General features: G+C 43.3%; 2 protein-coding genes across 3 annotated transcripts in view; one reads left to right on the top strand and one right to left on the bottom strand.

Annotated features, from left to right (window-relative positions):
- The window catches only part of Colca2 (colorectal cancer associated 2), a 9,244-nt gene extending 9,111 nt beyond the window's left edge, over window positions 1–133 (top strand). Inside the window, exon 5 of the mRNA XM_032911173.1 lies at window positions 1–133. This exon is cut by the window's left edge and continues 520 nt beyond it. The gene's annotated coding sequence lies outside the window, so the exon portion shown is untranslated.
- Window positions 134–33,636: 33,503 nt separating this feature from the next.
- Pou2af1 (POU class 2 homeobox associating factor 1) lies at window positions 33,637–60,552 on the bottom strand. Of its 2 annotated transcripts, none has more exons than XM_032910284.1 (5): window positions 60,447–60,552; window positions 41,580–41,710; window positions 41,013–41,055; window positions 40,660–40,925; window positions 33,637–35,647 (listed from the first exon to the last, which is right to left on the bottom strand). In XM_032910284.1, exons 1-5 carry the CDS (start codon window positions 60,460–60,462, stop codon window positions 35,333–35,335), a joined length of 771 nt encoding a protein of 256 aa, XP_032766175.1. In that variant the 5' UTR covers window positions 60,463–60,552; the 3' UTR covers window positions 33,637–35,332. The 2 variants fall into 2 exon arrangements, with proteins under 2 accessions (XP_032766175.1, XP_032766176.1); XM_032910285.1 differs by lacking the exon at window positions 60,447–60,552 and adding an exon at window positions 48,927–48,954 and having other exon boundaries at window positions 35,333–35,647; window positions 41,580–41,698.
- Between the last annotated feature and the right edge of the window lie 11,537 nt (window positions 60,553–72,089).

Here is a 72,089-nt window from a genome sequence, read left to right as displayed (position 1 = left end):
CCTGGTCTCGTGACAGTCTTATTTTATACACTCACTGTTAAATTTTTTTGTATGGATTGTTTTTTCCCAGTGCCTTCCTTCTTAGTATAAAGAACAAACTCTTTTGTAAACGAATAAATAACTTTGTATAATACAGGTTGTTTTTTTTCAATTTCCAATGGTAGTATTGTTTGATTTCAATATTATCAACTAACCAGGAAATAACTAACTCTACTTGAATAGCTTCATCGTAACTCATTTGTGCATTTAAAATCATTCTAATGTAATGAAGCGTTCTGGATGCCACAGAATAGAGAGGTGGGCATTGCTGAAATGCGGAGAAAGGAAATGTCTGCTTTGGTTAACCAAGGATGCACATTTTGGAGCAGCGTCAGACAAAAATGCAATGACTCACTTACCCCACGTATCCAGCCTCAGTCAATGGAGTGTTGATGTGACCAAAGGCACACACTTTACCTACAGCAGTGTCAACCTTGAGACAACGCTTTTGCATTTCCAAAGTACTGTTCTATAACTTTCTCTGCAAATATCGAACTTTGTTCCCTTGACGTCTGTCATAGACTAGACCCAGTGTTGAGTTTAGATTCGTGCTTATCTTCTCTTCCTGGCCTCCTGCCTTAGATCCTTAAATATGTCTTACACATGCTTACACAGAGGTATTTATAGGACTGTCTGAGTGGTTTACAACTGACTTTCAGAGTCTGAGTCCTCCAATCAATCTAGTGGGGAGCCCAGATGTCTTTCAAAGTCGAGAGAAGTAACCTCTGTGGAGTCAAACTGCACCAGTTAAACTAGATCAGTTCATCCTGTTTGCTCAGGGCGTCTGGAGTTCATAGAAGTGAAATCTGGGGTGCATTTCCCAGGCCCCATCTTTCAATATATAGTGTAATATTTGACTCTACAGCTACAGTTCTCTGAGCCCTTCCTGTGTGGTATACCGTATGCAGATTTCTCAGGCACTGTCCCACTGACTCTTTGTAACAGCATTGAGCATACATGACCAGTCTAGGGCTCAGAAAACTTAATTCAGTGGCCCGGGTTCTCCGAGACAGTAAGCACCCAAAGCTGAGTCTAAAGGAACACCAATCCACTCCTCACTCTCAGGTGGCAGGAAGTTTGAGCCACTTTTTGTGAAATACCGTTCAGTAGACTACGGAGTCATTTAACTCCACACAAAGGTCAGTTGACAGCTGTATCAGGCCTCCCTAGAAGGATCAAACTGTCCAAAAGAAACCACCATGTGAAGCATAAAAACTGCTACTGCCCCGGGGTAGCATGAGGGCTGACTCACTGGTGGCCTTCTCCTTATGAGAAGACAGGGGTGCTTTCAGAATGACACCATCTCTCCTGTCCCTGAGGACTTCACTAAGGCTTGGGCAAACAGGACAAGTTCTAGCCTGCCTCAAAGAATAGCTGTGCCATGGAAATGGAACAATTGCTGCCTTTCTGAGGTGCCAATAAAAGTAGACTTTTAATGGCTTGAAATTAAATTGATGCTGGCCTGAAGTCAACAAATACCTATCTATTCATGCGGTCCGAAGCCACTCATACTCTCCACGGCATATGGCTTCAGCAGCTGTCCTCAAGAGAGAGCAGAGGAGCAAACATTGTCCAGTGATTGGTGCTAATATATCCTTGCCCTAGATTCCATTCCTCCTCCTGTTCCTGCTTCTCCTCTTGCCCCCTCCTCTCCTTCCTCCATGTCCATTTTCCTTTTCTTTCTCCACCATTCTGGTATGAATCAATTTCCTTCCAGTATTTACAAAGGATTTTTCTGACTCCCTTATTTTCTTGATCTTCTCCCCTGCCCCCAATCTCTGAGAGAGGCGAGTGTGTGTGTGTGTGTGTGTGTGTGTGTGTGTGTGTGTGTGTGTGTGTGTGTGTGTAGGCTATGCACAGATATCGACAGACAGACATTCACTTTGTTCTAAAATACTATTTAAGAATTTTTAGACTTGAAGCCAGACCAGTAGGTCAAGTACCATATTACTAAGTGGATGGCCTCTGCCCACACATTTGCCATAGCTCACAGGGAAGCCCTGGAATGCTGCATTGCCCACAGCACAGGACAGCCTAGACCAGTGGTTCTCAACCCGTGGGCCACAACCCCTTTTAGGAGTCAAAGACCAGATATCCTCTATATCAGGTATTTATATTACAATTCATCAAAGTAGAAAAAAATACTGTTATGAAGTAGCAGTGGAATAATTCTATGGTTGGGGATCACCAACACACGAGGAACAGCATTAGGGAGGTTGAGAACCACTGGCAGAGTCTGTCATCAGCTCGTGCCTGGATACAGGACAACATGCCTATGCCTCAGTGTGAGAAAGCGTGACAGGGTGAGTGTGGGTTGTGACAGGTGTCTGCATATCCTGCAAGCGTATATATTTATCCCAGCCCTTTGTCTACACTGCATAGTCAAGGTAGACCTTTCATAGCCCTTTGTCTACACTGCATAGTCAATGGCCAGCCTTTTACTGGAAGGCCCATTAACACAATGCTAATCACTTACTCTGTCTTCTTCCTGTGAACCTGTGCTTCCCAGATCATCCCATCAATCTGCACACAGCCACGCGAGCGTCAGATTCCTATTGTCTCACTTCTATAACTGATGAAACTGGAGTTAAGGACATGAAAATTTTGTCCCATGTCACAATACTTCTCGTAAGAGTTCTTAGACACAGGATACCTGAGGATATGGTCCAAACTCCCAAAGCTTCTTCAGTGCACACTTCACACCTAGAAAAACAATCTTAGAATTTCACCTTAAAGGGCACAGCCGTATCTTAGTTGACTCCTCATACAGTACAGATGTAGGACTGTGAAAGGCCGCCTGGTTCCTGGTTGAGCTAAGGCTAGAAACCCTGGTGACCCTGAAAGGATGGTAAGTTTTCAATTGATTCCTGGGCACCAGGCCCCTGTCACTAGTCACAGCCCTCCATTGATTTGTGGCCATCAGTCACATAAGGACAACGCCCAAGCCCCTCCACAGGTAAAGGACATGATCTGTGGCTCAAGACAGATATCCGTACTAATGCAGTACCTAAAGGCCTGGAGAGCTTAGCAAATAAGTTTTCCTTCCCAGACACTTCTCCCTGCAAAAGGCATTTAATCTCAGGCCCACCCTGAGAAGTCGGGTATACTTTTACACATCCACTTTCTGCCATGACAATAAATGTCTTGGAACTATGAACTGCCTCTTTCTGTGAGGATTCGGCATGGGAAGCAATGGAAAAGGCTTTTGCCTATAGAGCCGCTGTCTAATCTCCCTTAGAAGGCCTCTCTGCACTCCCAGCAAACACCAAGCCAAGATCCAGCCCCCATTCGCCCCCACCTGCCACCTCCCCCCACCCCATCCCTACCTCTCCCCTGCCTCCCCCTACCCCGAACTAGATCCAGCCCTTGGGCTCTGTTCTCAGCTCTTCCAAAGCATCCAGGGGTGCCTGGGTGTCCAAGAACAGGAGAATCAGATGGCCCTGGCCTCATTAAAGGCCCAGGACCCCCAAACCATCTCCCGCTGTGTCCAGCACCTCAAACTGCGCTTCCCCACCCCTGGAGCAGTGAACCGAGGCTTCTCTACAGTCTGACCCCCGCCCCAGGACATAGTCACTTCCCCTTCCCACATCCTGCCCACCTGCCAGGCTGTGCCCTATGGCCGAGTGGACACAGGACCCCATAACCCTACACACAGACATTTAATAAAATTATAGTTAGAAATTTAAATGAATGAATAAATCAGTTATTCTAGAACTATCTGTGAATATGCCAATAAGAGCCAAGTGCTAAGTACGTGCTAAGGGGAGGATTAAAGAGACTTGGCTTTTAAAATCGAGGTCTGTGAGAAGTTCAGTTTGGATGGGTACCCACTTACTTTCAAGTCCTCTGGAAACTAAAATTATGGGTCAACTCTTAAGCCCAAAAAAGGTAAGATGAAAGAGAGTAGAAGGAGTAAATGTTTGTAAACTCTTACCTCACACAGAGACCTAGAGCACAGACATCTCGGTAGCTAGTCTAAGCTGCAGGGGAACGCGTGAGAGCCTTCTGTAGATAGACAAGGACAACTGAATGGTGGAAAGGAGCTGCCTATTGATACGGGCATTTTTATAACTAACGTGTTAATCTAAAAAGATTAATGTTTAAAACTCATTAGGTTACGGCCAAAACCAATAACATTGTGAATAACCAAAATCAAAATAAACACCGTCTCATCGTCATTGCTAAATTCTTGAACCTACACAATTAACCCCTCACAGGACACACTGGTAACTTTGCTCTGGAAAGTGACCCCATCCTGCCACCCCTTCTCTTGACTTGCTTGTGAACAGAACTTGATCAGTGAAGTATCTTAAAGCCTTGGAGATAGAGTTAATGTGGCCAGAGAACACCATTTAGAACCCACATGGTTTAACGGCGTAATATTAACCTCTGTACTTCCACAGGACTTTGGCAATGTGTAGGGACTAAAAATATGAACAATTTTGAATACAGTTTTGCATAAAAATGAAGCATCAGACTCATTGCAAACACAAATCTGTGCTTCGTAGGCCAGACAGCAAAGTTTGTCTTGCTCGATATAGACAAAAAACATTCTTCAGGGCCTTGAGAAATATGGAGATATACATAGTCTCTCTCTCTCTCTCTCTCTCTCTCTCTCTCTCTCTCTCTCTCTCTCTCTCTCTCTCTCTGTGTGTGTGTGTGTGTGTGTGTGTGTGTGTGTGTGTGTGTGTGTGTGTGTGTTCCAGCAACTATCACCAGATAATTAATGGGGGAAGGAGACACCTATCTGCCCCCTAACCTGTAGATTAGGCATGGAGTCACACATACATCACCCCAGGGCTTTTCTACTGAAATCACCCCTCCCTCCCTTGTGTGTGTTTGCCTGAGGAGTACTTTGTGAAGAGTTTTGCTAGAGTTATCAGAGTTCTAGCATTGCCCTATGAGGAGAAATCTGAATCCTGGGGAGGGGTTAATTTGAGAGCAAGCAGTATCACCTCCCCAATGAATTCCAGTAAGGAATTTGGCTGTGACTTTACAAAGAATCAGTTCTGTTAAGGACTCACCAGAAGGCAGGGACCTCTGTGGGGAACTAAGGTCTTCTTTAAGGAGGCTCCCGGTGAGAGATATAATTCAAGCGAATTTTCCTTTTGGATCATAAACCCAGGCCTGTATTGGTACATTATGTGTTTAAACTTTTCCTCTCTGGAATCTTATTGGAGTTAAAAATGGTTAATTCTGGTTTTTCTTTTCTTTTCCCCAGTAAGATATTGCTTTTGGATAAAGAAAAAATAAAGTTAGTACTAGAGAACAGAGTGCTCTCCCACTCACTCTCAATAGAAACTCATGTGGAGTCAGTAACTGATTTCGGAGACTCGTGGAAGAGGGTTCACAGAAAGGAACCATGGCCAGTGAGAGGTGGCAAAGGTTAAAGTCATGGTCAAGAACGTCAGTTAAGAAGCAAAAGCTCTAAGCCTGCATGGAGCAGGAAGGTGGTCACCATGCAAGAGGCTGGAGCTTGTGTCACTCAGGGTTTTCGTGGAAAACAAGTAAATAAATAAACTCAAAACTATCCTCCCCTTGTATATTAGACAGGGACGTTCAAGAAGGGCTTTGATCAATTCGATTGATGATATATTTAGGACTAGGAAGGGACTTGGAGATCATCTTCTTCAGTGGACCCCAACTACTGAAGTACATCGTGATGATCTGAGATTTCAAAAACATTAACACCTAAGCTGAGTGTGACCGTGTGCCCTTGTAATCCCAAGCTGAGGAGGTTTGGGGCTTGTTGGCCGGCCAGCCCAGCCAGCTTGGTGAGTGAGGAATAACATCAAAATTGTCTTCTCACACACACACACACACACACACACACACACACACACACACAAACACGAGAGAGAGAGAGAGAGAGAGAGAGAGAGAGAGAGAGAGAGAGATCAGAACCCCAATAATGTATTGTCAGCTGTGGAGTAGGATCCTGTGATGACTAGGAATGCTGGTTAAGTCCTTGTTTTAGACTTATGAAGTTTTAAAAGCCTTGTGTACCCATGCCCAACGTCCTAAGGTGGCAACTGTTATCTCATGTAACCCTAAGGCAAGAGCAAACTCAGGAGGCTGCCATTGGTCCTGTGCTGTGTAGTGGACCACAGACACTGTCCCACCCTCACCAGCTTTTATGTGCAAGCAGAATTGCTATTTTTTATTCGTTCCCAATTCGAATCCTAATTTTTAAATTAGATTATAAAGTAACAGATTGTCACATATCCTCTTTGGTAATGGCGCCTCTGATTTCTCCTTTTCAGGTCCCTGTCCCACTTTCCCAGCTGCACACTTTAGCCTCCAGGACCACACACACACACACACACACACACACACACACACACACACACACACACACACAAACACACACACACAAACACTTTGTTCTATTGTCTTACCCAGTCCTACTCATATGAACCTCTTTCTGGCTTTCCAGGCGTTCACTGTATTTAGTCCCACCTGGATCTAACCGACATTTAACAGATACTTAGGAACTACACATCAGAGAAGGCACTTTATTTGTCCTTCTGAGCCTGAATTACCTCATTTACATTATTTTCTGGCTCTAATTACTTTCCTGAAGTTTTCATTTTTCTTCATGGCTGAATAAGATGCCGTTGTTTTTTTACTTCTTTTTTTAAGCTATCTGAAGATTTTAATTCACCAGGCAGAGAACTTGGAGTTCAGTCAAGCCTAGCCTCATTTGCGTCAAAAGGCAGAATGACTTATCCCAAGAGGGGGACCACTCTTCACTAGTGAAGATGACCACCTGTGTTGCTGTATGTGAACTCATCTACTCCTTTGTGCGTTATAGGTCAATAAAAAACGGGTTCCCTGGTATGAAGTGTGCCCAAGGAGTATGTGCCCCCTTTAAGTCATCCTTGGGAGCAAACACATTTTTAACAGTCATTTCAACCTCATTTTTTGCTTTTCTTTACTGGGGGTCCAACAGTATATCGTACATCTCGGGCTGACTTCAGTCTCTCTTTGTTGCCAAAGACGATTTTGACCCTCTCGCTCTCTTGCCGCCATCTCCCAGGTGCTGGGAGTATAGCTGTGACAGGTGAACCCAGAGCTCTGTGCACCCAGGGCAGTCACTGTGTCACTGAGCTGTATCCCCACCTTTCTGACGACAGACTTACAGTCATGAAACATGTGGGCCTTATCAAAAAGTAAGCCCAGTTTCCAGTTATTGTTATCAAAGAGTGTTGGCTTGGAGAGGTTGGGGGGTCTGGAATGCTGTAGACATTCTTCCGCTTGCTCTATATTCCAAAGAGACCTCTAGAGACTGGGAACACAGTGAGTCTTGTCAGTGTGACCTCCTAACCTGCTTTCCCAAGAACACCCCTTCTGTTCCCACTTATAGCAAGTGAGAGGGCTCACTCACTCTGTGGCACGGGGGACCTTCGCTGTCAGCACTCTCCTGCACCGAGTAAGCCACAGGAGTTTCTCCCTTCACTGTTAGCTGCCTGCTCCTCACACCCTGAGTCAGCACCTGGGATATAGTCTGAGGAAAGGCAGGATGGCTCCCTCCCAAACCTGTCTTGGTCTATCCTTTTGCATACCAGCCTTCAACTGAAATCAAAAACTGCAGGCAGGACATTTCTCTGAACTGCACTGAAGTCTGGAACTTGGGGGGGAGCTGCAATGGATCTGTGGGAGTGCAGAGAAGGGGTTCCCTCTGGAAATGGCTGTGGCAGATTGGAACTCTGAGCTCCCAGCTCCATTAGTTTCCCATTCTGCCCTCTGAACCTGCTTTTGATTCACAGGCCAGCTTCCAATGTCAGTGTGAGGAACCAGACTCCCAGGAGCACGTTGTCCCTTGTGTCACTGAGTTTACTAGGCAGAACTAGGCACAGACAGATAGAATCTCGAGACGGCTCCTTTAAACTTCTTTCTGGAAAGTTCTAAGCATTCATTGGCGGCCAAGCTCAAAGGCTAACGTGTTCTTTCTGTTCCTGCATCCATAAGAAGGCAAACAGAAGACCCAAGGCTTCCTTGGATTTGGATGCTATTCTCCAAACCTTCATTTCCCCTCCAGATGGAACAACACGGGAGGACCACCATCTTGCTTGATGGGCAGCCATTTTTTGCTACCCCCAGGGTCTTGGCTGAGGAACAGAAGCTCAATGATTAACTGGAGGAAGCCATGTGTGGAAGACTACGTGAGCCTGGTAAAGTAGCAGCCAATGAATGCCTGCATTACAGCATCTGCCACCACCACCACTGAAGACCATGGAGGATTCATTTCTGTCCTTCTCAGTCCAAGAAAAAGAGAGCGGGGGCTTCACCTTCCCAAAAGTTAGCTCCACTTCCACATAAAGCAATAGAGTCCAGACCTAGACTCCTAGTGCCAGGTCAACTTGAGTTTGACTCTGACCACTTACTTTGTGACACTGGGCAAGTGCCCTAACACTTCTGGGACATAATTTAGAAACCAAAAAAGCACACAGACCAATAAAATAGAAGCTCAACATTTAGAATATGGGTTTCACCCTGGGAATACCTATGTAATTCTTGGTGGGAGAGGTGTTTTGGTTTGGTTTGGTTGGTTGCATAGTTGGTTGTTGCATTGATCATGAGGAGAGCACATGTGGTATCATTCCAGAAATTCAAACTCCTTCCCACATCCCAGAACATCCAAAATTTCCCCAAATTCTCCAAGATATCAAGACACAAAACTTCCTTTGGTTGGAAGGATGAGAGTATTGTCAATGGCATGAAGTCTAAGAAAAGTCTTCATTACTTTTGCCATTTACCTCTGCTGATGTGCCCTCCCACCACCCCGTCCCCCACCACATCTGTTTAGTCAGAACCTGTTAGGCTACAACCAGCCTCCATTTCATCTGCTCCCTATATCCATCTGTGCTGGTTAGTTTTTTTGTTTGTTTGTTTGTTTGTTTGTTTTTTGTTTTTTTGTTTTTTGTTGTTGGGGTTTTTTTGTTTGTTTGTTTGTTTTTTTATCGACCTGACACAAGCTCTGGTCATTTGAGAAGAGGAGACTTCAACTGAGAAAATGCCTTCATCAGATAGGTAAGTGATGGCTATGGGAGGGCCCATTACACTGCCATTCCTGAGCAGGTGGTCCTGGGTTGTATAAGAAAGCAAAACAAGCAAGGCATGAGCAGCAAGCTAGGGAGAAGTGTCCCTCTGTAGTCTCTGCTTCAGTTCCTGCCTCCAAGTTCCTGCCTTGCTTTTCTGCCCTGACACAATAGACTGCAGTCACAAAGTGAAGTAAGCTCTTTCCTCCCCAAGTCCCTTTATCACAGCCGCAGAAAGCTGACTAGAACACAATCAATAGGACACAATCCCATTTCCAGATGAGAAACCAGAGTCAGAGAAAATCAAAGGCCCAAGTCAATAAGTTTGCATGATCACAACGCCAACATCAACCGGTAGAACTCTGTAGTCTAGCCTTTCCTCCCCTAAGAAAGGTTGTTTTTCCAGAATGGAATGCACCTGTGGCAGTAATACAAACAACCGGCCCATTCTTTATCCTGCTCAGGACTGCAGCAGAATAAGGATCCTTCGGGCTGACCAGCAAATGCTGAAGTGGAAATTTCTGTAGTAAATGCTGTGTACATACAAAGAGCCCAAGAAATCTGGTAGGATATTCTCATGGTCTCTGTAAGGGACCTGTAGAGTCCTAATTCAAATGGAGCCTTTGGGGTGTGCGTGTGTGTGTGTGTGTGTGTGTGTGTGTGTGTGTGTGTGTGTGTGTGTGCATGTGTGTATGTGCATGTGTGTATGTGCATGTGTGTATGTGTGTGTGTGGTGTATATAGTCTGTGTGTATAAGTGTGCATATATGTGTCGGGTTTGTGGTATGTATGTATATGTGGGGTGTGTGTGTGTGAGAGACAGACAGACAGACAGACAGACAGTACAACTTCAGGTGCCATTCCTCAGGTTTTGTCCTCCTTTGTGCTTATTTGATTGTTTTAAGACAAGGTCTTTCATTAGCCTGGAACTTGATAAATATTCTAAGCTGGTAAACCATGGTAATCCACCTGTCTCTGACTCATTATTGAGATCACAAGTGCACTCTACATGCCTAGTTTTTGTTGTTGTTGGTTTGTTTGTTTGTGTGTTTGTTTTTAACATGGGTTCTGAGGATTGAACTCAGGTCCTTGTGCTAACAAAGCAAATCTTTGGCAAATGAGTCCTCTCCCCGACCCCTGAACTATCACCCTGAAAATCCCAAAAAGAAATTGAAGGGTGGAAATTTCCAGAAAGGGCTTGAAGTTTCCAGGCTGCTCTATATCCAAAGGGCATTTATTGTGTTGCTACCACATACAAACATCCGTGCTGGCTTCTCTATAGGCGGAAAGGTGGTCAGGACTCATTTCATCTTCCTTAAAGAAAGGGCTTGTGCTCATATCCCTGGGTGAAATTCTTTCTACCAAATCAGAAAGGATATATAAAAACTGAAATATGGAAAAATTAGAACATAGGCTATCAAGCGTAAGTATTTGATAAGAAGTCATTATCTTGCTTTCCTCTCCAGTGTGCAAACAGATATCTACATATTTTGTTGCGATGTGGCCCAGCCCTTATCTTGTGGAGTAATTTGGAAAGTTGCTAAGCATTGGCTTGAAATCAGGCGGTGTTCCACAGGTGCAGTACTTAAGTGTGCCCAAGGATTTGTTTTCAGAGGAACTTTACTGTTCAAAAGAATGGACTTTTTTCCCCCTTGTCATGTCAACCTTGAAGAATTTATTTAATGTCTATACCACTCTCTCCTTTGTGAGAGATGAGGATAAAGAATAGTATTTACCTCCTGGATTTGCTGTGAACATTAAATAAGACAAAAAAAAACCATTTGTGGGAGTTGGTGATTGTCTTCAATCATGTCATACATGGATAATTTGTTTTAAAATGACAAGTTGCACTCCTGTAGAGAAGTATTTAACTGTGAATGAATTCTCTCTCCCTTTAGTTATTTCTTCTTTGAAAAAATAAACCCCAAATGTGTAGGCTCCATCTTCAGACACGGAGTCCTCTCATATGTCCGTGTGCTCAGGGCTCCACTGGGGATCTTGCTCAGGTACAGATTCTAACTTAGTAGACCTGGATCCCACAAGCTCCTGATTGGTTCTGATGCTGTTTCTTAGCAAACCTGTTCATTCATGTGGCGACAGCAACTCACGTTGTAGTCACAGCGCCCAGAAGAAAATGATATGCTTTTGTAGGTCTAACCTAATCTAACACAGCCCTGATGCAAAAAGTGAAGCAAACATTGTTTTTCTTCTTTGAATTCACTTGGAGGCAGATTGCCTCCATCCTGTCTCTGATTCCTGAAGGCGTTCTAAAACTTCAGAACTACAGTTTTCTTTTGGAGGTAGAAAAAAAAAATTAAGGGACAAAATCCAAAAATACACAAGTTATCCCCAGGTCTGAATCCCCTGAAGATATATGCTTGAGCAAATTAGCGTTTCCGAAGCCTCAGTTTGCTTGTATGTAACTGAGCATCAAGATGATACTTCTTTGCCCTCTACAAACTCCAGAGAATGGTCATTAGGCTCTCAGCCCTGTACCTGATGTGAAGCCACACAGCAAAAGCAAAGCTATACAACCTTAAGGTTTCAATTAGAAGTTTCCATGGAGATGGTTTTTCTACTCTCTTACAACTCTACATTAGGACCATAATATATAGTTATAAAAAAAATCAAGATTTTAGCCTTGGGGTCTCAATGACACTGTTAGAGAATTAACACCTAATTAATTACTTAATCGTTGCCTGTTTTGTTGCTTGGTTTTGCTTTATTTTATTTGCTTTGTGACAAGGTCCTACTATGAAGCCCAGGCTAGCCTGAACCTCCTGATTCTTCTTGTTTTCACATCCTGGTCCCAGGGTTGCAGGAAAGTGCCCATGTCAATGGCCTGTTGCTCTTCAGATGGGCTCAGTCAGCAGCTCAGGGCCCCACGATGAGTTTAGTTTTTCCAGCTACTACAGATTTTTGTTGTCACTGAAGGGATAAAGAACTACTGAGAAGGGGAAACCTGAGATTTGTCTACTTGGGTCCCCAAACCACTTCTTCCTGCTAAGAAAAAAAAACCTGTGCAGCCAAAACAAGCAGCCGTGGTTGATGTCACGGGCCTGAGGACAGAAACCAGCTGTCCCCAAGACACAAGGCAGTCGTCATCTCCCTGAACTGCCCAAGCAACAGCCAGCTCAGAGCAGATCTCAGGGTGGCTCCTGGGCAGGGGAGTGAGCTTGCCTCATCTTTTCAGTAGTGTCCAGGAAGGTCAACAAGTGTTTCTGAAAAGTCACCACAGCCGTCAGGCTGATGTGTGCTCAGACACATTCAGGAGGCTCAAAGCACTGTTAAGGACACAAGAGTGTTATGGGTAAGAACCCTAATCCATAGATAAAAAGAAAACGGAAGCATTGGAGCATGAGAAAGAGAAAAATCGGGAAGCCATGGGGTAAGGATCATGAATACATCAATGAAAATAACTAAAAAGGGAAAACCCAAGACAATGACCATGAATGCATCCCCACTACCCAGGAAAAATAAAAGGACTCTCCAGAGAAACCTGATGGGCATTGGCAGTGTCTGTGGAAATGGCAGAGTTGGGTATGCTGTAGCTTAACTATCTCTTCCAACATCTAGTTGTTGCCAATGCGACATAAAAATGGTAAGGCCTGTAAGAGGCGAGGAGGCCATGGAGTGATGGGATTGGGTTCTCTGAAAATGGCCTTGGAAGAATTCCTTCTGCTTGTCCTTCTGTTCTCTGCCATGTCCAGGGATTTGGGGTCACAGAGTCACCTTGGGACACAGCAGCCTACCACTGCAAGCCCCTACAAGGGGACTGAAGTGAGGAAGGCATCAGAAAATTCTTCTACCTGAATTTGAGGCCCCACCCTCCAAAGCTGCCACTCAAAGCATCCCTAGGCCTAAGCCACACATCCATCTCTTGTCTCTTTCAAGTTCTGAGCTGAGCAAGGTCCAACGGGTATCTCAACTTCACAAGCAATGGGATGGGAAGGGTCTGCTCTTCCTGGCCTAGTGCACATAACTATGGAGTCCCTAGCTCTCCTTTTTCTTCCTCCTTGGGACTAATGGCAGGCAGTATCCATCTGTTCTTGCTACTAAAGACAAGACCAAGTGAAGAAACGCTGCTGTAGCTATGTACAGCAAAATGGATAGTAGTTCTGTCCTCTGTGAAATTCCCTCTCATATTCCAATGGAAAATAGTTCCTGTTTGATCCACAGTTCTGCCACCTCTCAGTGATCACCCAGATTTCAGCATCTCAGAAAACAGCCCCAATTAACCAATACTTCCCGCTACACCCCCAACTCTGAGTTATGACTAGAGATGGGCTACAAAACTGGTGGCCAGTCAGCCATGATTTAAGAATAAAATGAATCCGATGTGGAAATTATTGAAATTAGAGCTTTATGCTTCTCTAGTGACTCCCAATAGAGTCAAACCCTCCCCTCCTAAAAGGTCTCCATGGAAACACAAGGCAGTCCATCTTAAAGCTTTTCGGACAATTGCTGCCTAGAGAATTTTTACATCTTAAAATAGCCTATCTGCCCAATCTGGTCCTTGGCAATCAGCCAGCAGTGCCTCATGTAATCAGCCAACTTTTCATAAAATGAGAAGTTTGGACCTGAGATTGTTCTCAGAGATACACTATGCAAATATCCAGCTGGGCATCAGCGGAGCCCACAAATTTAAGTTGTGTAAAACAGTCACTGGTGACCCAGAAGAAAAGTTCAGCGACTCAAGCTAGATACCTGGTCCAAGCATCTTCCAAAGGCCCCCAGTGGGACCTGGCTTGATCCTGAGAAGACACTTCACTCTTAGCATCAGATGAGTGGTCTCGAGCAAGTTACTCTGTAATGTAGACAACATCAGCAACTTCTTAAGGATACCACAAATGCCCAGAGAAAGGGAAGATAAGGAGACTCAGTGCTTCTGGCCTAGAAGACTAGTCTCCTGGAGCTGTTAACCGAGAAAGAAAACATGAAGGAACTCAGCTCTCCTCATATAGGAAGCATGAAGAGCGAAGTTCATATAGACCACAAGCTACTGTGGTTGACAGCTATAATTTGGTCATTCTATGAGCCCCCGAACACAATATGTGAGAAACATGCCCATGACTACCCCCATGAGACATGGTTTCCTGAGACATGGTTCCCAAGCAGGTAAGTGATAGATCTGAATCAAACCCTTCCCCTAACAAGGCCGTACCTCCTAAATTGCCAGCAGGAACCAGTGTCCACATACTTGAGTATATATATATATGTCTCCTAGGGTTTTGTACATGCTAAACAATCCCCCTTCCACTGAGTCACAACCCCTAGCTTTCAAAAGCATATAAGGATTTTTATCAAGTTTGTGTCAATATAGCTCAGGCTTTTTCTAACAGTTAATAATTGATATGAAACAAGTTGTTTTTCTCTTAACCATTTTCATTTTACAATAAGAAAAACAGCAACCTAAAGAAGTAAGTTGACCTGACCAAACTGATGGGCTTAAGCAATGTCAGGGTAGGATTCAAACCCAATTATTTTTCTACAAAACTACTTAGCCTAGGACGCCCTCGGTCCTCAGTAGCACATCATCGCACCAACCCACTTGGAAGCAGGCAAGCCTTTCAAACGTGAAATTTGCAGGGTAGGCAGCAATGCAAATGCTCATCTTCCCTGACAGGGTAGTCCAGGTGGCCACTTAGCTGTGGAATGTGCCCAGCCTGATAAGAAGGGAAATTCCTGGTACCCTGATGACTACCGTGTTGAACATTTCTTTAAGTGTTTCTTGGCCATTAGAGTTTCCTCTGTTGAGAATTCTCTGTTTACCTCTGCACCTTAGTTTTAAATTGGGTTATTTGGTTTCTTGGTGCTGAAATACAAATCAAATAAACTCTGAGGTTCCACCTTACGCCCATCAGAATGACTAAGATAAAACACTCCAGCGACTGCTGGTGAGGATATGGAGCAAGAGGAAGGCTCCTCCATTGCTGGTGGGAGTGCAAATGTCTAAAACCACTTTGGAAATCAATTTGGTGTTTTATCAGAAAATTGGTTCTACCTCAATAAACACTTCTACCTCAAGACTTAGCTATACCAATCTTGGGCATATACTCCAAAAAAACGTTCCATGATACCACAAGGTCACTTGCTCAACTATATTCATAGCAGCTTTATTTGTAATAGCCAGAAACTGGAAAATTAAAAAAAAAAGATGTCCCTCAACTAAAGAGTGGATAAAGAAAATGTGGTTTGTTTACACAATGGAATACTACTCAGCTATTAAAAACAAAGACATTATTAAATTTGCAGGCAAATGGATGGAACTAGAAAATATCATTCTGAGTGAGGTAACCCAAACCCAAAAGAATATGTACTCACTTATAAGTAGATATTAGCTGTAAAGTACAAGATACCCATGCTATATAATTCATAAATCCAAAGAGGCAAAGTTAACAAGAAGGGCCAAGGGAGGATCTTGAGTCATCTGAGGTGGATTAAGGGAGGAACCTGAGTAATAAAAGGGACTTCGGGAGGGGAATGGGAAAGAGGATCAGGTGTAGGGGGAGCTGGGAGAAAGGGCAGGAGAGTTAATGAAACTCAGAGGGTGGTGCATGTGTGGAGGGGGGAGGGGCATCTCTAGGATTTGCCAGAGAGCTGGAATGGAGGAGGCTCCAGTGAGTCTATGAGGGTGATTGTAACTGAGACTCCTACAAGTGGGGTATATGGAGCCTGAAGTGGTCACCTCCTGTACCCAGGCAGGACTCAAAATAGAGGGATAAGGACACCAATCCACCCACAAAACCTTTGACCCAAAATTTCTCCTGCCTACAAGAAGTTCAGGGACAAAGATAGATCAGAGACTGAAGGAACGCCCAACCGATGATTGGCCCAACTTGATACTTATCCCATGGGTAAGAACCAATCCTTGACACTATTAATCATACTCTGTTATGCTGCAGACAGGAATCTAGCATAACTGTCCTTTGAGACACTCCCACCTAGCAGTTGACTGAACAGATGCAGAAACTCACTGACAAAATGGGAGCTCAGGGTGTTTTATGGAACAGTTGGGGTAAGGATTGAAGGACCCAGAGGGGATAGGTACTCTACAGGAAGACCAACAGGGTCACTAGCCTGAACCCTTGAGTGCTCCCAGAGACTGAACCACCAACCAAAGAGCATACATAGACTAGACATAGAGTCCCCACCAGCAACACACACACACACACACACACACACACACACACACACACACACACACACACACACACACACACACACACAGCAGTTTGGTCTTCATGCAGTTTCCCCAACAACTGGACCAGGGACTGTCCCTAATTCTGTTGCCTGCCTGTGGATCCTGCCCCTAACTGGGCTGCCTTGTCTTGTCTCAGTGAGAGAAGGTGTGCCTAACCTTGCAGTGATCTAATGTGCCAGGGTGGGTTGGTATAGCAGGGAGAGCTCCCCCTTCTCAGAGAACAGGGGAAAGGAGGATGGGAGAGGAACTGCATGAGGGAGGGACTGGGAAGAAACAGAGGCTGCAATCAGGATATAAAGTGAATTAATAAATTAGTTAATGGAAAAAAGGAAATAGCAGACTCAGAAGCATATCCCTGTTTCCTCTCAAAACCCATCCTTCTTTCAGGGTCAGCTCAGTCCTGCCCTCAATGGTAGAATTTCCAATGCAAACCCTAGCCATCTCTATCTGTGTGACCTTGAATGATTTGCTTCAAGTTTCTGGGCCTTGGCGCCCTTCTCTGAATAAAATGAAAACAAAATTGTCCACCTCCCAGGGATGTGAAGAATCAAGGATCCCATCTTAGACAAACAGAAAGTATTTTTTCTTCCCAGAGTTTCAATTTTTCTGATTACCTGCCTCATCTGGGTAATTTCTCAGTTTGGTTCTATTTAAACTATCACTTTCCAATCAAAGGTAGTTCTCTCTACTTCTAGAATCCCTCAGAGCTAAGAACCATGGTTGGGCTTTCTCTTTGCTCCATATAACTTCCCCCCTCCACAGACAGAGCATGTGGACTCTAATGGGACCCCCTCTGTCACTGGTGGGTCGGAACTCCCCAATGTAGTAGCAATACTGTTCAACATTCTGCAGTAGAGTCTTAAACGGTAGTGTGCTTCTTCATTGTGTCCTACACCCTGCCAAAACTGAACAGATTCTGCTTATGTTCACTCTGCAGGGAACTGAGTCTCATGTAGTTAAATAAAGTGATCAAAGGTACAGCATATGAGGGAAGAAACCGGGCTCCGAATCTACATCTGTCCAACTCTGAAACTTGCTTTTAAAAGTTCAATATCTTCACGCCAGTTACATGGTCAGGGTCCATTCCCCTGGCAGAACAGAGTGTCCCTCCAAACAGAAGGAAGATAAATAGACAAGGAAACACCAAAATATGCCCCGGGGAGCCAGGGCTGGGGCTGTCTTCCTCTATTGCCTACCCAACTCCCCTCAGAGCCACAGCCCTAGTCCATTCCAAATAGACACACACAGGAACTGGTGTGAGATTCAAAAACAAAACAAACAAAAGTTTCTTATTAAGATTTTCCTCCTTGAATACTTCCTTATTCAACAGCCAACAATGACCACCAGATGCAAAAGGCTCCATTTCTATAGGAAAAAAAAATAATAACCTTGATTTTTGAGCTCTTAGTTGTAAGGGAACAAGAAAGCATTCACTTTAGAGTATTAATTCCACCTGTCTGTTACACCTCAAATTAAAACCATTTGCATATTTGCTAAAGGTTTTTTTTTTTTAATTCTGAGATTCACCTATTATAACTTGAAAGCCAAAAAGGAAGAAAAAAATAACATGGAAGCCAGTCCAGACTCGTTCCTGGGAGATGCAGCTGAAATGTACAGGACTCCACCTCTGTGATTGTGGGTGCTTTCCCTGCAGCCTGTGCCTGTGACCTGGTTCTTGGCTCAGGCTGATTTCTTCTGCCCAGGATGCTGGAAAGAAGCCTAACTTGGCTCTGTCAGTGCTGCTAAACCCTGGCCCCAAGCTCAGGACTGGCTGTTGGCTGGCTGCTCTGTCTCCTTCTTAAAGCTTGTAGATTCCAAGAAATCTTGGGAGAAGGTGGTCTCAGGACCTGTGTCACATGCAAGAAGTGAATTGTGGAGCAGATAGCAGGAGCACCTCTGTAGTTCAGATGCCTCTGGCTGAGCTAGGCAGCAGCTCAGATTCCACTATGGCCACCTCCAGGACAGGAAGCTCGCTCACCTCTACTGAGAGACCTTGATTTCCTCCAAACACGGGGTAACAATCCCTTAAGTGTTATGGGTTTTTAAAACCAGTTTGGAGAAGCAGTTGACAGTGTCTACTGAAATTTCTTTATTTGCGTGCTTTATCGCAGCAATCCCACTTCCCTTCAAAAAGTGTTCATCAAAAATACACAAGGAGCTCTGTCCAAGGATCTGCATCATGATCATGGATGACAACATAAATATTCACCAGAAACAGGGAACCAGAATGCATTCATGGTGTGAAATGTGGGGCTATGGTATAAAGCCTTGAAAGAAACTGCCTAGAGGCATGAGAAGAGGGTCAGGATGGATTGTGCTGGGAAAATAATGTCAAAATAGCATCCATATGTGTGATTCCATGGATCACAGAACAGCAGGAAAGGCTAGTGTTTTCTTCACATAGGTATGTGTGTGTTAAAGTGGAGGGGGAGAAATTTGATAAGGGCCAAGGATCTCAGTTACTCACAGGATGGGGAAAAGCAATAGGAAGTAGGATTGTTCCTCAGGGTCATTGCAGCCTTTTCTGAATACCATCTTTGAAAAAGAATAGTGTATTTATGCATTCCTTTTGTGATTGTAGTGACTATAACATAAAGTGATTGGGGATGGAGAGATATCACTGGTTAAGAGCACTGGCTGCTTTCCCAGAGGACATTGGGCTCACAGCTGTCTGTCACTTCAGTCCCAGGGGACCTGAAACCCTTTTTCTGGTTTCCATGGGCACTGCATGTGTGTGGTTCACAGTCATACATGCAGACAAAAGACTCAAGACATAAAAATAATAAATGATTAAAGTTTAGTTTAATTCTTTCCACCTGAGAAATGGTAGCACACCGTAACCAAGGAAGCAGTGAAGACTCAGGTCCCTCTTGGTTTTCATCCCAACTTGATCACCAAACGACTTATGACCTTATGATTGTTCTAGGGCTTGTGCACATCTCTTGACCTTCACCCATCAAATTAAGTTACTCAAATAACAACCCTGAAAATATGAAATAATGGATAAAGCCCTAAACCCTTTGCTCCTATCATATAGGTCAATAATTATTGGCATTACTGGTTCCTTAAGTGTGCTTTGAGATCCAGCATGCTGTTGGGGAGGGTGGAGTCACATCACAGCTCCGAGAGTTCTAACAGAGGTATAATGAGAGGTTATACCCATACCACTAAAGACAAATAATGCACAATGTGTACACACATACAAACACACACACACACACACACACACACACACACTCACACTCACTCACATACCCATGCTCACACACTCATACCATGAGAGAAGATATGGACAATCAGAGAATGTTTGCCAGGAAATCTGGGTAGGAAACAAGACTATACACTCAGATGATGAGATCAGAGGACACATGGGTCAAGAAGCCAGGTTTTACTGCAGACTATCTTTTTCTGCCCTAGTTTGGCAGCATGCAGGAATCCTCTTAGCTCTGAAATCAGGAGATCTACTCCCATGGAGAGCAGATCCCTAGGAAGATTATTTGGAGGGATACAGGGGCAAATTTCTGTGAGGCCTTCACTTGGTTGGCTCTGAGCCCCAGCTGGGTGTAGTACGTAGACTGAGCAATGGGAACAATAAGAAGGGTCAGGAAGGTCAAGTTGGAAAGTAAGGCCTAAACTTTCCAGCCATGGTCCCTCTTATCCAAACACAGTTACAGATTTCTAACATGCACTTAAAGTCACGGGGACCTGGAATACTGTATTTCATCTGAATCCCCATAGCTGACTATGAGAAAACAGATGCGTAATCTTGCCTTAAAGCTCATGCCAGGGACTTTCCTTGGCTCCCAACAAGAGCCTACAAACTCAAGTCCTAAGTGAGGTTTTGATTACTGAATCCTGTGTATCCTGATTAAATATTGACAATAGCTCTCTAGGCATCATCTAGAGTCAAAAATAGCTACAAGAGTAAAATTTATCCCCAAATCCCAACCATAGATGCTGTCACAGGCAAGCTTAGCAAATACTGCTCTGAAACCTATAAGATCTAAATCCATTCTCCTCAACAAAATTAGCTTTATGAAATTTTAGATGCCCAACCAAGTCTCCTTCAAGCATTTAAGGTATATGGGGGAATGATAATGTCATCTGTGGAACCTAATTCATTAAGTCTTACCAGCAGGTTAACTTGTAGGTTAGGGAGAGGGCTTGGGAAGGCTCCTTGGTGTCTGAATCCTCCAACAATTACTTGCCTTCTGGACCCGAGGTCAGGGAGCTTACACAAGTGCAAGGACAACCAAGAGTCCCAGACCTCAAGGTAAGAATCAGGATGAAGTGACTTTTCAACACCCAAGAGGAGCATGCCTTTCAGTGTCTTCTGTGTCACCGTGGACTCCAGCCTTCTCATGTCTTTGTCCAGGAAACACAGTAGGTCCTTCATCAAGATTCCAGTCTTCATTTCCACCAAAGAAACAAGTTTGAAATGTTATCTTCTCCCTAAAGATGAGGAGGGGATGGCTACTGTCCTAGGTAACCGGAGAGGGTATTGGGGGTAAAAAGATTAAATGGGAGACAGGGGGGCGGAAGAGACAAAGGAGTCTGGGTTAACCAAAATGAAGGGTGTGCAAAAAGTCATATGGAAATCTACCGTCTTATAACACAGTTAAAGTATATAAGAGAGATATTGAAGTGGCATAGTCTGCATGGCTAACTGCTACCCTTAGAAGTAATGGATCCCTAAACAAAACTCCCAGTGCCAGGTATGCCAGATATGGGATGCCTTCTGTAGGAATTGTGGTCAGGAAGTTTCCTCAAACAATACATTCTAATCAGTCTTCCTCATTACACGCTCAAACAACAGAATATGACCCTATGGTGGAAGACATCACACAACTCTGAGAAAATAATTTGGAACTGACATGTAGACTTTTACCCAATTCTTTAAAGTGCTTCAAGGTGCTATGCAGGTTTCCAGGGCTGGGAGGATCAATGGTAAGCCTTAGCTAGCTGTGAACCTTGTGAACTATGATACCAATGGGATAGGCAAGATATGTCCACCTGAGCAACCCTTGTACAGCTGTTATGGGAACAACCAAATGCTCTCTATTTGGACTAAGAACTGTTCCACAGGACAGAATCTATGCCTGCACTGTAAACGAGTTAATAATTCATGTCTGGACAGGTCAAAAGCCCAACATGGAACTTCTTACCGCTGTTTAGCTAAACTGAAAAGAATTGAATTGTCGTCTTAATATCTTCTACCCATAAACAAACGCTACTCTCAGCCTTAATTAGAGAAGTCTATTTGCAGTGAATATAGAGACTCATAGTTGTCTAAGATGCCAAGGTAAGTGACAAATGAGGGTCCAGCCCTAAACAAGGCATTTCTACTACACCCTCTGAGGCTCGGGGAACATTGCAGAGAAGAGGAGGAGAAGAATTAAAGGCTGGAAGACAAGGAGAAGGGCCGAGACGTGTCATCCTCTGGGCACAACACAGCCATTGCAATCAGAATGGCCACAGTTACTGGGACTGGGCCTGCAGAAGACTTCCTATTGATAATCAGTCATGGATCAGGGAAAGGATTGTAGGGACCCACAATTTACTGATGAAATGTTGATTGAGGATTCTGTGAGAGGATCCTCCAACAAGACCACATCTCCTAATAGTGCCACTCCCAGGACCTATAGGTGCCATTTTCATTCAAACCATCACAATTGATAAATTATCATGTACTAATTAAGTTCACTGAGAAGCTGGATTTGGAAGTGAGGTTGGTTCCTTCCCCATTTCAGGCCCAAGTATGCTTGTCTCACAATGCTCTCTAAGGAACCTTGTCTTGGGATGGGTCGCCTACTGCTAACTCTGATAGGGAACAGAATAACAAATTATCACAAAAGTAAGACACTGTATCCTTGAGAACAGCTAGAAGGTAAACCACTTCCAACAGAGGTGTGATGGTTTGTATATGATCAGCTCATAGAGTGTCACTTTTAGAAGGTGTGGCTAGGTTGGAGTAGGTGTGTCACTATATGTGTGGGCTTTAAGACCCTCACCCTAGCTGCCTAGAAGTGAGTATTAGGCTAGCAGCCTTTAGATGAAGATGTAGAACTCTCTCAGCTCCTTCTATACCATGCCTGCCTGGATGCTGCAATGTTCCAGCCTTCATGATACTGGACTGAACCTCTGAACCTGTAAGTCAGCCCCAAATAAATGTTGTCCTTATAAGACTTGCCATGGCCATGGTGTCTGTTCACAGCAGTAAAACCTTAACTAAGATAAGAGATTATCATTGTTTATCCAATATAACAATGCCCATGGAGAGAAAAAGAGGTCAGAAGTTCAGCCATGGAAAAGTCATCCAAGGAGAAAAAGCTTAACTAGAAACCCCACACGACTTTTTCAACTTCCCTAGTCAGTTTATGTTTCATATTGTGAGCACCCAATTCAACGATGTAAGTTCTGTCTGCTGCTATTTGTACTTTATTTGGAAGCCCCATCCAAGGGGACGCCTGCTCTGTTAGAGACTCTCTTAGCTGGGAACTCCACCTGGCTGTCTTCACAGTGTTTCCCCAGTTAGTTTCTTTTTCTTTTTTTTTTTTTTTTTTTTTGGTTCTTTTTTTCGGAGCTGGGGACTGAACCCAGGGCCTTGCGCTTCCTAGGCAAGTGCTCTCCCCCTGAGCTAAATCCCCAACCCGCCCAGTTAGTTTCTTCTGGGTGTTTGCAACCCTCCCTGTCTATGATTAGCTTTCTACTGATAGCTATTCTTTGGGCTGGAATTCTCACTCAGGGGAAAACTGCTTTGCTGAGGACCCTTCTCTATCAAAAACTCTAGCTGACTGTCCATCTACAGCTTCCCCTGTCAATCTCTGCTGAATGTTTAGAGCAACACTTAATCTGCGCACCTACTTACCTATCTGTCTGTCTATCTACCTTTCTTTCTTTCTTTTTCTTTCTTTCCTCCTTTCATCTATCTTTCTTTCTTTCTATCTATCATCTTTTTTTTTTACTTTGGCTTACTTTATATTTAATAAACTCATTCAAAATCACCATGTGGCTTCTGTAGATAATAGACTGTACAGAACACAAGGTTTTTGTCATGGAGAAAAACAACCAGAGACACAAATGCACCCAGCTAAGCTTTCTGTCTGGACAGTTGCTACGACTCTTCCGGTAGGACCTCTGGCTCAACAACATTCCTTTCCACGCTGAAACAGCTAACAGATCTGGGGTCATGGAGATTCCTTATGGATAGACATACAGACATACACCCTGAGAGGGTGCCACATACATCAAGACCATTGTAGACAATCTTCTGCTCATTCATCAGATCCAAAAAGTTCCATATATTACTCACTCAGGGATCATGGTTTTGGTTTTCATGGGTGTTGTTGTTGTGCTGTTGTTGTTCTGATTTCTGTCATTATAGCCACTAATTGCAAAAGACATTGGGCCCCCAAAAAGACATATTTTGCATGTATCATCTAATCCATTTTGAGGTAATCCCTTCAGGATGGGTTTTAAGGATTGAAAGAGTTGAGCATAAGGATGTTATGCATGGGTTTTGGCACCAAATGTATGTGAACAGGGTGTATTACAGGAACTGCTGAGAAGACCACTCCATGGTATGGTTAAGGGGAAGGATTTTACTGTAGATAAGAGAAAAATATTGAGTCCACCAAATGGTATAAAACAAGTTTTGACTTGCTATCTCAATTACTGTGTAGCTCATGGTCATGGCCAGTTAGCCACCAGAGATAAGGTTTTGAGGATGCAAAGGAGTGAAAGAGTTGAATATTTACAACAGATCCTTGCCCTAGTAACCATTATAAATGTGTTTATTAAGTAATAAGATGCTTTCTGGGATCATGGAAGATGACCTTGTACATTTGTGCTGTCAGGAACCTCAGAAGAAGCAATAGAATGGAGACTGAAGAGTGCCTTGGCCTTTTATAGATCACTCAACTCCTGACCGTATCCCTAATCCCATCTTCTAAGAAAAAATAAGAGTCATCTCCAATATGAGACTCATGGTAGAGAGAAGAACTGTAAGGGCTTTGGGGGTCTTTGGGGAAGACAGAAAAAGGTCTTCTCCTAAAAGACCCCTGGGATGTACCAACTAGCACCCTTGGCCTCAGCTGTTAATACAGCTGGAGTTGGTTTCCATTGGGATTTCAGGATCTGTACCTTCCAGGAGGTAGGTCTACAATGTGCAAATTATTTATTCCCAGATTCTTCAGAAACTACCAAGCCAGGCAAGTTGGAAATTGCTGAACTGTTTAACTTGTCTATCCATCTACAAAACAAAAGTTGACATTGCAGGGTGATCCAGGGAATTCCTACAGTTTAAAAGCCAGTGAGAAGATAGTAACCACTTAAGGGGAATTGAGGGATGTCTTAGTTAGGGTTTTACTGCTGTGAATAGACATCATCACCAAAGCATCTCTTATAAGGACAACAATTTAATCAAAGTTCAGAAGTTCGGTTTATTATCACCAAGTTGGGAACATGGCAGCATCCAGGCAGGTATGGTGCAGGAGGAGCTCAGAGTTCCACATCTTCATCTGAAGGCTGCTAGCAGAATATGATTTCTAGGCAGCTAGGATGAGGGTCTTTTTTTTTTTTCTCGGAGCTGAGGACCGAACCCAGGGCCTTGCACTTGCTAGGCAAGCGCTCTACCACTGAGCTAAATCCCCAATCCCTAGGATGAGGGTCTTAAAGTCCACACCCACAGTGATACATCTAATCCAACATGGCCACACCTACTCCAACAGGGTTACACCTTCTAAATGTGTCACTTCTGGGCGGAGCATATACAAACCATCACAAGGGATTAGCTGGTTGTCCTTGCTCTGCAGAGTTTAGAAGCCAGTGTCTAACCTATGTTCTGAAGGGGTTGGTGAATTTCATATAGTTCATTCTTAGGGCTCACTAGAAAACCTCTTCCAAGGGCCTTGGGAATTCAATCATTTACTCTGACTGACCAAATGGTGGAAGAGGTTTTGGGAAGGTGGTCTTTGAACTAGACATTGGAGAGGAATCATCATGGAGTAACTCCATGTCAAAGACCCACAGGTGGGAAGTTATCTTAAGAACACCAAATAGTTGAAGTAAAGATTAGAAGGTTGAGCTTGGTGACAACCAAAGGCACCATATAGTTTTGTTAGGAAAAAATAAGGTAACAAAAATAGGAATATTTAATAGTTCATGTCTAGGCATCATAAAACTCAGCATCTGAACAAGAAAACAGAAATTAAACAAAAACTACTATTCAGTTCCCTAGCTAAACCCCCTTTCTGGAGGACACTGAACATTTAAGAGCAAGAGATGAGATTTATACAAATAAAAATTAAATTGTTAATTCATAAAAATCAGCACTCTTCCTATATACAAATGGCAGACGAAGAAAGACATCAGGGAAACGGCACCTTTCACAATAGCCTCAAATCAAATAAAGTAGAATATCTTGCGGTACCTCTAACCAATCAAGACTTGTACAACAACAACTTTAAATCTTTGAAGAAATTAAATAATATATCAGAAGATGTATTGATATAGTGAAAATGGCTATCCTACTGTGATGATTATTCCTGGTTGTCAACTTGACTACATTTGGAATGAATTACAATCCAGAAATGGAAGGCACACCTGTGATCTGGATCTTGAGGCTGGAAGACACAGACTTCTGACCCAGATCTTGACTTGGATATATTAAGGAGTAGTGGCCATAAAAAGCTTAGGCCCAGGCAATGTAGTACATGCCCTTAATCCCAGGAAACAGAGGCAAGCAGATCTCTGAGCTCAAAAGTTCCAGATCCAGGCAATGAGGGCACACACTTTTAATCTGGGCCATGCCTTCTGCTGGAGGCCTACATAAGGACATCAGAAAAAGGAATCATTCTTCTTCCCCTGCTTGGACTTACTTGCCAGCACATCCATTGGGACCTACTTCTTCAGGATTCCAGCTTATACAGAAGAGCAGCTGAAACAACTCCCTCATGGGACTGAGCAACTACTAGATTCTTGAACTTCCCATTCATAGCTGCCCATTGTTGGGCTAATCAGACTACAGATTGTAAGTCATTACAATAGATTCCGTTAAGATATAGAGACATTCCATAAGTTCTGTGACTACAGAACCCTAATACACATACCAAATGCAATCTACAGATTCAATGCAATACCCAACAAAATTCCAACATAATACTTCTCAGAAATTGAAAGAACAATTTTCAGCTTAATGTAGAAGCATAAGAAAATCTAGGATAGTTCAAACAGTCCTAAATAGTAAAAGATCCTGGAGGCAACTACAGTACTGCTATGTAGTAGTAGTAGTAGTAGTAGTAGTAGTAGTAGTAGTAGTAGTAGTAGTAGTAGTAGTAGAAGTATCATGATATTGCCACCAACCAACATGTTGGTCAATGGAATTAAATTCAAGTCTCAGTCTGATTGTTTATAAAGTATCCAGAAACACACACTGGGGGAAAAAAAGACAGCATCTTCAGCAAATGGTATTGTTCAAACTAAATGACTGCCTGTAGAAGAATCCAAAAAGATTTATACTTAACATCCTGGACAAAACTCAGCTCCACATATATCAAAGACCTCAACATAAGACAAAATGCATTGAATCTAATAGAATAGAAAGTACAAAACAGTCTTGAATTCATTCATACTTTCTGAACGGAAAACCAACAACACAGGCACTAAACACAACAATTAATAAATCAATCGAGCCTTATGAAACTGAAAGCAAAGGGAACCATCATTGAGACAAAAGAGCAGGCTGTAAAATGGGAAAATATTTTTAGCAACTACACATCTGATAGAGGGCTAATATCTAAAATATATAAAGAATTCAAGAACCTTGACATAAAAAACAATCTAATTAAAGAATGGTATATGGATCTAAACAAAGAATTCTCAAAGAGGAAACGCAAATGGCTTAGAAATACTTAAATAAATGTTCAACATTCTTAGTCATCAGGGAAATGCAAAACAAAACTACTTTGAGATTTTATCTTACACCGGTCTAAAAAGCCAAGATCAATAAAACAAATGACTGTTCATGCTGGTGAGGATATAGAGTATGGAGAACATTGATCCATTGCTGGTAGGAGTGTTGACTTGTACAACCTCTATGGAAATCAGTGTGGCAGTTCCTCAGGACACTGGGAATAGAACTACCTCAAGGTTCAGCTATACCACTCTTGAGCATATACCCAAAGGATGCTTCATCCTACTACAGAGACACTTGCTCAACCATGTTCATGGCTGCTCTATTCTTAAATAGCCAGAAATTAGAAACAGACTAGATGTCCATTGATGGATGAGTAGATTTTTAAAATGTGCTACATTTAACAATAGAGTATTACTCATCTGTTAAAAAATGAAATCATGAAATTCACAGGTAAACAGTTAGAGCTAAGAGAAATCATCCTGGATGAAGTAACCCAGACCCAGAAAGACAAATATGGTATGCATTTGCTTATATGTGGATGCTAATTCTTCAATAAGCAAGCTACAATCTATATATTGATAGAGACTAGGTAGAGAGTAAGGAAAGAGTGGAAAGAGATGAATCTCCCTAGGAAGGAGAAATAGAATAGTTAATTATAGATGGTTGGGGTGCAGAAACGGGAGGATCAAGTGGAGATGTGGAAGAAAAAGGAGTAAGGAAGGGACAGAGAAGGACAACTAAAGCTAGGGGCCATTTGAAGAGTCCCATGAAGTCCTAATACAGTAGAATCTTCCTAAATTATATACATAAATAAAAGTGTTCTACATGAAATCACCAGATAATGAGGGAGACAGAGTCCCAAGTGGATATCTCACATCACCAAATGAAGCCTTCAATTCTGGGAATGGGTTACATCTCATTAAATTGTTGGCCAAAGGGCTCTCATGAAAACCCCTTAACATTGTAAAGGTTGTTGGTCACTCTCCACTAACTGATGATAAGGCCCTATTGCTGAAGGCAATACCTACACTCCACAACTCATTGAACATAAAGAAGTCAAACCGGTGCCCTCCTAGAGCCTTTAAGTGTAAATTAAATGGTTATTATGTTCATATATATTAATTAACACTGGAAGTTAATACAATGGCAGTCATTCCTTAACCAGCTCTTTCCCAAATAACTACTCAGAGATCTTTTAATATTTCAAAGCTTCAGGCCTTAGCTGGGCAGACTCTCAACTACCTCATCTAAGTTAACACAACTGCCCAGCCCCATCCAACTACATGGCTAGGTATACCTTCCAGGCCTATGGAAGGTCATCCATCATGTCTCTTGGTGACCAGGCCCTCCCTCTTCCCAGAATTCCTTTCTCTTCCTCAGGAAGTCCCACCTTCTACTTCCTGCCCAGCTAGTTGGCCATCAGATATTTTTATTAAAACCAATCAGAGAATGCCTTAAGGAAGGACAGAAACACAATTTCACACAGCATACCCCAACATTCACACCTAATGGGCTAGTATTCATGTATTGAAAGGTATTCTGCATGCTACCATAGGACAAAGGCAAAATGCCAACCCAGTTACAAACCCTGTGATCTACACTGATGACCTTAGTGTGAAATATACAAAACTTGTGGGAGTAACCAACCAATATCTGATTGGACTTAAAACCCAGTCCATGAGGTAGAACTCATTCCCAACACTACCTGGTCGCCAAGAACCTGAGATCAGATAGGGCAGGGAACTAGGAGAAATCCAAATCCTACTGTTATATAAAGGAATGTGGCCATAAAATGACTCCTAACTATATTCTGCTATACCCTTGCTCAACCATCATAAGAAAAGCTTCCTACTGAAGTAGATGGGAACAAATACAGAGACTCACAACTGGGCAGTCCTAAATGGGATATCGCCATCAAACGCCTCCCCTGGGGGCTCAGGGACTACACAGAAAAGGGAAAAGGATTGTAAGAGACAAAGGGGATGGAGGACACCATGGAAACAAGGCCTTCTAAACACAGAGCCAGCATACATATAAACTCACAGAGATTGTATGGCCTGCACAGGTCTGTACCAAATGGAGTCCCAGTACTAAGAGGATAAGTGGCCACAAATATCTATCCCTAACCCAGAAGTTATGCCTACTTGATAGCCACTGGCAAATGAAAAATTAATTCTCCCTAGGTAAACAAACGACTCAAACACAAGGCCCCATGCCCAGCAGGAGGTGGCCAACACAAGAACAAACTCGGTCATTTTGGAGGTTCTCTGTCTCACAGTCTGTCAGGGTCTTTTGTTTTGTTTTTACTTCACAGGTCCTTTGCATAAATACTATGGCTTCCAGTTTTGTGTTTTTAAGGGACTCTTGTGTATGAATATGTGTGCCACACACATCTATCTGTGTTTCTCAGGCTTTTCCTATGACTTTTTTCTTGTTTGGCTCTTGGCTTTGTCCTATTCTTTGTTTGTTTGTTGTTTTATCATTATCTTCTAGATGCCTGTTTGTTTTCTATGTATTCAAAGTGTGTGTATTCAAGTGTGGAGGATCTTAGAAGAGTTGGGTGAAGGAAAATTGTAATAAGAACATATTACATAAAAAAAATATTTTCAATGAAAGAAAAGGTAAAATATAAAAACTCACTTGCTATTTTTATAACTGAGCTCCTGGGTCCAGCTGAAAGAAATGAGCCCAGGTGGACCCATAGCTTACCTACTTAGGACATAGAATCCCAGGTAAGCAACAAGGACAGGCTCCTCCAGGAAATGAGTCTGGAAGCAGTAGCTTTCTTCAGGATTACATGAGGAGAGCTGTGGAAGCATAGGGTAGGTAGCCAACAGCAGATCATTTTACCCATCTTTCCTCTAAGCCCAGGCATGTTATCCATGGCATAGCGAGGATGAGTTGCTAGTCTCTTCATGTGTATGTGATGACTCCTGGAATGAGCTCAGCAACTCCTCACTTCCTAACCCTAGCAAGGTCTCCAGACCCTCATGAACTACCCAGAAGCCCTTTCTCCTTAGCCTGGGAGTGGAGCTCTAATCACTTGTATCTTCAGATGAGTGACCACCTTCTACGCATCATGAACAACAAGAAAAATAAGAGTAAGTTAAACTTCAGGTTACTAGAGTGAAAGAAGTAATAAATGCCTGAGTGGAAATAAGTTAAACAGACTTTAAAAAAATAATAAAACCACAACAGGTGAGCGAACTAAGGACTTGTGCTTCAGAGAGACAAAAGCGACAAACTCTGAGACCAGAGAAAAAGGATAAAGAATACTAGAAATCACAAATGGACAGGGAGACATAAAACTCACACAACAGACACGTAAAATATCATTACAGATTGCCATACACTCCTATTTTTCTCATTTATATTTTTTAGAGAATTTTAAGTGAATACTGCATTTTCATCATTTCCCCCTTTCATGTCTACCCCCTCACTCCTTCTCAGAATTCATAACCTCTTCTTTAATTATTATTACACACACACACACACACTCACACACACACACACACACACACACACACACACACACACACACACGGGCTGACGATTGTGTATTAGATCAACACTTGGGGAGATGGTCCCCGGAGAAGACTGATTCTCCTTATTTCTGCAGTCACTAATCGCCAGTAGCTCACCATCCGGAGAAGGGTATGCCAACACTTTGGATAACTTAAAAGAAACTGTCAAATGTCTAGAAATGAATAAACAGAAAATCTAAGTAGATCAATCATCAATCGCAAAATGGAACCAGTAATACAAAATCTCCCAGGAGCATACAGCCTCATTATTGAGGTATATGTAAGGAACTAATACCAATTTTCTGTTATTCAACAAATAAAAGAAAATTCAGACCTGTGCAAGTCTTGTACAGAAAGAATGGGTGTGGATTTGGGTGGGTAATGAGGTGGGGAGACTCTGGAAGGAGTTTAGTTAGGGGAATTATGATCACAACACACTGTATGAAAAGTGTGTGTGTGTGTGTGTGTGTGTGTGTGTGTGTGTGTGTGTGTGTGTGTGTGTGTTTTCAAGATAGGGTTTCCTCTTTGCAGCCTTCGCTGTGGCTGCCCTGGAACTCATTCTGTAGGCCAGGCTGACCTTAAACTCAGAGATCTACCTGCCTCTGCCTCCTGAATGCCAATCAAAGGCATGTGCCACTACGACCCAGCAGAAAATCTATTTTTAATTTTAAAAGGGATAAAAAAAGGAAGCTGTGGTGGTTTGAATGAGAATCCTCCCACCACCCCCTGTAGGCTCATAAACTGGAGTACTTGGTCCTCAACTGGTCGGATTGTTTGGGAAGGATTAGGAGGTATGGTCATCATAGAAGAGGTTTGGCACTGGGGCTGAGCTTTGAGGTTTCAAAAGACTTGTGCTATTCCCAGTCACAGACATATATACACTGCACACATGTACACACATACTGAAAAGGGAAGTTTGGACATAAAATCTTCAAGTCAAGTGAACACCAGCAAACAATGGACACTCACCATCAATTTCAAAATAAAGCATTTTCATGGAACTAAGGGGAAGTAATTCTTCTTTTGCATTTTTATTGGATATTTTATGTATTTACATCTCAAATGTCGTCCCAGGAAAGGAATGGTTTTCCTTAATTACCTAGCATAGACAATGACACACTGTCTTTGTTTGGATAAAAATCCCATCCTATGGCATCGTTTTCAGTTACAGCATCCATTCAAAATACTAAAATCAAATGAAATTGACCCCTACACCACCTATACCATTAACAACACCACCTATACCATTGGTACATATAATGATAAATGGTTAAATGATAAATTTTTAATGGGTTGAATGAGTGAATAAAACCTCTCCCACGGTACCCAAAGTTGAAGAATTGACAAACAGGTTTAAGGACACCGGCTAATGGATGCTTCTCTCCAAACATGCAGAGAAAACATTTGGAACATTTGGGCCATATCCTGTGTCTATGTTTCACTAAAGAAGATGCTAGAACAATCAATTTACATGCACCCACATCAGTATTTAGGGACAGGTGACCGAGAGCCCTCCAAATTAACCCTGGTTCAACAGGGACTCACTGCAATTCTCGAAGATTAAGTAAACAATTAAAAAAAAGTTAGCTATGTTTTCTCATGTCAGAAACCGCCATGCTTGGTAATAGAGGCTGAGGAGATGACGCTGTCAGCCAGCACTGACTGTGCAAGGCTGAGAATCTCAGTCCAGATCCTCAGCACCCTGGGAATAAGCTGAATCAAGCTTCATCCACCTATAATCCTAGCACTGAAGAGGCAGAGACAAGAGGATTGCCGAAACTTTCTGGCCAATTCCTCTGGCTGAATCCATGAATTCCAGCGTCCCTGAGAAACTGTCACATAATAATAAAGTGGAAAGGAATTAAAGAAGACACTTGACATTGACCTTTGGCCTTCACAGGCACCTGAGCATACATACATACATATGGAAGAAGAGAAAGGGAGAGAGGGAGAGAAGGAGGGGGGAGAGAGAGAGAGACAGGGGAGAGGGGGAGAGAGAGAGAGAGAAGGAGAGAGGGGGAAGGGGTAGAGGGAACTTAAGTTCAAAATTCCACTTAAAGGTCAGTGCAGCCTGATATTCAAAACAATTGGTGCCACTCTGTTATAACAACTTTTGATTCTTTCTCCATAGTCAGCTTTTTCTGACCACACCCTTGTCTGCCCCTGGTGCCTTTTCACACTAAGGTGCATAGCTTCAGATGAGCATCCTGTAAAATACCAATCTGGCCTCGCTCTTTCCACAAATCCCTTCTGTTCCACGCACCACCGCCCCCACTAAGTTGTGCATAAATGTGCAGAAATAATGGTGCCAATTGTTGAAGTGATCCTGGTATGTGGAAATAGTTATACAGCAGAATAATGTGGACGCCTTACAACAATGACTCTAATAAAGATTGATGATGAAGGCAGTAGTCTCACAAACTAATTAAATGAATAAATACAGTTACTTTTTTTTTCAAGATCTCTAAAAGAGATCCCTTGGAAAGTTACTTGCTGCAAGGACGGTGGGCATGACTGCCTTCCCAGGTCTCTTCCCAGGTCTCTCTTTGTGTCCCATGTACAGGGTCCTGACTGACAGCTTCAAGGAGGCCTGTGGCAGAAGACCAGACACCAAGCATCAAGGGAAGTTACTCACGCAACATGGATATCAGGAAGAGCAGTAGGCCAACAAGATTCCCTCCTACTCTCCAGGCCCTCACTCCCCTGTCGAGCAAACCCAACAACCAATGCATATTTCACTGGGAAAATTGCCAGACAGACACAGTGGGGACAGCTTTTCCCTTCCAGTGCAACAGATCAGTTTGCAAGATCAGTACTACTGCAAGCTTCCTCCTCTTAACTAGACATTATCTGGCTCTACTGAGAGATAAGAGGGATTAACTAGATAAGAAATAAAACACTTTGGCACAGAAAAGTCATCGACAAATCTTTATTGAAAATGTTGCATAGGAGTAGAAAAACTCAGGAGGAAATCTGGATGGACACCTGCAGCCAAGACTTGAGGTTTCAAGGTACCAATTCAATCCTAGCAAACACTCACACTACTTTCTTTGCTGTTTTTGTTTGTTTTCCCAGCATTATCTCCTCTGTGATTGCCACCCCTGCATTACCTCAAACTCCCAAAGTAGCTGGAAAATCTTAAATAGTGTTTTTAAGTGCAACAGGGTCTTAATGAAATAAGCTGAGGCCTTCTGCTCCCTTTCTTGTTCATAGTAACCTCCAATAGAAGTGTAAACCCACCATCCAGATGTAACATTCAATCCAAGTATTAAAAAGGAATAACAGGAAATTCAAGATATGCAGGATTTTAGGTAGATGGTGAAATGCCTGAATTAAAATAAACACAAAGCAGAAGAAAGAAAAAAGACAGGTAACTCTCTAAGTTTTCATTAAAAATGGAAGCAAAGGGGGTGGGATATCAAAGAAACTGTCATTTTCTAGAACGTCTGTTATTCTGCATGGATTCTATAGACTAAGCTTGTGTGTATGTAATGGTGACATACATCATTAGTAATCGTGGGCCAGTTCCCAAAGACACACACATCCACCTCAGGAGCAGAGCACCCCAAGACAGCAATCACTCAACAGAAAATGTTATGCTTCTCCAGCAAAAACTAAAGAAAAGTGAAAATTAAGGCTGGTAGGCCTGCCAACCAGGACTCCAGGACCCCAGAGACAGACAGTGAGTGGGCGGAAGACGCCATGGCAATCTATCAAGATGGCCCTGGGTGAGTCACAACAGGAAGCAAAAGCCCACGTGGAAGGACTAAGTGAGAGCCTCCTCATTGATAGGCTTCACCTGTTTCTTTTCCTGTTGCTATGACAATATGCTGACAAAAGTATTTGAAGTGCTGGCATCACATTAGAGGGCCTGTAGAGGGGCAGAAATAGGCTGACTCATCGTTTATCCCTAGCCAGCTTTCCTCATAATCACCATCACGAACTCCTAAATTGCATTAAAGTGATATTTTTTTTCAAAGCTAATTGTTAGGTCACTCCTCAGCCTCCCCCCACCCCAACTCCCTCTTTAACCACAGACACAGGTCCGTGTCCTGCTCCTCCTCATCCCTGTCGTCCATCACTCACTGACTGCCCCTACCTACCCTGATGGTCCTGTCCCATCCCCTCTAGCCACACCAGAAACATCTACTTATATAGCACATCTGGCCAAGGCTGAGCATGGCACACAAAACAAAACTGAAATGCATTTCAGAATGGCAGAAGGGGTAAACGGTCATAGAGTAGATTTATAAAGCTACTGCCACCAGGAAGCAGAGGGCACCCGAGAGGACACTTCCCTAGTGCTGTGACTCGAAAGGAAAACCCTGAGCTGCACGACTTGGTGACATTCAGTATAAAGTATTGTTCATAATATCACTATAGTTTGCTGCTCCAGAGGAAGAAAACTGAAAGGAGAAATAAGAAAGAAGCGAAATGGGACTTGGTGGAAGGAAGTGGAGGGAAGGAAGAAGGGAGAAAAGGAATACAACTTAGCTTTAGGAAGAAAGGGAACCTATGGAATAGCTACTTCAAACAGGTAGAATTCTGGGCTCCACCTGGGCTCTTTAATCTCAGTTTCGGGTGAAAGGGCTATTAGATGCAAGCCAACCCTAGAAGCCCTCCACGGAGAGGGTGTGGTTGAGCTCGTAAGCGTTGCTCTCCTCTTCCTCCAGAAGAAGCTTGTCAATGGTCAGAGAGCTGATGGCCCTTCTGGGGTCATCCATGTCCTGAAGGACTGGCTCTGGGATAGAAATGGGGAGCTGGACAAACTGGGGCCCAGACAGGGTTGGGGCTGGAGGTTGATACTGCAGACTGGAGGTGGGCAGTGTGGAAAGGGGCTGAGGCCACGGGAAATAGGTAAGGGGCGCCTGGTGCTCTGGGCCCTCCAGCTGCGGCCCCACTGCGGGTGTAGCCGTGCTTCTTGGCTGTGACAAAAAAAACACAGGAACAATGGTTAGCAGAACTGGGGTGCCCACCTGCATCCTTGCCCCATCATGACCTCCCATTCTACCCCACCTGCCTTTTCTGGTGTTACACTTAACAGGGTTCCACCTCCTCCTTCTCTGTCTCCTAGAAGAGAAAGCCTGACAAGTTTCAGCTGTGCTCCCTCCCCTTCTGACTATATGCTCAAGCTACTTCCCAACTTGGAAGCTTCACTTTTTCATGAAAGAGGGTGCAGAAAATAATGACGTCATACCGCTGAGTAAACTAAAGGCTTTATAGGTTTCATTGAATGTAAAATATATTCCAATTGCAAAAAAAAAATCTTAAACTATATAAAATATAATCTTGATATATAATGAGCCTGTCTCATAGCCTTGTAGCTGTTTCTTGAAGATGACTTCTATCTGGCTCAGACAGAAAGGTAACATGGACCACCGTGGTGGTTTGAATAGGTGTGGCCCCCACAGACTCATGTGTTTGAATGCTTGGCCCAGAGGGTGTGGCACTATTAGGAAATGTGGGCTTGGAGTCTGTATCCTCATGTTGGAGGAAGTATGTAATTGTGGGAATGGGCTTTGAGGTCTCCTTATGCTCAAACTATACCTAATGGGGTACACAGTCCCCTTCTGCTGCCTGTATATCAAGATGTAGAACTTTTTAGATCCTTCTCCAGAACCATATCTGCCTACATGCCGCCATCCTTCCCACCATGATGACAATAGACTAAACCTCTGAAAACTGTAAGCCAGCCCCCATAAATGTTTTCTTTTATAAGAGTTGCCACACTCATGCTGTCTCTTCATAGCAATGAAAGCCTAACTAGACGGAAGTTGTTACCAGGGACTGAGGTATTGGTCTGATGGGCCTGACCATGTTTTTGTTTGGAAGGATGTGGACTCTAGGACTTTAGATTAGAAAAGCAGTCAAATGGTTTAAGTGGGACTTAATGAGTCATGCTAGTAAGAACATGAAGGACAGGGTGCTGAGGGTTATTTGAACTGGGGTGGGGATGGGAGGGTTCAAGAGGTTTCAGAGGAGAATTATTTCAATATGTTGCCCAGAAATCCTTCTTGTGATATTTTGGTGAGGAATGTGGCTGGTTTTTGCCCCTTGTCTGAAGAGTCTGCCTGAGGCCAAAGTGAAGAGAGTTAGATTAATTGTATGGGAAAAGAAAATCTCAAAACAGTATAACATAGACTCTGTGTGGCTGACTCTTATGAAGAGTGTTTTGATGAACAGGAGCTAGCTAAGCAAGAAAAAATACAAAATGCATGGTTCAAGGGGAAAGGGGGCACCAGGAAGTGGAATGGAGTCAAATCCTGTGTTGATGGAAATAAACAGATTAAAGGTATTAAGTGGAATTGAGGAAGTGCTGACCCCAGGGCAAGATCCCACCCAGCTAAACTTGCATCTTGTTAAGAATAGAAAAATGGGGTTTATAGACTCTCCCTCTGAGACTAAGGAAAGTTGCTAAGGCTAGGTGTACGGCAGGGGTGTCCCAGCATGAAAACCTAGAAAGGCCATGTGAAACTATGAAGATGAAGTATGTATTACCTTGGAAACCTAAGGGTTCAAGAGCTGTGGGATACCTACTGTGGAAAGCTGCTAACAGGAAATGGAACCAAGACAAAGAAATATGTCACAGTCAACAAAGCTGAAAGGAGTTGGAAATCTGAAGAGTGCTTTGATGGCAGACCTGGAGATGCAGAGTTTGGAGTTTGCCCATATATTTTTCAGTCTTACTTTAGTCCAGTACCTCTTCACTGTGCTCTCTTTTGTAATAGTATTATATGTCCTGTGTCATTATATGTTGGAAGTATATGATCTGCTTTTTTATTCATCTTTAATTTTATAGGGCATTACAGTTAAGAGATTGCATGAATCTCAGAAGACATTTTGAACTCTGGACATTTAGAAATTGTTGAGACTGTGAAAGATTATGGGGATTTTTAAAGTTATACTAAATTGCATGTTGTATTATGTTATGGCTACAAACCTACAGGGGCCAGAGAGTGGACTGTGGAGATTTGAATAAGTATGACTCCCATAGACTAATATGTTTGAATGCTGGCCCATAGGGTATGCACTATTAGAAGGTGTGGCCTTGCTAGAGTAGGTATGACCTTGTTGGAAGAAATGTGCCACTGTGGGAGCAGGCTTTGAGGTCTCCTATGCTCAAACTATACCCAATATGGTTCAGTCTCCTTCTGCTGCCTATGGATCAAAATGTAGAAGCTCTTGGCTCCTTCAGTACCATGTCTACCTGCATGCTGCCATACTTCATACCGTGATGATCATGAACTAAACCCCCAAAACTGTATGCCAGCTGTGATGGTTGGCATATGCTTGGCCAAGGGAGTGGCACTATTAGAAGGTGTGGCCTTGTTGGAGGAAGTGTGTCACTGTGGGGTTGGGCTTAGAGACCCTCCTCCAGCTGGGTCTGGGGATGCTGAGTCTACTCTTGGTTTCCTCCAGGTGAAGATGTAGAACTCAGCTCCTCCTGCACCACGCCTGCCTGGATGCTGCCACGCTCCCGCCATGATGATAATGGACTGAACCTCTGAACCTGTAAGCCAGCACCAATCAAATGGTGTAACTTTTAAAACTTGCATTGGTCATGGCGTCTGTTCACAGCAATAAGACCCTAACTAAGACACCAGCCCCAATTAAATATTTTCTTTTATAAAGAGTTGCCATGCTCTTGGTGTCTCTTCACAGCAATGAAACCCTAACTAAAACAATTCCCAAGAATCCTTGACATCCTTAGATCCCCATGGGTTAACATAGCTCCTTCAGCCCTTGCCCGTCTAGTACTGACCAGTACAGAGAGCCCAGCATTCCTGTAGCATTGGGAGCACTGTTGTATCTGCAGTCGTGGCCTCTTCCTGCTATTGCCTGGTACCTGTCCCTGCTCAACCCCCTCCCCGTCTCTGAGCTGCTCCCTGGGACAGGGGCTAATCTCCCAAGTATTCTACAAACCATATATCACATTCAAATATCAGCTACTCGAACAAACCTCAGGCCAGCGAGGCAAGGCCTATGTGCTTACTATCTTTCCACAGCAAGCCAATGGATAAGAAAGTTCTCTGCACGGACAGAAGACAGATCCAAACCCCTCCCCTTGCTTCCCTCATCCTCCCCTGTCATCTCCCCAGCTGTCACTGTATTGTAAGAGTAAGTTTCTAGAGTCATTCAGGGAAGAATTTTCATCACCCTCCTGGAGAGTTTGTCACAACATGGATCCTGATCCCAGAGGTTTGGAGAAGGGCCTGTTATTCTGCAAGTCCAGTCAGACCTCTGAGGATGCTAATTTGGCTGGTACGGGGGACTGCAGTTTGAGAAGCAAGGCTTCCTGGAGTTTCTGTATTTGAACAACGGAACTGGGGACTCCCAACATGCAGGCTGGTGTGTAAAAATCCTAATGCACAAATGGTTTCTTCTCATTCAGGGTGAGCTCCTGCTCCCCAGCTTGGCTTCCTGAAGGCAGACAGGACCTGAGAGAACCTTACTACAATTATTTTAAAAATCCACATGGAAACCATTCACTTTTGACTCCTCTACCTATACAGATCAATGGCAACTGCTGGTTCCTTGCCAAGGGATAGAACTGCAGGTCTTATCTCTCTGCTGCTCAGGAGTGCTGAGCCAGTAGCTTGAGCCATCTTTGATGAGTTAATTCACAAAATGACAAAACAAATCATTTCTTAATAAATACAGTCTGTTCAATTCACAGACCCTTTCAGAGTGGAAGGTGAAGATGATAAAAAAAAAAAAGGATAAATAATGAACAGAATCTTCAGTAGTGAGAAGGCTGTGAACCACCATATCCTCCACCCCGGGTCCTCACTGTGGAAATCATTTGCCTTAATTAATTAACTCCTTCCTACTCACTAGCATCAAGATCCATCCCCAAATCACTTTGTTGAGTATCCAGGTGGGAATGGCAGGGGAAGTTTTGCCAGGAAAGTGCTCTGAGGTAGAGAACAGGGGCACTGGAGTGACCCCTGGACCTTAAAGTTAAACAGAGGGGACATGAAGATCTAAGGCAAGCTCCATCAGCACAGGGTAGGATCTGAGACCAAAAGGGAGATTCCAGATGTACTGCCCATAGTCCCAGAATGACGCTGGTCACCACTGCTTCCTAGGCTTTTTCTCCCCATAAGCACGTCAGGAATTCCCATTCTTTTGGAGACATAGCCACCCAGCATATAAAACTGTAACTCTTTTCCTGTACTCTTCAAGGATGGGGGGGCGGGTTCCTATCCTACCTGACACTTGAAGGCACTCATTTGTTGACACTGCTGGCAGACTAGGGCCACTAGGTGAATAACGAACATTTAAGGAGTGCTGTCTCTATGCTAAACACAGTCCCATGTGTACCAACTCATCTGATCCCATCTTGTTAGACTCTCCTGTCTAATAGATGAGGACTCTGGGTTCAGAGAGGTCAAAGTACTAAGCACGGAGCTGATAAGAAAAAGGGAAAGACTGATATACACAGGTAACTTAATGTTACAAGAAATAGGAAAAAAAAATTACCGTACAGGTGCGTCTGACCCAAAAGTAGTTTCCTTGATGACTAGTTCTTAGCCTGGAAGTATTATAGTAGTTCCCATTGCTAAGTATACAACTACTCCACATGTTATCTGAACTGATAAGAACCCAGACCCTACACAGATCTCACCTAATACTTCATCTGCTAAAAACTTCACTTACTGAGACGCACTGCTTCCAGAGAAGCTAGGAAGGTTTGGGCTAGAACCCACAGATCTTCCCAACCCACAGGAGTAAAGGATGTGACAACTCGAGCATACAATGTCTTTGTGGAGGACAGATAGTTTCAGTCAAGAGGAATAAGAACAAGTCACCCTGGAGGATGCAGTGAACTTAGCTGACCCAGTAACCACGGAAATCAATAGACAAGAAAACCAAGCGTCTTCTGAGAGGGTGCTATCAGCATCGGTGGAGAGAACTCTACTTTTGTGTGACATACCGTGACGTTAGTGATGAGTGGTGGGGAGGCATAGGTCAATACCGAGGAGGGTCCCACCACTGTATAGCTGGGGCACACAGGCTGCACATACATGTCAGCGGAGTAAGGGCAGCTGACAGCTTCATGGGACACATACTCCGTGTAGGGCGTCCATGGAGCCAAGGGCTGAAGAGTGGCCGGGGCAGGTTGGGAGAGCCAGCCAGCACATAATGTCCCCTCCTCTGTCACTGTGGAAGCAGAAACCTCCATGTCAAGGCAGGAAGGACCTGTGGGAAAAAGGAAATTACAGAAGTGCAGGCTTCCCAAGAGGGGAGTTCCCAAAGACACCAAGACTATTATAGGAGAGCTCTTACCCACTGTGCTGTAGGTTGCCAGGGGCTGGTGGGGCAGTACCACCTAGAATAGAGACAAGAAGACCAGAATGGATGTTTATCTATCTGCAGCAAGCCCTCTCAAGGACTCTCAGGGTCCCGAGATAGGAGAACTATGTGGGAAAATAAAACCTCCCACCCCGCACCTCAACCATCACCACCTGCCTTTTTGAGGGTTTTGTAGTTTGGTTTAGCAAGAAACTTTATGAACTCTCAACTCACACTAGGGTGTGTACCTTTGGCTCCCTGAAGCCTCACCAATAGATTTTTTTCCTACATATAAAAGCAAGAAGCCCTTCAAGAATTCCCCTGACCACCCAACAAATCACCAGCTTATCGCATCCAGGGTCACCTTCTCCATGAAATCTGCTGCCTTCATGCCCTACAGATGGTGCACGAATCAGGGAAGGACACTCTTGCCTTATCCCTCTGTCAACCCTCCTGACAAATCCAACTTTGTGCATGCACGCATGAACACACACACACACACACACACACACACACACACACACACACACTGCAGTCACACTGCTCACAGCAGCTCCTCACCGCAGTTGGTGGGCCAGCTGTCCCAACACTGGTATGGCCACGCTTTCTTCTCAGTAGCTCCTTCACCGGCTCCTTGACTCGAACGCCCTGGTATGGTCGTGGAGGGGCAGGAGCTTGCTCTGAAGCTGTGGCTGTAAAGGGGAATGTCACTTGAACCCATGGCCCTTGTCAGATACCCCCAACCACAAAATGCCCACTTCCCCTACTGTCCAACTCTAAGTTATACTTGAACTTGAATCTCTGTGTGGCTTCCTAGAGATTGTTCCCAAGGCTCTTCCTGTCCCCAATCATTCTGGGGCCCTACTATATCCAAATAATTAAGCCCTCTCCCCTTTGTCTAAAAGTGACAGGACATCCTGAGGGTATCAGAGCCCCGTTTTTCTGATGCTATATAAACTGGCTCTAGCGAGAAGGCCTGGTTACACACCTCTGCACGCCCTTGCCTGTTTCACCTCTCGGCCTTCACTGCTATTCCTCATAGTCAGAATCCTGATCTGGGGCAACTTCTCTGCCCCTTGCAGGCCATGGAATTCCTACATCCACCTCTCCAACACATCCAGATCTGACTAGCTTTCACATAAGTGGCAGTAAGGGATGGCAATCAGCCCGAGAACTCTTGAGCTGGTTATGACTGGATTCCAATCCCCTCTCAGTCATAATCTAACTATAGCATCCCAGGAAGTCATCAAACTTTTCTGATCTTCATAACCTGTAGCTTCTTATCAGATGGGTATCGGTGCAATTTGTTTTCGTGTTTCCTTGTCCTGTTGGTGCTGTGTATATAGCCCAGAGCCCCAGACGTGCTAGGCAAGTGTTCTAGCTCTGAGCTACACCCTTTGTCCCACAAATTCAATAAATCTACAGCCTGCTAGGTAATTATTAGTTATCCTTGATGAGGTAAATTTAAAATGCTTCCAACTATAAACTTCTCAAGATGCTGTGTTGTTTCTGCCCCCCGGAGAGCCAGGCATGTCTAGTCCCTCTGTAAGTTTAGTCATGGCTGTTCATTAACTAATCAAGTGAGTGGTGCTTTCAAATGTGTTTCCTTTTGTCTTCCTCTCATGTCTCCTGGGTCTGTAGGGTTAATTGACTGAGGGGGAAAATTCCTGGCTGCTAGGTCCTTGGCTATGTGAGACAAACACCCAATGCTGGCTCATGTGTCCTAGAACTGGAGTATCCACCTTGTAGCAGCTGGGACAATGTTTCCTTTCCCTTTTCTCAAGAAATCCAAAAAAGCATCAATTAAACCCAAGTCAGGGCACAGGGCTTGTCATTGCCTGGGAGGTCAGAGACAACCTACCCACTCCGATGGAATGGTCCACGGCAGGTAGGCCAAGATCTAGGGCATCCAAGATCAAGAAGCAATGGTCTCTGGGACTCACACAAGGAACCCATTATCCTCCACTGATAAGGGGCCCAGGGACACAGGCTTTGTATCAAAGGCCGGAAGCCCGGGTATCTGTTCAACCCGGATCCACAGGCCTGCCTTGACTGAACTTTGTTCAGTAAACACCCAGCTGATATTGATAACAACCATGCCTCAGTCTGCACAAGACCTCCTGCAAGATTCCTAGGCTCTCAGCAGCAGCATAGTCTGGTCTTGAAGGCCATGCACGGCCAGCAAGTGGGGGAAGAATGAGCCCCAAGGCAGAGAGTGAGTGAGGACCTAACACCTCAGTCTAGGATTCTATATATGCCATGGTCTCTTCCCTGACCATGGAACAGAACCAAGTAGAAACTGATGCAAAATACAGATACCCAGGGTCTTGCTCCCATAGAGTATGATTTGGAAAAGCCACTTAAGCCCAGAGTCTGTCTGTATCAAACTACACAGTGTTTCTGAAGATGACTGGGGTCAGAGCTCTGATACTTCATCCCCGACTTCGTCTAGAGCCTCTGTAGCATCCCAGTAGGAGATGGGCCTCATGTTAGTATCCGCTGTCATAGAAGAGACTCTCTCTCCCATACTCATTCTTCCAAAGTGATTCTGCACACGTGGATGTGGCCCCTACTCACATGGATTGCAAGTATCCTAGAGAACATAAACAATAAATCCTACCAATGAGATGAATATAACAAACGGGAGATTTGGAGTAGCATAAGAGTGGACATAAGAAAGAGCCAGCACGGTATCTGTGCCCTGAGACCATCTTCATCTTCGCTCAAAGCAGCAATGACAACAGATGTCAGAGCCAGAAACAGCCCATTCGAATATGACCTGTCACTTATTACTAGAGAATCCCCAGATTTATATAATGACTCTAGACCTCAGTTTCCTTATCTGTGAAATGGAGGCACGTTTTAAACTGCTCAGTGGCATGCTTCTAGTGTCTAATCATCCTTCTGAGTGTGTCAGCCCTGCACAAGAGCTGTTTGCACGACTCATCTGTGCATGCAAGAATGATGTCTGTGTGTGCAAGAATGATGTCTGGTGCTGCCCACAGACCCAGTGTGTATAGACTGAGATGAGAGACAGCAAGAGCATCTCTGTCTCTGCTTCATTCTGCGTCCCTTTCTCAGGATCATCAGGACCACGTCAGCTTTCTTCACAGATAGTTCCTCCACTTACCTCCTCTTAGGCTTCCTGTCATCCCTTAGGCACGAAGCCTAGCCTGAGATACTCTACTCTCAGAAAAATAATGGGGCATGAGTCAAAGGAAAGAGAAGGTACCATGGTCACCCTCGAATTCAGTTGGGTAACAAGACACATATATCTCGGCCCAGGTCCGAGATGGGAACAAGGCTCATGCACTCCTGATTTGCATGTTCAATTCCTGGAAGGGCCTAGAGGCTTCCAGGTCCCACTCATCCTCTGGAACTGGACACACTATGCACTTGGCTCTAACAGGAAATGGTAGGCACTTCCAGATCTTGGGAAGTAAAAGTTTCCTGCCCTCTGCTGTTTTAAAATCTATGGACCCAGAAGGCTTTGGGGAGATGCTATAAACACAGGGTAATCACTCTTCAATATCAGGTCCTCTCCGGACCCCACAGAAGTAACGGACATGCCCTGGCAGATGAGAGCACGTGCAGCAAAGCACTGATCCAGCACAGCTGCGAACCTCCCACCGCTCTGTGTCCACAGCGAGCCGATGAGGAGCCTTGTTGCTGATTCCATCTGAGCAGGCAAGAGTGGGGATGCTTTGACCATGCCGCTTCAAAGTGCTGGCAAAGTATCAGAAGCCAAAGCGCTGAGACATCTCCCTCAGAAGCTCAACAGACAAGAGTATCTGCAAGTTGGCAACTTGCAGTCGGGGCCTTTCACACTCATCTATGGAAAGCAAGAGTCGGTAAACACCCTGACTTCAACTCTGACCAGCACCGGCACTATGGAAATTTGGAAGAAGAAAAAAAATTTGTTCAAGATCGTGATTACCATTGTTTAGGGCTGCTGAGTTCTTGAACTGATCTGTTTCCAATGATTGCATTGAAATATTGTGACGTTTTAAACAAGATATTAAAATAATTTAACATAGCAATTTTTAAAATAGTATATGAAGAAAATAAAATAAAAACGTGAAATAATACTCTATTGGCAAAGAAGAAAGCCTGGAGTGCTGATAACCAGAGAATTTAATAATTCCCTAGTCAAACTGCAGCTCTGGACAGAACACTGGCAAAAGCTTGAAGCTTTCTGCCATTCTTCTGGAGGACTGAGGACCCTTGTAGCTTCTGTGGGCTTGAGGAATCCATCACAATGGAAAATGAGTCTACCTGAACATGAACCTCTGGGAATCTCTTTGGACAGGAGTTAACCTTACTTCTTTTCTTTTCTATTGGACATAAGTTACCAATGTATTCAAGGAAAATAAACTTTTAAGAAGCCTCGTTGATAGCAAAACCCATACATTTGGTCACAAGGAGAGCTTTCCTTTTCCAAAATGAGCAGTGAGTGATCTGGAGTTAAAACAGTCAGCAGAAGGCATTTCAGTTCCCCCACCACACACCCAGATATGCTGTACCTCACAAAAAGAAGAGGCCTGAGGCTGCCATCCACCTGAAGGTGCACAGGGCAACAGGCTGAAGCTAATAAGTCACACATCCCACAGCTCCTGCATGCACACTGGCATCTAGGTTTACTCTCTACCCACCTGAGAGAATACTTGTTTCTATTGAGTTAAACAAGCATAGCACTCTAGGTTCCTCAATAAAGTACAGTAAAATTTCACTAAGGAATTATACAGAATCACAACAGCTCTCTATTTAATAACCCCATGCTACTCAACTCTGGAGCCAGTAGCCGGCCCTAGGCATCTGTAACTTGGCTTTCAGTTTAGCTTTAAAGGAGCTTATGTCCAATAGGTGTTTTCTGAGAGAAGACCCTTGCATCAGCCATTGACCTCTTGAGATTTCCCATGGGTCATTAGGCCAACAAACAGACTGGACGACAATTAAGAGCTCTGCCCTTAATTGTTAAAAAAAATTATGTAATATGTAGGTTAAGCATGGATTTGCATCACCAGAAAACCAGAGAACAAGAGTCCTCACATCCATAGAAGCCCTTCCATCCCAACTCAAAAGACTACTCAAGCTTCAATTCACAACTAGTAGAGCCTCACAGCTGAGCCACATTGGGCTACTTTGAAAGGTAAAAACCACCTAGATGAGAAGGTCTCTTGACATTTATGACACCCTCTGAATCACTCCAGATTACCACTGCAGCATATTTTCTTTCACTGCTGGTGTTCAATATTATCCAAAAGAAAATAGAATTCATTAAGAAGGAAGACCACTAATACTCTCTTTACTTGTAGCAAAACCAAAACAAATAGTCGAACAATAGCACTCCAAGCCTGGGGCTAACAAACTTGTCCTAGCTTCTACAGAAAACAAAATCTGAAAAGTTGCTGACACTTTAATGTGAAGAATCTTGTTTGCGTTGCTGGCCTGAGATGGCTGAGATCTTCTGGGAAACATGAGTTCGGGTAGGCCACAGGTTTGTTTACATTCTTTATGAAAAATGCTACAGCAGGTGCTCTTAGGGTGAAGTTCTCAGAGTTTTCAAATGTATTCTTTTCATTTATGGACAGAGGCTGATTTTTTTTCCAAACAGGAAGACTTTGTTCTTTGGCCAGAAGGACTTGAAATACTACAGAAAGACTCTCCCACCCAATTTACACTAAATCTTCCTCTTCCTCCTCCTCCTCTTCCTCCTCCTCCTCCTCTTCCTCCTCCTCCCCCTCTTCTTCTCCCCCCCCCCTGTCTCTGTCTCCTGCTTCTGCTTCTTCTGCTTCTCCTTCTCCTCCTTTTTCTTCTTCCTCTTCTTCTTCTAATGTAAACTGACGAAATGATCCAGGGTACATGTGACTGTGGATCTGATTCTATTCACTAATGCTTGAACCAGGAAACTCTCCAAATGGAAACAATAAACTTGTCACCTATACATTCTAGCAATCTAGATAATACTCAAGGCAGAGAAGAAATAGAGATGGGAAAGGGGTAAGGGGAGGGAACATGGCTCTACAAAAGCTGCTCATAAGATCAGAGAGAAAATGGACTACACTTGGATTATAGGATGATACTGCTTCTGAGGCTACAAGTGTGGTAGAGAAGAAACAGGAAGGTACTGGTAAATGACCTGCGATGTCTCTATTAAGAGGTTCCAAAATGGTGGTTGAAGCTGGCTTCGTCAGACAAGAGGAAAGAATTGGTGGTTTTCTTGCCCCCTTCCCAAGATGTCCCCCAAAAGCATGTTCTTCCTTCCATGATCCTGCAGTGTTCAACATCAGCCACAGATAATCAAGTCCACTGGGAAAAGCTCAAGGACAGCTACAGTCACTAAGAAAGTCCTCAAACTGGGACATGGCAAGGGAACCCCTAGCAAAAAGACTGGCAGTGGAAAGTAGCCAGGGTCAGTTCTGATGCTGTCTGGGTGTTACTGCAGTCTTAGAACCCCAAACCTCAGATCAAAGTTATTTAAATATGATGCTCTCCCATGAAAACCACAGAGATCAAAGAATCAACAGCCAGGATCTTCTCAACAGGCATTCCTCTCAAGAAAGCTCACTTCGACACGGCTCATCCTGACCAAACTTCTGCCTAGAGCGTTTCTTTGTGGAAGCCTCAAATTATAGATATCCTACATCATGGCCTCAAGCAAAGCTAGCCACAGGTTGGTAGTGTGGGAGCTTTCTGTGTGGCAAGTTTCCTTAACACACAAACCCCACTGTCCAAGATTCCTTTCCCCTAGTGCCATTTGCACCCTGCATACCACTTGTCCACCCTCTTTCTGATCTATTGTGGAGTAGCAGGGTATAGGAAGCTGGTGCAAATACCTCTTCTGTATGTACACCAATTTAATGATGAATTGATGGGTAGTCCATGTGTTTCCAGGTCATTATCATAACTCCCAGAAACTCTGAAATCCTCACCTACATTTTCATGAAATTCTGTGGTTGTGGTTCTCAGATCCTCTAACATAAATGATATCATGGGGGCTGTACTACGACCTCTGAAACAGACAAAGGATACAGTCTACTCTCCATCCCTTCTTTTAGTGACGAAGAAGGTGATACTTAAGAGACTTCAGTGACCTTTCCAAGGACTTCACTCATCAGTAGTGGTGTCATCGACCAAATTTAGGACCCATGACTCCAACATAGCCCATTTTGTATTCACCACATGCCTTCTTCTATGCCTCTATATGTCTCATTTTTTTTCTCTGTGTGGCATTGAAGGTGAACCATATAAAGGTCACTGGGCCAATCCTAACCATCCTTCCTTCAGCTGGAGTACTGGCTGAAACCATGTGATCCTGTCTCTCTTGATGGCCAATTCTCCAAAAAAGAAAGGGGTGTTTTCCAGGTCAGTGAGCCCTCCACAAGAAATTAGCCAAAAGTCTACTCACATGAGGAGTGACAAGAAGTGAGAGACTCGATTCCTGGCAAGGTTTTATTTTGGGTATTTTTCTACTGAAATGACAGCAGATAGGTCCACCTGAGAAACCAGCTGCATCTGCTTGCCTTTTATAGAAACTAGGGTCACCAGAGCAGAAAGGGTTCCCATCTCAGATACACCACATCTCCAATTCAGGGTCAAGACCAAGAGACATCTAGAAGACCATTTATCTAGCGAATACTTATTGACCAGATCAGACTAGGTTCCTGCCCTTGGGGAGCTTGCAGTCCATTCAGGTGGTATATGCAGACTTTAATGAAACCATCACCCAAGCAAATGAATTGTGGGTTATAATGAAGCTGTGGCTGTTTCAGAACTAAAGAGTTCTGACTTCCGCCTCTACCTGACTCGTTAATGCTTGAATGAGCAGCAAGCTGTCTCTAGAGGCATATAAAGAGGAGAGAGGCAAGAGGCATGGTGGACGGCTCTCTCTCCAGTGTAGAGAATGACCTGGGGTCAGTGGCTCAGGCCATACCATGAGTATGAGAGTAAGTCTCTGCCAAGACACTCAATGTGACAGACCTTCCGTGACCCCTCGGAGTGTTTCACCAACTGCTGTCTGCCCTCGGCTGACCAGCCTATGAGAAGAACAGCCCCAAGAACTTGTTTTTTTTTGTTGTTGTTTGGTTTTTTTTTCTTTTCTTTTTTTCGGAGCTGGGGACCGAACCCAGGGCTAGGCAAGTGCTCTACCACTGAGCTAAACCTCCAACCCCCAAGAACTTGTTATAGGATGAACATCATCTAGATTCAGAATCTTTACTCAAATGTTAATGTTAATTTTCCTTGTGTAAAGAACACAGGGGGGAAACTGTGTGTGTGTGTGTGTGTGTGTGTGTGTGTGTGTGTGTGTGTGTGTGTGTGTGTGTAGAGTTACACATGTCAATCTACATGCCAGCTACCTTAGTTGTTTTGTTTTCTTTTTGAGGTACGGTCTCTCACTGGTCTAGAACTGTCAGCTAGACTGACAAGCCACGAGATCACCAGGGATCTGTCTTGTTTCAACATTCCTAGAACTGGGATTATATGCACATAGCATTATGCCAGTTGCGGGGACCAAACTCAGTACTCATACTAGAATGGCAAGGGCTATCTCCATTAAGTATCTTTCTTTGTGAGACTCAAATTTGCCATGATTGCTAAGTCATTGTAGAGTTAGTCTTGATGAACTCATAGCCCACCTCCATCTAAGGTGGACCTATTTCAATTGAAAGGGGAAGGGAAATCCAGTGCCGTGCAAGACTCCTTTGCATTAATATACAGTGCGGTACAGGGTTAGGACCAGGCAGACCTAGTTTGGGAGGCTTGCTACATTGCTTATCATCTGTGTGACCCTCAACAAGTAACTTAACTGTGTAAGCCTCAGTTTCTCTACCTGTAAAAATGAGAATAATATTGTCTGTCTCAGGGGTGGTCGTAAAGATTGTTTATTAACTACAACATGTGGCATACAATAGGTGCCAAGTAAAAAGTCACTATCGCTCAGCACATCTTGTTACATACTGAGACTAAATGTCTGGGCATATCCAGGACTCTACTATCTACAAAACCTGCTAGTGGGCTTTCAATTCAGTTTTCATAAAGCGGAGGACAGAAGGGGAGACTGGATCTAGGTGGCAGCACTCCTTTCTCCAATATGCCACCCAGACCAACTTCTGGAAAGCCATTGCTTTGTCTTAAATTGAATACCAGATTCCAGAAAGCACTGTCCTAGCTGGGTAGTTTGTAGGTCTTCATTGTGCTCCTGAAAGTCACTTTCAGGTCTGTGGTCCTAAAGTCCCCCAAGAAAAGCCTAGTTAGGATACAGGGAAACCAACAATGACCAGGGAAGGTCCAAAGCTCTCACCTAAAGACAGCAACCCTAAACAGGAGACCAAAGCCTTGGTTTTTGTAAAAGTTGTCTGAGCAGAGTACATTTCTGTCTTCAGAAGCCAACAGATAAATGGGGGGGAGGCTTATGGCATATTTAAGGACTTTTTAAGGTTTCCCCTAAGAGTAAATATCTTAGATATTTTTGAGTGCTAGTAGTTACGTAAGAGACAGAATACAATGGCTTATGCTTGCCCTGACCTCAGCTGTTAGCCAGTGCTGTTAGCCAGGCCTTAAGGAACATGTAGGTGTCTCTAAAAGGACATGGCCATAGCCATATCTGAGGCTGAGTTATAGATATCAGTGGGTTAGGATGAAGTCTATCTATAGCTATGTATGCAACATGGAATGCAATTCTAGAATGTAGTGTTTGGGGGCCAGAGGTGTTGTATTACCTGTTAGAGCAAGGCAGACTCCTGGCTCACACACTGGACACCTGGGCTTCACAGAGGGCAGCAAGCTCAAAGTGGGAGTGAAGTAGCCTTGAGAATGTATGAGCATCAGTCCCACATTACACCCAACCATCCTACTGCAAACCTAAATCCTACAGGAAGACAACTCCACAAGAAGGGATGGAGCAGAAGAAAGAAATACATCTTTCTTTACTAAATAAAGACCTGAATCTAGAATTATTGGCTCTATCTAATATCATTCAGGAAGAAACTCTGTTGTTGGGTAGCTTGAAGAGGCAGACGAATACTCAGCTGTTAGTTTCTTGACTTAAGCAACACCTTATTTTAGGTTTTTAAGGCTAAAGACAATCTTACAAAAGAAATATTTTTCCCTGAGATCCATGGATAACGACTACTCTCTTCAAGGATTTTTAGATGCAGCAGGGGTTGTATTTAAGGGTCAGGTCCAACTATCCAAGCTTCAAGGCTTATGACTAGTGTAGGGTTTTGGTCCACATGTAAAGTTAGTCCTGGTGACTGACTCATGAAGAAAAACAGAACTTGTAGTCAAGATGAGCTTTTGGGACAAGTCTCAGGTTTACTAACTAGTAGCTCTCACGACATGGGAGACTACTTCATGGGGGACACTTAAGGAGTAGCTGTTAGAATATCAAGTCTGATAAATATGTCACTGGGTCATTTTTTAGGAATTTGCCTACTCCCTAATTCACAAGAAGCTCACATGACTGAGGACATAACTTTCGCAGCTGCAAAGCTTCATGAAAATCAAGATAGCCTTCTTCACAGTGACTCATTCTGTAAGCCAAGAACCTGTGACTAGCTATCAGGGCTCTTGGTCAAAGAAATGAAGAGCTGGTTAGAACCCTAGGACACAATTATGATGCCAGCAAGTGACTACAGAGGCAAGAAAATCAGGACATTAACAAACAAGCCAAGCTCGAAGCATCCTATCCAAGAGATCCTTCATCTCAACTTTGATGTTGGGCTCTCACAAGAGAATTGATTTGAAGAGAGTGGTAGATCTCAACCAGTTGATTACAACCCCTTTGGAGTCACATATCGGCTATCCCACATATAAGATATTTACATCACAGTTTATAACAACATCAAAATTGCAATTCTGAAGTAGCAAGGAAATAATTTTATGGTTTGGAATCACCACAACATGAGGAATTGTATTAAAGGGTTATAGCATTAGAAAGGTACAGAGGGAATTACAAGATTTATGTGCATCAGCCTAGACATCCTTGGATTTCTACCCAAATATTTCCTAGAATCTAAGCAATGAACCTGATTGTCATCAGGTGGCCTTCATGACCTACAAATGTCCCATGCCATCATCACTGGTTCTATCTTCCCCTTTGCTGAAGAAATTTTTTATTCCCTTGCCTCACTACTCTAGGAGTTCCAACACTAGACTGGAGGCCTATATGAGTACACACAGGCAAAGCATATGAAAAGATGAGCTGACTTTCTTTCTAGACTCTTCTTTCCCGAGCTGACAAAGCTTTCATCCAATATCAGAACCTGCTATTTTCTACTCTTTTTCTCATTCCTTTCTTTTTCAGCTCCTCAGCATCTGTCATTCCTAGGCTTTAAGATCTTCATTATTATCTCCCCTCCCAGTAAAGGTTTGATTCTTTCTAATAGATTAAAAGGTAATTGAATTTTCCTGAAGGGTGGTAGGCTCCTTTTGGGTACTAGCACCTAGTCTGAAAGTAATTCTGGCTTATAATTCTTTAGCTGCCAGCTTTTCCCAGAAAGTAGCACTATGAAACCATTACTAAGAACCTGAGGCAGCACATTGGTGTTTCGATTTTCAGTATCATTAGTGCTATTTCTTGACTATTTTAAGTGTTGTTCTCCTCGCACCCAACTTATAAATACCTCAGTCCAAATTAACTTGTGAATTAAAAAAACAAGCACAAGTTCGCCAGTCGCATGCCTCATGCCACCCGATGAGGAAGTCATGAATGAGTGAGTCTCAAATGGTTCGCCTTAGCCATCAGCACTAACCCTGATCCCAAGTCCTAGTATTAATTACAGGGCCTTGCGTATGGACCCTACCACTTCACTATTAATATCCAACTCACAAATTGTAATCTATAATTAGCTTGCATAACCTCTGTCCTCAATGAGAGAATACAATAATAGTAACAAGAACTTCATTGGGTGTTTACTTACTGTCAAGCATGGTCGTAAACACCCACCACAACCCATGAAGGAAGAACCACATCCTTGTGGTACGCAGAAAGAGCAGGGACTTACCAGCATCACAACCAGTAAAACACAAATAGGTCTAGGTCTCAAACTCATATCTGCTTGACCCTGACACTGGTCTTCAAACTTCTCAAACAAACAGAGAGCAGCAATGTCCCTTTGTGGCTCTACATAAAAACCCTAGTCACTATAACTTTCTCTCCCATAAGTAAACACATCACAAATGCGTTATGAGGGTCTGTTATATTTCATCTCACTGTTGACCTTTGTCTAACATGGAAAGCCTTGCCTTTCACCAAGTACATCTGCCAGGCCTTGGGAGGGAGCACAGCTCACTGGCAGGAGACCGGGCAGCTTAGCAAGTCTATATTTTGGGTCGGCTTTAGATGAATTTTATCTCCTAGGTAAGTTAGTAATATAATATTTAAGCTTCATTTTTCTCATCAGTGAGGAAGTTCTTACAACAGGATCCATGTTACAGATAATGTAGAGATTATGAGAAGTAGATTGAATAGTACAAAGTAAGGCAAAGACTGGCTGTTGTCACATCCAGTGACTGCTTCCTTTTTTTTTTTAACAGCCCTTGACCTGACAATATGCCCATCTAAATAATTACATTCTTCTCCCTTATAGCTGGCGTGGCCTTCATATGTCAGAAGAGGTTGTGTGTTAGAAGGTACAGTAATGATGGTAGATAGATAGATAGATAGATAGATAGATAGATAGATAGATAGATAGACAGACAGACAGATGGATATTTTCCCTGTTCTTGTTTCAAGATTTGATAATCATCAATGCAGTGGGTCTAGTTACAGCGAGAATCAGAAAATTTTGAGGACAAATGTCATATAACAAAGACATAAGAATGAAAGACAAAATAAACCCAAATATCATTGGCAGTACAGAGACCCCATAGGATTCTGGGAAGCCTACTACGGACTTCTTTCATGGAGTGAGAGGTATAGTCCTCAATTTTACTTAAATTCTGACTATGTCGCATCCCTCTATTAACAAGAAGATATCACCCAAAGTGCTCCAAAGGAGGATTTCTTGTTCAAAGTGGCACTAAGTAAGTGCACGTACCCCACAACTGCCATTTAACACTATCAGAAGGACTGAGCACTTTCTGCTAATTCTAGTACAGAGAGCTGAGATTCAGCTGTCAGCACTAGTAAATCCCCCAGGAAGAAGAGGAATGGCTTTGCTCATAGCTCCTTAATCTCTAGAAGTCACCCTATTGGATGGGAAGTACAGCGTGCACAAGTATATGCAAGCAAGGCATAATGAAAAGATGACTGGAACCTGCTCTACTTCTACCTCCCTTGCCTCTCCTTTTTATCCCAACATTTCCCAGGCCTAGAAAGCTTAAACAATCTTTATTCTCAGGTCATTTTCTAGTTGTGTTGGAAATTGTGTGTTAGCTCCTGCTGAGCAGAGTAATAAACACCTACCATAGCCTACATCTTAATGTATACATAACTTCTGTTCCTGGACAACTCAACTAAACCCTCCGGGTTGGGACCAAATTATTGATATTCCCTTAAATCTCCTCCAAAACATCCCAGTATTTAGCCAATGTCGAAAAGTACTGCTCTGGGTAGACATAAGACTCCTTTCTAGTAACTTACAAACCATTGTTTTAAAATATATATTTTTCAAATAGGGTCATAAGAAAACTCAGCAAGTAGAGACTAAGTCCAATCTGTCTAACCTTAGCTAGGAAAAGACTAAGTTCATGGTGGTTACGTAGTGGCTGAAAAGTCCCAAGCCTGTTCATCTGTAGACTGGGAAGTATAATCACAAATGCAGAAATAATGTGTCTGTTCATAGCCTCATACAACCATGGTACTGGGGAGAAGGTTCTTTCATCCAAGGTAATCGATCCAAGGTGACTCTGATCAAGAAGTTCTTCCTAAAACTGAGAAAGCTAGGGGAGTTACTAAGGATGCCATAAAGGGAAAGTTATACTAACAATCATAATTAATTACCCAACTTGCTTTGGTTAGATAGCAAGAGAAATTATCCAGCACCTTCATTTAACTGGAAACCAAACTACTGTAGGACAATCAGGGTGAAGGGACCTGATACACCTACTTTGTATTTGGAAAGCTAAAAGGCAAACATTTAATGATTTCTTAATAAGTCCAACACCCAGACTTTAGGGAACAAGTGTAGACAACCTTGACTCTTTATTCTTCATAAAAGAACAGATTCGCAGGTATGAAATGAAGGACCATTTTCAACACTTCTGAGTTGGTAAATATTGAGAATTAGTAATACATACTTGACATCTTTCTTTAGTAAATATAGGAAGACAAGGAAAATGCCCACCAGGAATACCACTTGCTCTTTTACCAAGTAAACGGCATCCTTGTGTTGTGGAACAGTGTTTTCTGGGCAATAACACCAGCTGCTCCCATTTTAATCAGAGTCTCTGTGATCATCCATGAGATCTCCACAAGACTGAACCTGTTCACGTTCTACCATAGAAGGAAAGGTCATTAGACTCTTCACTGGACCCTTGACCCCTACCCTCCAGCTGTATGTAATTCTTTCCCAGTGAGAATTCTTCTCAGGGGGTGCTTGGCAAAGCTCATAAGAAGGAAAGGATTAACTAAAGGGGGCTCCACTGTGCAGATTTAGGGAGGTCACTACTCACGCTAGGGTAGAAATTGTTAGTGATGCAGATTTGGGGGTGGCCCATGCTCCTGTAAATGAATCAAATAAACTCACAGTGTCTCCAACCTACACTTGTGTAGAACTGCCATGTGGCTCTTTCATTGGCTTGATAAACACTTGTTCCTGTCTCCCCAGGTAAAGGGACTACAACAGCCTGAGAGACACGCATCCTCCCCAGTCTACCCCCATTTCACCTTCGTGAGGAACCTGTGACTCTACATCTCTCCTTTGGGCTCTACTTATTGTTAGCATTAAGAACCACTGACTTTGCATAAACTCAGTAAGGAAGGTCTTTACTAAGCTAATTGGGCAAAAGCTGTATCACAGAATAGAAAAGTTAGAGGTTGTCCACATAGTTTAAATTACTTCCTGTTATAAATAGAACTGAATTTATGCATGAGACTTCAAAGCTTCAAAAGTTATATAATATGTATAACCCTGAGTCCTTTTTAACTACCCTTAGAACTATATTTCCTAGCTAGTGGAACCTTAGGTTAAACCCTAAAGGTAGACTTCACTATTAGTGAGAATTGTGAGTTCCTAATTTATGTTAAACCTCTGGTCTGCTCCAGCTGTCTGACAAAGGCATAATGATTTAGTTAATAACTAGTTCCTGTCCCTAAGGTGGTGCCCCTAACTTACTACAGTTAAAACATAACATGGCCAACTCCATGGTACATGAGACAGTCAAGGCAAAGAAAAATCAGTTAACCCTGCCTCTCGTGATCACACAGCTCTTTCCGTAATACAAGAAGCAATGATTAAAATCGCGTCTTCCAGTTTACAAAACCTCCCAACAAGTGATATTGGATTTATTTTACATTCTCCATCATTTCTAAGAAAGATTTCTAGATTCTTGACATTGATTCAACTGTCTGCATGATTTATCTAACATTGGTGCTAACACTATACAAGCCTAGGAGAAACCCAGGGAAATGAGTATCTCAAGTACCAAGCAGGCATCTAAATCCAGAAGTGAGCAAACTTCTATAAAGGGCAAGATAGAGCCATGCAAGTAACATTACAGATGTTTCTGCTACAGCAGAAACAGCCCTGTTAAATATGCATATATGCATAGCTGCGTTTCGATAAAACTTTAATTGCAAATATAGATAATAAACCTGGTTCGGCACATAGGCCATATGGGCACACCTATGCTGTAGACCTTTGAAAACGTCGCTAGATTTTATCAGCCAAGATTATTTTGACTGGAAGGTTGAAAGTATAGGAAAAGATACACAGGAAGGAAGCTGGCATAGCCTGATTGGACATTTAGAGGAAGGAAAGCATTAACTGACTACTGTGGCTTGCTTATTGGTGACTTGAGTTTCACTTCACCTACATCCATTGTTTTCCCTAAGTTCAACCTTTTAGTAAGAACTTACATCTAGATAAAATAATCTTCATGGTTTTGAAACCTTAATAAGAGTTTAAAATATGACCTTGAACTGAAAAAAAAAACTATTTTCTTTACACAAGTAGTATCGGTCAATTCCGTCTGAAGATGTGTGATCCAAATTCAGAAGTTAGTGTTTCACATTTAGGCAGGCTAGTGCTTTGCTGAATTCAGCCTCTGAAACAAAGACTTCGTGTGTGCTGCAGTGGCACGACGTGATTTTATACCATTTTCTTGATTTTTTTTCTTTTTTGTCACTTTAAGCACACATGGCTCTAAAAATTGTCAGACAGTTGCATGTTAACTCATGTGAAATTCAATTGTTACAGTTACATTTTCCAGTGGAGTGTTTTCTCTATCTTAGACTTTTAATGACAACCACTGAAAGAATTGAGTCCACATAGGTTTAGCAAAGGAAGGACCCGTGAGGGTGGGGAGTAGAGGAGAACAAAGTATGGTGACACATATGTGTGGAGATTCCATGATTAAACATATTACTGTGTATGTGAACCTATCTTTTTAATTCGCAGAGGAAGAGCAAACTTTATGGAGACTGCTTGCATACAGAAAATAATGGACTATAACCAACAGTTAACATAAAAACCCAATCTGGCATCCCGGTATGAACAGACGATATTGTCCAGAGGCAGTTACACTCCTTACTTTAATTGTCCCCCAATGCTTTGAGAGGCACACATTCAAATCTCCATACTAAGAGTGAGAAGAGTTAAGATTACTCAGCTGCAGAAGCAATTGTCAGACTCAAGCCTGTGCATATTAGTTCCCAACTACATGAGACAGGGATGGCCAATGTGAGAGGCCAAATCTTAAATTCAGACTCCATTTTAGAGACCGAAAGTTTGAACTCAGGTAAACTAACAGGCCAGTACTTAGCATGAGTTTCCAAGTTGCCCCCCCAACAAAACCTGGGCCTAGCTCCAGTCTCTAGGCTAATCCCCAAGAAGACCAGCATCTCCAGGTTATTCCCCCAACAAACCCACACCCCCAGGTTACAAGCCTGCCATCTGCCTAACAACCACCAATGCAGAGGGAAGCAGAAATTATGAAGACTCCCAGCACCAGACAATTATGCTAAAGGCCATAGTAACTTCCCATTTAGATGCTTGCCTCCCCCCAGATATTCAGGGCGCCCCTCCACCAAAACTGTCCAGTATAATGGTGTTGTGCTGGGGAGAGGGGGGGGATGGGCGAGCTAGCCTGAATAGAATAAAGACCCTGCTGTGAGTTGCATCAGATCAGCTCCTTTTTTTGGGGGGGATGGGGGAAGCAGGGGGCTCAAACACTTCCTTGGCACCACAAATGCAGAACCTAAGGAGTAAGTCTGAAGATGGACCGACATCTTTATCCAGCTGACAACTGAGAGGACCTCACAGTTGTCAACAGTTCTGAGCTTTGTCCTGCTGTTCTCCCATCCTAAGCCTGTGTTCCCACTGAGTCCACCAACAGGAGTCATGGGCCAAGCAACAGGAGGCGACAGGAGCGAATATGATTGTTTTCTTAACTCTTTCCAACCCCTGGGTACAGTCATTTCAGCCCATGCCTGAAGGGTGTTTTCTGAAAAAAAGAAAGTGCCTTTTCAGCACTCCCAGTGTCTGATTTCAAACCCTGCCCACCTCGCCTGTGCTGGCACTGCCTTGACTTTACTGGTTTCCCACAAGTCTTAGTCAGTCTGGTAGCGGTGGCATATGACCAGGGTAAAGGGCAAGACCTCTAACAACTCTGAAAAAGAAAATCTGTTCCTCTCTGAAGAGGCACTGGAGAAGAGAGATGCAGTAACAACAGGAGGCCATGGCAGCTTCTTCCTAAGGCAAGCGGCCATACCTCAGGGCCAACGCCAAGGCAGAGCAACTGGCAGCATTCTGCTGGCACCGTCAGCTTATAAAGAGCAGTTATATACGGTGGGGTTATTTTTAACTCCATTTTAAATATGCAAACTCTAAGAGTTTAAAAAAAATAAATAAAAGCGGCTCACACAAAACCCAAATGATTTCACTCTAAGCAAGATGGCATATTGGCACTTTGAAGGCCCTGGGGGATGTTAAGACCCATGTGCCACAACCTCCTAGCATTTACAATGGTGTTGGCTGCCATTCTGTTTCCAGAAGGACAAGGAAGGTTCTGCTCTGGTCACCTTGCTGAATAGTCCCAAGCTACCCAAACTAGAATATGCAGTTAGAAATCTCAACTCCAAATCACAGTTCATTTATTTTTAATTTTATAAAAAAGTCTTTCTGATATCAGTGATGGGGTGAGTAAAGTCAGACGTGTTAAAATTGCTTCTCTGAGTCACATATATGAGAATAATGAAGTCCAGAGAACTTGGGATTGAGAAATAGAGACTAAATAGGTGGGCGATAAGAGGACTGTGTCACTGTAACCAATGGAGCAATATTATCAGATTACTTTTCATAAATAAAACACTCCATGATTTCTTTTCCTTTTAATCTGGATTATCATGTAAGTTTGACTGAGGAATGGTATACCTAATAAAAGGTAGTTTTGAGGAATTAATCAGCTTACAAAGAAAGAGAGGGGGACTCCTTGATAATAGCTCGTTACATGAGGAAGTACAGTACTGACCCTTAATAATGCTCCACTTTTGTGAGACTCTGCAGTTGACTTTATTTACTTCATGAAAGGAATGTTGTAGAAAATGTCCGTATAGCCTCCGTTAGCGATAACACAAGATTCTTTTCAGTCCACAGAATGGAAAATACAGTTCACGGTTGTTCCATTCAAGTCCAGGGATTAAAAATCAAGGTCAAAGATAAACCCACAGACTCCTTTGCAGTGGAACACAAAACCAACCATTGCCAGAGAATAAGGAAGAGAGTGAAAAGAGCTGCTTGGAGAGAGAGAGAGAGAGAGAGAGAGAGAGAGAGAGAGAGAGAGAGAGAGAGAGAGGCTTCACACAACTGAGTTTCCATCCCATCCCAACAGTTCCACAAGAGAGAACCACCCCTGGCAGAATTCAGCTAGAAGCGGGCCAACAGAAGAATAACAAGCAGAAAGCAATGGGGTCTATGAAAGCAAAGGCCCTCCCTCACGTGAAGAACGGCTCCTAACCCGTATCATATGTGGTTTCCGTCTCATGAATCATAATCTGCCCTTCTGTCACCTCAGTGATTCATGCACAGAACCGGAGATTCAATGAGCTGTCCCACCTTGGGACACTGGTTCATTCCCCCAGATTGGAAAATGAGCATCACCTCCAACAAGCTGATTTTGCCATCAAGCTCCTTCTCACCCACCTCAGCCCTCCCAGCCCCGCTAGGCCCTGACTAGACTGGGGGCTCCCATCACCAATAGTAGCTCTCTGTTCCTGGACCCTGCCTCTGCTGACTTGGCTCTGACAGCCACAACCAAAGCACTTACATTTTTGCCAGAGCATGGCTTGTGACAGGATGTTGCCTTTTCTCTTTGAAGCAGACAGTTTGGCTTCTTTAATGTGACTGGGCGTGCTTTCCTCCTGTGGAACCACCGTTTACTCTGAGGCTGTTTCTTCAGCTTTTTAAAGGCCCGAGTTCCCGCTGAGTGGGCCACGTCATCACATCCTCCCACCTCAGGCAGAGCTGTACTTTTTTCTTCAGCAACACTATCTGTCACCCCACTATGTGCACCCCAAAGGCCCCCCACTGGCTGAAGAGTGCTTTAGACACGGGGCCAGCCAGTTGGGACGAAGCAACACACAGCACGGGAGACCACAGGCATTTGCACAGAGCCACAGTGTTGAGCACATAGGAGGGGCGTGAGAGTCTGCATGAACACAAAGGGTGGAATATGAGGTCAAGGATCAGTGCTCCGTGAGCAATGAGGGGTCCAAAAGACAATATCGAGAACATCGAGCTTTCTCTGGCGCTCACATACAGTTCCACACTACCGGGCCATTTACAGGACTGACCTCGCCATGGGTCCCAGCTCGACGGGAAACGCGATTCCCAGGGGTCACTATTCTCAACATGGGAGGAAACACCTGCCCTCTCTTCAAGCCTCACTAAACAGCCTCCTCGTTCTTTCAGTGTTGCTTTTCTGTTTATTCCACTTTCAAATGTAACGGCTCCTCCCCTTGCCTCAGTCCACGGCAAAATGGCGAGATATAATATTGTTTTAATAAAGGGGTCTCAGTTTCAGATGAGTGGTTATGTACATGGACAGGGGGAACCAATTCACTCGAAGAAGAAAAGGAGACACTCGGGCTTCTTAAATGAAGCTGGAGCCAATTTCCCGGAGGTGACTTGTGGATTGAGGAGTACCAGGCTTCTCTCCTAGGACCCCAGCGTGGCTAACAGAAAGCTTCTCAGAGAAAGAGTAATGGATTCCCCTCTGCGGGCCTACAGTACGGGGCTACATTCTGCCACCGTGTATCTGGAACATGACCACAAGCTCCATTCCAGTGAACCAGTTATTCTCGGGTCAAGATCGCACGGCTATAACCCCTGGGGTAGTCCAGAAACCTTACTGGCTTGCCTTCCACCATGCCTCGGGGTGATTTAATACATTCTAGGTCTGATCCTGCCATCCTCCTGTTTTATAAGCCTTTGCCTAAAGGACTCTAGCTCAGTAATGCAGCCCTTGACTGGCATGTGTAAGCCTGGGTTCCAGCGCCATCAGCAAGAGCCTTCCTTCTCGCTTTGGCCACAGAGCTGAGGCACTAGAGTCTTTCACAATGCGCCTCCCTCTCTCCAGTTGCAAGCTCTTTTTAACCCACTGCTGGGCCTCTCTCCCTGTCTTCCCCATCTAAAGAGAAATCCTTCTTTCATCAAGGCCCCACTCAAATAGCACCATGGCAAGCAAAAACAATTTTGTGACTCACTCCGCCCCACCCCCTGCCCCGGAACCTCCTGGCCTTGAAACTATCAGTCCCCTTTTCTCTGTTCCTACAGCACTGTGCCCATTGTTTACATCATGATAAACTACCCCATGACTCTGTAGGCACCTCATGGAGGCTTTATCTTTGTGCCTTGATGGAGAACATGCTAACTTCCCATCCCCTAGTAAAACTCGACCTAATCAAGTTATAAACCACACCTCTAATGGCTGGTCTGCTTGAAGGCAGGTCTTGAGGAGAAACAGGTCACACAATACAATATTTCAACAGAGAAGAGTAGCTCCTGGATAGATTATCAGCCCTCACTCCAAGCCATGCTAGATTAGCGTGATTAAGGGACCTGCTGGCCTGCTATAGGGACTACCTACCACAACCTGGCCTAGCGTAACAGGTGGCAGCGTCCCAGAGCCTTGGGCCTTACTGAGACGTTTCCACCCACCGGGCCTGGCTTGGCTGCAGGAGATGTGAGTCCCCACCGAATGCTCTGCCACTCACTGGCTGTGTTCCCTTACGAGTGCTACGTAACTGCTCTCATCTCGGTTTCTGTGTTCGTGAAACGAGCTGGTTCTCCAGATGCACAGAGTCCCAAGGAGAGGACAGAAGGCACTTCCTACGTTGTTGTTCACATTTTGGTTGTCTTATTCTGACACCATGAATTAAGGTTGTTTTTTTTTTAATTTGTCTCTCCACAGACCCGGCATAATGAGCTCCACAAAGCAATAAAAATAGCTACTTGCTACGGCAGTGTCCTTCCTCACTGTGAAATTATAGATTCAGACAGTGAGGAAATAATCGTCACGTATTAAAGGGAACCCTGAACCTGTCTCTTTAAAGCAAGCCAAACTGTCATTCAAATGTTGTAGCATAACAAAAATATCACAGGGCCTACAAAGCCCCACCTTGACATCGCTGTTGGAGGAAGTACTCAAACGGAAAGTCGCCTTGGGAGGACGCTGCAAGAAACGCTGGAGCAGAAGGCCATCACAGACCTGGACCACGTTTATTACGGGGATTTCCTTAAACCTGGGAAACAAAAATTCCTCCAGAACAAACTATCAGCACACTTGCACAAGTTCGAAGACTATAATTTATATTAATCACGTCACGTATGTAATAACGTTTTGTGAGGTCCTAGGGGAACTCAAGAGTGCACTTAATTCCACTGTAGCTCCTATTACACCAAGGGGAACACAGAGGCCCAGCCTGCCTTCTCCAAGATGTGTGGGACCAAAAGCATTTAGATCTCGGATTCTTAAGAGGAAAAAGAGGAAAAAGAAGAAAATTTAAATCTTTAAATTTAAGATTCTTTTCAGATCTTAGAACACTGGCACATATAACAAACTATCTTGATAAGAAATCCAAGCTCCCTTGTGCACGTTCTGCAGCTTACACATACCCTGAAGGTAATTTTAGGCAATATTTTTAGTGTGCCTGTACTTGTACTAAGTCTGTCACAGGAGTCCAGGAATGGCATCCCCTACTTGTGGTATCATCAGCATTCAAGAAGTTTGTGATGTGTGGACATTTTAGATTGGGGATTTTGAGATAAAGAACGGTCAACTGGAAGGAGATAGATAAATTAATAACCCAGTACAGAAAAGAAGTTTCAGTACCACCTTCAATAAGCCGGCCACAACCTTCATTTTTTTTTTCTTTTTTCTTTTTTTCGGAGCTGGGGACCGAACCCAGGGCCTTGCGCTTGCTAGGCAAGCGCTCTACCACTGAGCTAAATCCCCAACCCCCACAACCTTCATTCTTAACATGAAAACAGAAATAGATATTTTATCTTTAAGCTTGATAAACTTGGACATCTCTGTGGAAAATAAGAAGAGAATGTTTCTTTTTTATTTTTTTGCATGTTTCTTAAAATATAGAAAACAGAAGGTGGTACATGCTAATAGTACAGAAACTATGATGAATGTGAAAATATTAATTCACTAATCAAAAGACATTTCTAGATTAATTTGAATATTATAAGATCTAATAATATAATACCATAGTCGTGACCAGGGAAGACTGACAGGAAGCTTTCAAATAAAAATTAATATACACTAGATTATGAAACTAGATGTTATCAATTAAGAAGACTATAGGACATCTAACTTCTAAGCATAGATTCAAAATTCCTAAGTATTCTTTTGCACGGTTCTACAGTGTATTCAGAAATAATAATAAATCACGATAGAATGTGCGTTGTATATCACGATATGTAGGCTTTACCTCACAATGTGGAAGGACGCAAGGGCAGTTTTCTCTTAGGTAACTTATCAAAGTAACTCACCACAACTGATGAATCATAAGAGAAAAAAATCATAAAATTACCTTAATGTGTAAAGTAGATTTTATAAGGTCTAATGTCATCTTATAATTTTAAAAATAATTCTTAGGAAATCAAACTAGAGGCAAACTTCCTTAACTTAATAAAAGATATAACAAAATCTAGAATAATGGAGAAATACAAATTCTTTTCAATAACAATTTGCCCTATTGTATGAGATTCATTTCCAAACTTTGTATTTATCATTTTCTGAAACAAATATTGACCATAAGAACTATATAAGCTATACCGCATAGTTATACCTTAGCAATACAGTGATAAGCCGAACAGAAATTATCAATATCATATAACCAGGAAATTAATACTGGATAGACAGAAAATTCAAATGACTTTTTAATACAAGATTTGTCACCAATGTAAATATTAGCAGACTAAAGATTATGTATGTGGCCGGAAATTTGTCAAAATCAGATCTAAAGAGAGAGATTTGTTGACCTTGGAGGTGGGTACAGAGGTAGGTAAAACAGGATAATTTTAAAGAGTGTCCATGAATTTCTCATATAAAACGCTAGCCCTGTGTTTTTCTTGGGAGATACACAATAGCGTTTGTGAGACTCCACGGTTAAGAACCACTGCCTATTTAAGAGAAGTGCTATAATATCACATTCTAAATTATGTGGCATTTACCTAAGTCCCAGCTAGGACAATAGACTCCAAAACAAAGTGGGTAAATCCACAAACAAAATACTAAACTCCATTGCTGTCTCTGAGGAATCCCCTACATTCCGCTCCATACTAGGAGGGCTAAGCCCACTTCTCCACTGAGCGAGTGTTAGTTCATCCTGCTGTGTAATTTCCCAATATGGAAGATGGCAGAGTATGGTGAAATACTGCTGTAAAGGTAGAGAACCTGGTTTGCCATCTGGCTGCCCTGCGATGTTTCGAGAGCAGGGTTAGTTGTTTAAACTCTCTCAGTTGTAGTTTCTTCATCCAATGGAAACAAAGTAACCATCACAACAAATGAGTGTAATAGCGTAGTGTAGAACCTTCCATTCACAAAAATCGTATCATCACATTCCAATCAAGAGACTATTTCAATGAAGATTCTTTTACATTTTTGTTCACCAAATTCATGCGTAACAGGGAGCCCTTCAAGCTTTGCCAATTTCTGTTTTCCCAAGGGGAGGGGGGCAGGGAAACGGGTCCTGTGGTGCTTATCAAAACAGCAGCTAGATCCAGACCATATCTCATCTCTCTGATTTCCCAGCCATCATCTACAAATATAGCTGACAGCTGCATGGCGACTCCTTATCTAAAAGTGAATTTAGTGACTGAGATTTCCTGTATAGTCACACCTTAAATAATTGGACATTACAACCAGGCACTATGGAAAGGAAATCACATACCCCTATCAAATGGTGATTGAATAGACCACATGGTCTGGACTGATTCCAGTGTTCAGAAGCAAGGCCTTTATTGTGCACAACAATCTGGCCTCTGTGCCAACCTGGAGAGTACCCAGCTCTCTTTATGGCTGCTCTTGAATGGCTTCTGCACCAGACAGATGGCTACCAGACAATTTCCCATTGACACAGACATCTGGTAAATGTCCATGTCCCAATTTGCAGATGAGAAAATCAAGGGCTATGTGATTTTTTGATTGTTATCTATGGCCTAGGTGTGCCATAAATGATCATGGAGACAGTCAAGACAGCCTGGTGGCTCTTCTCTTTGATGCTCAGTTACTGGGGCCTTTGCCAAACAGAAAGGCTCTAGGCTATTCTGTCCACTGTGTGGTCCTTTCAGTCCAAAAGAACACCAATGGAGCATAGCCTTTTACCACTCGCTATTGAATAAGGAACTTTATTTATTTAATTTTTTGGCATATTCCCAACAGTACCTTCTTCCAACTCTGCACAATCCATGGCCAACTTTGAGATGCATCTTCCAGGATACTTCTCTTAAGTGCCTATTGGGTACAAACGGTGTTGGAAATTGGGCTGGATACTTGGGTTGCTAAGATAAGGAAAATACAGTTGCCATGTTCAAGTTGATGTGAAAACTGTCGTTTTGCTTCTAATGAGCTGAAGATGTGTCTTGGCAGTGAAGAGAGCTTGCTGCTCTTCCAGAGAACCTTAGTTCAGTTCCTGGCTCCCATTTGGCATTTCACAGCCATTCGTAGCTAGAGATTTAACATCCTTTTCTGGACTCTGAGAACCCCCGGCACATATACTGTCCACATATGGTACACATCCATACACACAAAGAAAACACTTATACACAAAATATAAACGAAAAAGTCTTTTAATAAGTGGTTCCCAAAAGCCCTGATAGATACGTCGTGGACTGTAGGGAACGACCTACTGCTATTATCTCACTAAATGAACACAGCAACCAAACAACTGCTAACAGCATATTGTCATGCCCTTAGATGCACACTCACTCAACACTTACCAAAGAAGCTTCTTCTTGCAGTCCATGGTAATTGACGCACAGACCATGGGTTGACTAATCTTGAATGTCAACTCGACCACATTTTGGAAGTAGCAAAAGCCCAAACAGCTGTGTGTGCTGAAGAGATTTTCTTGGTTGGATCATTTGAGGTGGGAGAATCACCTTAAATCTGGATCATTTGGGGTCAGAAGAGCCACCCTAGGGGCCCCTGTCATCTGGTTGCAGCCATAGGAAAGCACACGGGATAAGGAAGCCTCTGCTTTCTGTCTGCTTGCCCTCACTTCACTGAGCCATTTGTTCACTGATGTCAGAAAGCCGGCATCCTTATAGCACTTCCCTAGAACTCCAGCACCAGACTGGGATTGCTGAAACATCCAGTCTGGTGGACTAAACAATTCCCGAATCATTGGCCTTTCCATCAGGAGATAGCCATTGCTGGACTTCTCAGACCACAATCTGTAAGCCACTCAAATAAATTCTGTATGTATGTATATTGTACACACACACACACACACACACACACACACACACACACACATACACACACACACTCATCCTGTTGGTACAGCTCCTTAGAGAATCCTGACTAACTCAATGAGTGACTTTGGACTACTCAACCCTAAGTGGGATGCCTCTATCACAAGCCTCCTTCAAGGCTAAGGGATCTCTCCAGAAGAGGAGGCAAAAAGATTATAAGAGCCACACAGGTGGTAAGCAATTTCAAATGAACAAAGTTTTCCAGACACAATGGAGTTGGTGCCTATATGAACCCGCAGACACTGTGTCGGCATGCACAAGATCTATACAAGTTCAAACCAGACAAAATCTCAGCACAGAGGAAAAGTAGGCACAAAGTCCCACCCCTAGCCAAGAAGCTATCTGAAATTGATAGCTGATGAGAGAGGGACAGACCAAATTGTTTTCAGTGGAGTGACACTGGGTACATCAACCATACTCCAGGCCAGGGCCCATGTTCAGAAATAGTTAGCCAACACGAATCAGACGCCTAGCATTTTTTAATGGGGATTGCAGTTTGTTTGTTTGTTTTCATTATTATTTCTAAGAGAGAGAAAAATATGAATTTGGGTGGGAAGGGAGGTGGGGAAGGACATGGGAGGGGTTTGGGAAGTAGGAAGATTATATATTATATGAAATTCTAAAACAACAAAAGAATAAAAGAGGTTAAAAAAAAAAAAACCCTCCAGCTTACGCATAGCATGGAATAGTCCTTAGTCTAGCTAAACACATCACTACCACTTCCCATGCACAGGAGAAAGCCAGGCTTCATAAACGTTCCTCTCCCAGAAACAATCCCATTCCTGTAGCTGTCTGAAGGAATACTGATCTGGTGACCCACCCACTGCAAGACACAGACCTCTGAGCCTCATTATTCCTCCAGGTAGTACTGAAACACGAGAATTTCCCCCAGACTGATGGTCTGACCAGCCTAACACCCTGTTGTCCATGAGCTGATAGCTGTAGGGAGAGAAGTGAAGGCAGCTTGTCCAATGATTGCAGTTGTGCCTGTCAATCACGCAGCCATTGGAAGATGCACAAAGGAAGCTTCTCTTCGTCCCCGAATGCCAATGCCAGTGACTCAGATTTCCACCAGGTATATTTGGTAATTTGTGCCCAAAGACTATGAAAATGGGAGTTACAATAAAGACAAAGTCCATTTCCTTGTGAACAAAGGGACGGTTTACTACCAAAAGGCAAAAGTTCCAACATGCATGGACAAGTAGATTTGCATATGAGCCAAGCTCCTGAGAGGTTTTCAGTCACAGGTGCAGCTGGAGAGCTCAAAGCTGTGTGTTTTGTTTTAATCTAAAAGGACAGCAACCTGAATGAGTAGATGGATGGATGGATGGATGGATGGATGGATGGATGGATGGATGGATGGATGGTCAGAAATAGGAGAGGAAGGAGAAGAAAGGTGTGAGAATGAGGGGAGAAAAAACTCAAAATTGTAGGCGTCGTTAAATTCCAAAGGAAAAAGAAGTGTGCCTCCTAAGACAAAGTAATTAATTCAATTAAGCAGATGTGCTACATGAATATTTATTGGCCATGCTAACACCAATATGATATCAGTGAATGAAGTAAGCCAAGCCTGGCGTCTGTAAGCCCAGAAACAAAGCCAGACTTTAATATCATTCACTACCTGGATATAAGATCGTCTGCCTCAGGCAATCCCTTGGCCACTGAAGTAAGCAATACCTATCCCACTGAAAAGGCTCTGTAAATGGGTGCCATTACTACTGTTACTGTTTTCATTAATAATGAATAGGAAAGCTCTTCATTTGAGCCATGTGCCTTCTATTATGAACGAGAGAAGAGTCCATGGAAGTGATAAATATACACACACCAGTTGATTGAATAAGCACTTTTATTAGCACTTTTTTTCTAAAACTAAAATAAGTCACCCTTAGGAAATATTCCACAAACTGACACAGGCGTGCTATGAGACAGGGTTAGTAAAGTGGGGGGATGGGTAGCGGTGCTCAAACAACTCTGACGGTTCCATGTTTTAGCTCCCAAAGCCAACACAGAGAGGGAATCTTGGGTTTACTATACATTAGGAACTCTTGTGCTCTGCACATATCAGTTCATGCAATTTTCCTAATTATCTTTGAAGCATGAGCCTCATCTCACATAACTAGAAGCAGACATAATGAGGTTAAGAAACTTGGCTAGTGTACATTTTTCATAGAGAAGAGAGCCAGGGATCTAACGTGAGCTGACCGCACAGCTGTCAAATACCACATCACATGACTTCCCTACAAGAGAAGTAAGCCCCAGACAGTAGACAGATTACCCACCCATCTCGCCATCCAGTCATTCTCTCCTGCAACTATCCATTCACTCGTCAGTAAGCGTCCAAGGGCATCCAGTTGTCACCTCTCTGCATTTAGAATTAAGGATACGGCACTGCATATTAACACAACTGCGACACTATAGTCCACATTCATTCAACAAGAATGTAGTGGATGAAGAATACGCTCTTAAACTCACATCTCAGGCACAATTTTAGAACAGCGTTTCTTAAAAATCCTGTTAAGCGATGTGGATACATAAGAAATCAATGACATTAAGTCACACTACTCTGTGTTCAACAGAGTTAACAAACATCACTTGAATGTCCTCACAGGGAAAAAGTAGAAACCTAACTCAGACAGACCGGGGTTCTTAGAGACTGAGAAAGAGACAATAAGTTTTTGATTCTTTCAGATATCTCAGGAGGGTTGTGCTGGAGTTTCGGGGCCATGAAGCTAAATGGTTAACATGATTCTGTTTATCTCTGCTCTCCCTCTTTCTCCAAAGACTACAGAGCACACTTGGACAACCCCAAGCACAGCTTAGACAACAATTTCCTTCAAATAAAAGGAGAAAAGGTCTATTTGTGGCTATCTAAAGGCAAGCAGAAATAGGCCCAGAACTTACCCTCTTTCTGGTTTCCCAGTGATTTTTGATTTTTATCATGCGCAGAGTCATTTCTGCTGGAACTTTCTGACTTGGTAAGTGGAGACAAGGCCAGACAGTTGGTATTTAACAAGTTCTAAATGACTACTTGGGCTCCTGGTCCTGAGATCTCATCTAAGAATCATTACCATATTTAACTCTTTCTCCAGAGCACTAATCTGTCTTTTTCAGAAAGCAAAGTCTGCCCAGACTCTTGAAGCCTTCACGGCTGGGCTCTGAGCCTTGGGACAACAGACATTCATTCCAGTGTGGGCTGTGGCCACAGATCTTGGTAATTAAGCACTTAGACCTGTGAACCAAATGCCTCCGTCAATATTATCTCTTCTGGACACCTATATTGTCAACATTTATGGATGGCTTAACATGCACGAAGTGGAAGAACCGTGCTGACAGAGTAAGTGTAAAATTATTCTCTAATCCCATGACTGGGTTTGATCCTGGTTCTTGAGGACAATCCTACCTGGACCACCGGAAGACAGAATATACAACAAAATGATAATGGATTACGTCACACAGTCATGGAGAGTCACAGGCGTATGTAGCAGCAGCAATTACAGAGATCATGAGATATCACTATGGGCTGATACTATCTAGATCTCCCCAGGACTATCCCGTTATCAGGGCCCCCTATGGTTACTCAGGGTCAAGACCCCAGGTTAGTAATTCATGGTTTTCAAATATCAATAATGAAATGCATAATCTAACCAGGACAGCCATAAGTCCCCACTTGCCAGAGGCTCCAACTGATGTCAGCTCCAACTGATGAGATAAATCAGAGCAAATGGCAGACATTCAAATATCCGCTCCTTTCCAGGCCTCCAGCACCCTTGGGCTTCAACACTAGCGTCCCATGGATGCCATGAAGCATATATTAAACCAGGTGACCACTAAATATGAGTCTTGGGATGTGGCCATGCAGAAAAATGTACAGTGTCAGCCCTTCACATGCATGGGTTCAGGATCTGTGGAATCAACCAACTAGAATGAAAACATTATAAAAATTAAAAAAGAAATAGTATGCCTATAATGAGCATATATAGACTTTTTTTGTTATTATGACATAGAAAGTATTCATAGAGCATCCAGTATTCTAAATATCTAGTGGTGATTTAAAACTTATGGAAAAATGTATATAGATTATATATGAATATTATACCCTTCTCTAGAAGGGCTCAAGCATTAATGCATTTTAGTGCCCAGAGAGATCCTGTAACCTATCATCACTGAAGGACAATAGTATTTTGAGATTATATATATATATATATATGTATATGTATATATATATATTACTCATTTTTATTTTATTTTTCTTGGATATTTTATGTTTTTCCATTTCAAATGTTATCCCCTTTTCCCCCTCTCCCATACTCCCTCCCCCAGCTTCTATGAGGATTCTCCCACTCCCACCCACCCACTCCCGTGTCAATGCCCTGGCAGTCCCCTACATGGAGGAAATCAGCCTTTGCAGGACCAAGGACTTCTCCTCCTATTGATGCTGAACAATGCCATCCTCTGCTACATATGTGACTGGAGCCATGGATCCCTCCATGTGTACTCTCATTGATTAGTGGTTTAGTTCCTGGGAGCTCTGGGATATCTGGTTGGTTGATATTGTTGTTCTTCCTATGGGGTTGCAAGCCCCTTCAGCTCCTTCAGTCTTTTCTCTAACTCCTCCATTGGGGTCCCTGTGCTCAGTGCAATGGTTAGCTTCAAGCATCCTCATCTGTATCAGAGCCTCTCAGGAGACACCCCTATCAGGCTCCTGTCAGCAAACACTTCTTGGCATCAGCAATAGTGACTGGGTTTGGTGGCTGCAAATGGGATGATCCCCAGGTGGGGCAGTCTCTGGATGACCTTTTCTCCAGTCCCTGCTCCACTCTTTGTCCCTGTGTTTCCTCCCATGATTGAGATTTTTCTACTCTAGTCTTACATGTTGATACACCATCAGACTCTGAAAACAATCTCATTAACCACCGCCAGC

Source organism: Rattus rattus, chromosome 8, assembly GCF_011064425.1.
Source record: "Rattus rattus isolate New Zealand chromosome 8, Rrattus_CSIRO_v1, whole genome shotgun sequence".
In the NCBI taxonomy this organism is placed as follows: domain Eukaryota; kingdom Metazoa; phylum Chordata; class Mammalia; order Rodentia; family Muridae; genus Rattus; species Rattus rattus.
This window is presented reverse-complemented; position numbering and strand designations above follow the sequence as displayed.

Coding starts and splice junctions, on each gene's coding strand:
- Pou2af1 (XM_032910284.1), bottom strand. Junction 41,056..41,579: donor CAGCTGGCCCACCAACTGCG/GTGAGGAGCTGC, acceptor TCTCTATTCTAG/GTGGTACTGCCCCACCAGCC. Junction 35,648..40,659: donor CACTCATCACTAACGTCACG/GTATGTCACACA, acceptor TTTTTGTCACAG/CCAAGAAGCACGGCTACACC.